At 34.7% G+C, this 72,089-nt stretch overlaps 1 protein-coding gene and 2 long non-coding RNA genes across 3 annotated transcripts; 2 read left to right on the top strand and 1 right to left on the bottom strand.

The window, feature by feature from the left end:
* The first annotated feature begins 19,072 nt into the window (after positions 1-19,072).
* On the top strand, positions 19,073-26,126 carry LOC138855676 (uncharacterized). Its single transcript, XR_011395513.1, has 4 exons — positions 19,073-19,154; positions 19,685-20,010; positions 20,696-20,840; positions 26,108-26,126. It is a non-coding gene; the product is annotated as an uncharacterized lncRNA (long non-coding RNA).
* A 12,534-nt stretch (positions 26,127-38,660) lies between these two features.
* Positions 38,661-39,583, bottom strand: LOC138856322 (uncharacterized). The gene is made up of 3 exons (XR_011395512.1): positions 39,330-39,583; positions 38,980-39,116; positions 38,661-38,880 (listed from the first exon to the last, which is right to left on the bottom strand). It is a non-coding gene; the product is annotated as an uncharacterized lncRNA (long non-coding RNA).
* A 1,769-nt stretch (positions 39,584-41,352) lies between these two features.
* Positions 41,353-66,184, top strand: LOC106627097 (uncharacterized). The gene is made up of 6 exons (XM_070107082.1): positions 41,353-41,446; positions 60,951-61,442; positions 62,344-62,696; positions 62,802-62,944; positions 63,861-64,183; positions 65,338-66,184. The coding sequence occupies exons 1-3, from the start codon at positions 41,378-41,380 to the stop codon at positions 62,353-62,355; spliced, it is 573 nt and encodes a 190-aa protein (XP_069963183.1). The 5' UTR covers positions 41,353-41,377; the 3' UTR covers positions 62,356-62,696; positions 62,802-62,944; positions 63,861-64,183; positions 65,338-66,184.
* The last annotated feature ends 5,905 nt before the right edge of the window (positions 66,185-72,089 follow it).

The following is a 72,089-nucleotide window of genomic DNA, read 5'->3' as shown; positions in this document are numbered from 1 at the left end:
CATTAGTTATGCCATCAATTTGCTATGAAAGTAAAATAAAATTATTTGCAATTCCAAGTTGGTTGAACAACAACAATAGCAACAACTAAAGTTCGCTTTCAAAAGCACAAATATATTTCAATGTGAGTATTTGCGCACTTTTGTGGCAAATTATAAGCATTAGCATTAAGCTGTATAAATTGATATGCAGGTTAGTAAACTTGTAGTATACTGAGTGAAGCTTTCAAAGCTTTATAACGCATACTGCCATACAAATATCAAAAAGTTGTAATTGCACAGTTTAAAAAACATTGACTTTGATTTTCAACAGTTTGCTGTTGGGTAAGTGCGCAATCCAAAGCCAATCTTAACACTACAGAAATTAAAATATAATGGAGTTAAGCTGAATGAATTTCTTCAGTCTTCTATTGACTTATGAAGACTTTTGTCAAACTATTAAGAAAGCCCCAAAAAAATTTAAAGAAACACTCAGACTTTAATTATTATAATTTTTACTTTTAAATAAGTTTCAAAAGCCATAGATTAATATGTGTTGAACAAAATTTGCGATTTTTGTTTATTTCCATTCTTTGAAAAGTAGAAACGTAGAAGAAGTATTAGAAAAAAGTCTTTGTCGTGATGGATGTTAATGCGCCAATTGATAATTGGTTTCTCTTTATTTCTCCGATTATTTGCTCTAAATAAATACTATTATATCCTACATAATTTATATAATCACCACGAATCACCGATTTCCCGATAGCCGCAATCATTTCGCTCTACCGATATTTCAGCACATTCCTCTACATTCAATCAGTCAGATGAAGCTGATCCTCTCACAGCTGCTAATTTAGTTTACTTCGACAACTTCACCTGAATTTCAACCCAATTGTAAGCTATACTATCTGCCAGCGTCTGCCCTATGGCGTGTTTCTTCTTCAGAGTTTCCACAAAAATGTCAAATATTTCAATATAAACTATTTGTGATCAATCAACTTGTGGTGAATTTTTTGTTGATTCTTTTTCGAACTTTTCCTGTCTAACATTGATATTTCTTAAAAAATATTTAAAACAAATTTTCGTTGTATTTCAAATGTTGACTTTTTAATTTTAACTGTTGGTTTTGCCTTTTCAATTGCTGACCTTTCGTTTGTTGCATTTGGACTTTCTACATTTGTTTCTGTCTTCTTCTTATTTTCTCTTTGTGTTTCTTTGCTGTTTAGCAATTTGCTTAATTTTTCAAAATGATAAATTAGTTTGCCAATTCCATCAGAATGATACAAGTTTTGCATTATTCCTTTGCGTTGTTGATAAATGTTAACGAAAAAGTAGAAACGGAAATCAAATCGTAAAGCTTAGCCCTAAGAAGCACCCACGAAATTGAGCAGCATACGTGTGAGCAAGCTTGTGCCACCAGATCGTGACGATAGAGTAATAAATTGCGTTGTGTTGTAATGTTAAAGGTGACCAGGTTCTGTGAAATGATTTACAGAGTTCGGAAGAAGTATTGAGAGTGAAAAAAATTAAGTACACAGACAGCAATAGTAGAATAATATATAATATTAATTTATCTTATATTTTTAATGGGATTGCAAAGTGAGAAAGTTGTTTTAAGTAGTCAACTCAGGAACGAGGACTTAAATAGATATCTAGATTGGGTTAGTGTAATGACATATTTTTGTTTTTGTACCCATGTAACTTCCCTATTAAAATTCAAAACCAAAGTTCATCCGACAGGACTACAATGCTCATAAGAACTAAAATTACGTATTTTATATATATATGTGGCTCCCAGGCAGATAGCATCAGACCTTCGGAAACATATTTCAGCTGAAATTAGGTTTTTATAAAATTCACTCACTATCTATCTTTATAGCGGTTAAAGTTGCTTTGCTTAGCAGAGTGAAATAATCTAAATTATTGACGTGAATTTGGTTTAGTTAATTAGGGTTAAAAATATTTACGAAATCACTAAAATCAGAAAAGCAACCACAGTTTGATTATTTTCTACAAACTTCCGTTGGTTCTTCAGGAAGGTCTATAGATAATTTAGCTAAGTGATAGGTGGCTAAATATTAACTCCGCCATAAATATTTTAGAATTGCGCTTCTTGCGGTGACCTAAACCAACTCCCTCAGTCAATATCTTGCGATAGACCGACGTTTTTATACTCTCGCAACCTGTTGCTACAGAGTATAATAGTTTTGTTCACCTAACGGTTGTTTGTATCACCTAAAACTAATCGAGTTAGATATAGGGTTATATATATATAAATGATCAGGATGAAGAGACGAGTTGAAATCCGGGTGACTGTCTGTCCGTCCGTCCGTCCGTCCGTCCGTCCGTGCAAGCTCTAACTTGAGTAAAAATTGAGATATCTTTATGAAACTTGGTAGACATGTTTCATGGTACCGTGAGACGGTTGGTATTGCAGATGGGCGTAATCGGACCACTGCCACGCCCACAAAACGCCATTAATCAAAAACAAATAACTTGCCATAACTATGCTCCGCAATAAGATACAAGACTGTTATTTGGTACACAGGATCACATTAGGGAGGGGCATCTGCAGTTAAAACTTTTTTTTAAAAAGTGGGCGTGGTACCGCCTCTAATAGGTTTAATGGGCATATCTCCTAAACCGCTAATGCTATAATAACAAAATTCACTAGAAGCAAATGTTTTTAGCACTTCTATTGACGGTGTGGAAATAGTTAAAATCGGGTGGCAACTCCGCCCACTCCCCATATAACGGTACTGTTAAAAACTACTAAAAGCGCGATAAATTCAGCACTAAACACGCCAGAGACATTAAATTTTTTCTCTGAGATGACATGAGATGACTTTATAGGAACCGCGTTCAATATTAGACAGTGGGCGTGGCACAGCCCACTTTTAGGTGAAAACCCATATCTTGAGATCTGCTGAACCGATTTCAACCAAATTCGGTGCATAACGATCTTTTCTTGTTTTTATGTCATAGTGCGAAAATGGGTGAAATCGGACTACAACCACGCTTACTTCCCATGTAACACCATTTTCAATTCCATCTGATTCTTTCGCTTTCCACTATGCAAATCAGGTAACAATGATTATATCGGGGTAAAACTTTGCGTGAATAATGCAATTAAAGTATGCCACCCTGCGGCCAAAAATTGTCTTAATCGAACCAAAACTGTTCAAACCCCTAAGTACTAAACATGTGGACCCCAGTGCCTATATTTGACCTTCTACCGAAAATATCAATCCACAAAGAAATCTCAAACGAGTATACTATTTGACTTTGCGAGAGTATAAAATGTTCGGTTACATCCGAACTTAGCCCTTCCTTACTTGTTTTTTTTTTAATTAATCTGTCCCAATCTATTTCTACCCGGTTTTTATTTGAGAGACCATGTAAATTCTTCAAACCATTTGAAAATCTTTCCTCTATTCTGATACCTTCAGATCCATTCTCAGGACATATTTTTTTACAATAAATCCCTTTCTGAACATTAAGTAAACGTAGAAGCCCCTCGATCAGGTCACTCTATTACCCAAACAGAGTGGACATAACCTCCAACAATCAGCCTTTGTTTGTTTGAGGAAATTACGAAATAAATAACGCTCGCCAAAGTGAAATATTTTCCATTTTAGCTTTTTTGTTGTTACAAGCTTTGATTTATGGCCTTTACTTATGTTTTTACTTACTTTGGCAATTTACTTCAAACACGTTTTCACTGCTCTTTCTGTGCTATGCTTGTAAGAAAGGCCGGCAATTTGTGTTTGCAAACCAAAAAGCTAAATTAATCATTTGTTCTTTGGTGTCGGGATAATGAGCCAAATCCATTTGCTATAATTAATTTGTGCAACTTTATGCCTCTTTATATATGACCGAGCATATCTTTATATATAGCTGTAAAAGTACGCCCGATGGTGGGTCAAAGGAAAAAAGCGAAATAGCAATACTTTCTGAATGACAAAAATATATGAGTGTGGTAAGTCCTACGTAAAATAATTAATGTACATATTTAATGACAAACAGAAATCAGTCACGTGTAATTATTACCAGCAATGAAATTTACATTTTTTGTTGTGGCTGCTAATAAAGCAACTTAATAATTTAAAGTTAATTAACCATAATATTTTTGAAGTCAGGTAATTAGTTTTTTCGTACTTAAATATAAGTTGATATAATACTCTACTTATGCCGAAGTACATATCATAAGTTTATGACATTTTTGAAAGAACTTTATGATTTCAAGTCCACTGCACCTATTAAGATGATATTTAATATTTTTGTGTGTAGTACGAGTATATGTGAACTTCGCTAAGTTTGACTGACCGATTTATTTTGTTGTCAATTTTTTAAATTTATAATTAATTTTTGGAATAATACCTTACTCTAATTCTAACTTACGCTATTATTTCGTTGAAAAAATTTTTAAATAATGAAACCCGACAATTTTTCAGTAACTTTTTCAACACATTTTTTTCTTAACGAGTAACAAAAATACCGAATTCTAAGAAAATAAAGAAGTAACAAATAAAATTTTGTCGAAAGTAAATTAGCCAAACTAAAAAGTTGGCAACTTCTCTGTTTTTTCGAAACCCATTACCTTACTCAGAATTAAACTAAATTCTATATGCCTTTAGGTGTTGAAGCCACTTCAAATCCATTATTTTGCTGCTCAGCAAATATATTGGCCAATCACGCTATATATACATGTGTATGTACATACATTACATTGGAGTTGTGGCAACAAATCAAGATTAACAGTTGCTGTTGCTTTCAACACCTTGGGCGTCCTTTATTTAGCCACCACGCTTCACTGCACGCAACGAATTGGTCTGAAACTTTCTTGCTTTACCTATTGGTCTTCCTGTTTCTTTATTGAATTTTTTATTTGCTTTCGTATTGTCAGTGATTTAAATTCGAATGAGTTACCACAGAATATTTTATTGCAGTGGTTAAGTTAAGCTTTCGTTTGCCGTTATTTTGTGTGTGTTTTGTTCGTAAATACCTCAGCAGTCCTTCCATTACAGTTTCCATTTGAAAACGTGCGACCGGTTGTTACCTACCTGCTTAAATTTAAAACGGGTAATAAGGTGTGTTTGTTGATTCTCATTTATTTTTTATGTGGTGATTGATGTGCAGGAACGATGCGCACGCGGTGGCTGCCAGCAGGAGAAGAGGCCGTTAACCGTGTTGTATCGTCTTTTATAATAACAGCAGGCGTCCTCGAGCCTAACTGTTGACTATGTATTCGCTGTTCCGTTTTGTGTCGTATTCGTTTCAGCGTTCCTTGTAAGCCAGGATCAGCTGACTTGCTGACATGGTGTTGCCATGTTATATTGTCATATATAATATTATATTGTGGCTCATCCCACAAGTACTCCCCTTCTCGGAGTACGTTATCGAAATCATTGATAATTTAAAAAGGTGATCAGTAGTTCAGCGGAATCTGACGCGTCTCTTGGGTAACGGTGTAGGTGAGCTGAAATCGGATTCTGGTGGGCGGTATGATGACGACGAAAATCGAGATGTCCCAGATTCGGATGACTCCGGTGAAGTTGATGTAATAAGCGTTGTGTTGTTGTCATCGTCGTTGTTCTGCTCACTGTCGTTGAGCTTATCGTCAGGAAGGAGGTAGACAGGCTTTAGTCGATCGATCGAAACTGTAGTGTTGTCGCCTCTGACGTTTACGATGAAATGTTTCTCATGCCTTGAAATGACTCGGTGAGGTCCTTCATACGGTGAAGTGAATGCGTGGTGTGGAGCGTCGCGACGAACAAAAACGTGTGAACATGTCGATAGTTCTTTAAAAATAAATGTTTTCCTCTGACCATGTCGGACGATAGGTTGAGGTGCGAGGTCTGCGAAGTAGTTTCTCAAACGTTCTGCCATATTGGATGGTGGCAAACCAGATAGTGGCGAAGGAGCGAGGAATTCACCTGGTAGACGAACTGGCTCTCCATAAACAAGATCGGCAGGAGTTGCGCCAAGATCTTCCTTCCAGGCAGCGCGAATTCCAAGAAGGACGATTGGTAGCATGTCGACCCATGAGTTATTTTCGTGACAACGAATCGCATCCTTCAAATGACGGTGAAGACGTTCCACCATTCCATTTGACTGTGGATGGAAAGTGGTGGTGTGTATGTGTTTACTGCCGAGGAGACGAGCGAGAGCGTTAAAAAGTTGACTCTCAAACTGTGTACCCTGGTCGGTCGTGATGCGTAACGGTACTCCGTAGCGGCATATCCATCCGGCGAAGAGTGTGCGAGCGACACATTCGGCCCCGATATTATCAATAGGAAATGCCTCTGGAAACCTGGTGAAACGGTCAATGATTGTCAAACAGTTACGATATCCTCTTGATGGTACGTATGGTCCAATGATGTCCACGTGAATATGTTCGAAACGTCTTGTGCGGCATGGAAAGTTTTGGATTGGTGATAAAACGTGGCGTGATACCTTATTTCGTTGGCAAGCTAGGCACGTTCGGGCCCACAAACGGCAATCGCGGTTAATGCTGGGCCAAACGTATCGTTGCGTTAACAATTTGGCGGAGGCTCGTGCTCCGGGATGACTAATGCTATGAAGAGCGTCGAATATTCTCTTCCTAAGCGCTGCAGAAACGTAGGGACGAATAAGGTCGCTAGAAACGTCGCAATAAATTGGTTTATTGCAGCCTGGAATGTTGACTGGTCGTAAGTTCAGTGAATCGTGCTGTTCCCTTCGTATACGTTGCTGAAGTTCCTCGTCTTCAGCTTGTGCTTGAGAAAGTTCGTTTGAGGATACTGCCGTTGATATTTCTTCGATGCGGGAAAGAGCATCTGCGACGATGTTGTCTTTGCCGGCTATATACTGGATATCGGTTGTAAATTGGCTGATGAAATCCAAGCGGTGGAATTGCCAAGGTGTTGCTCGATCAGGGTCCTGAGCAAAAGCATGTAGCAAAGGTTTGTGATCCGTGAATATCGTGACATGTCGTGCTTCGAAAATATAGCGAAATTTTCGTAAAGCTGCGTAGATAGCGTGAAGCTCACGGTCGTATGGACAGTGTTTCCTCAGAGCGGGTTGAAGCTTCTGGCTGAAGAAAGCCAATGGTTCCCAGTGTTGTCCACGTCTTTGTTGGAGAACGGCGCCGATAGCATACTCGGAGGCATCAGTAAATATTGCCCAAGGAAGCGTTGTGTCTGGGTATGCTAATATCGTTGCTTTGCGTAGCTCTTCTTTGCATCGGACGAACGCTGCTTCTCCTTCTGGTGTCCAGGGGACCGGATGAGAACCTTTTATTGAAACCCCTTGAGTGTACTCGTGCAGGGGTGCCTGAAACTTGGCAGCATTTTTAAGAAATTTACGATAGAAATTTATCATGCCGAGGAACTCACGCAGTTTTCGGATCGTTGTTGGACGAGGAAAGTTAACGATTGCGTCTACTTTACCTGGAAGAGGTAAGATTCCTGTTGCTGAGATGCGGTGTCCCAAAAAATCCACTTCAGACAGACCAAAACGGCACTTAGCGGTGTTAATTACGACACCATACTTAGTGAGCCGTTGGAAAAGCGAGCGAAGGTGACTGCGGTGTTCCGTAACATCCTTAGAAGCGATTAGGATGTCGTCTATGTATGGGAATACAAAGTCATCTAATCCCCGTGTTACTTCGTCGATAAATCGTTGGAATGTTTGCGCAGCATTCCGAAGTCCGAACGTCATGAACGGAAATTCGAAAAGACCAAACGGTGTTATAATTGCAGTTTTGTCGACATCTTCTTTGGTGACAGGTATTTGATTAAAAGCGCGCACAAGATCAATGGTTGAAAATATTGTTTTGCCGGTTAGATTGGCAGTAAAATCTTCAAGAACACGAACAGGATATCGGTCTGGCAATGTACGGGCGTTAAGTCGTCGATAATCTCCACAAGGTCGCCACTCACCAGACTTCTTTGGAACCAGATGGAGCGGAGATGACCAGGAGCTCTTCGAACGTTGAGCGATTCCTAATTGTAACATTTTTTCAAACTCTGTCTTAGCAATTTTGAGTTTGTCGGGAACAAGTCTTCGGGCCTTACAGGAAACAGGAGGTCCCGGCGTAGTAGATATGTGGTGCTGCGTCGTATGTTTCGTTGGCTGACAGATTCCTTCCGGCTTTGTCAGATTAGGGAACTCCACTAGAGTATCTGCCCATATAGGGTCGACGGGCAGTACTTTAATTTCCGAAATGATGTTGGATGCTGATAATTTACATGCGACTTTTAGTCCAGTGATCGAGTCGATAAGGCAGTTGTTCTTTAGGTCGGGTAAGATGCCGAAATGTGCTAAAAAGTCTGCGCCAATAATAGGTTTTGTTATGTCCGCCACTACGAAGCGCCATGTAAAATTTCGTCTGAGGCCAAGGTTTAGTGATAGAGTTATGAAACCGTACGTGTTTATCGTAGACCCATTTGCTGCTGTGAGATTATAGTTGATTTGTTCCGGCGACCAAGGTGCGAGAGACTTGGGAAACGTGCAGAGATCAGCGCCAGTATCCACCAGAAATTGGATTTTGGTGGCACGATCTGTTACGAAGAGGCGGTTTGATTCGAGTGAGGAGCCGTTAACCGCCACTAACGGTCCGACGGTAGGTTTCCCTGAAATGTGCAAGGTGACCGGCAACGTTTCGCTTTATTGCCGAAATTTTGATGATACCAGCACGTGTCGTTGTTCGGTGCTGGAGAAGATGTGCGCGAACGAAAGCGATGACGAGAACGGGAACGAGATATGACTTGTCTCTTAAAACTGGAAGCTAGCTCATTAATGGAAGCTTCGAGACGAGAAATGCGTGATTCGACTGCTGATATTGCGGCTGGTTCTTGGACCGAATTGATTTGTGCTGCTGGCAATGCGATATCGTGTATTTTGTCTGCAAGTGATGCGAGTTTATCGATATTCATGTCTGCTTGGGACGCAAGTATAGATTGGGTTGTCATCGGAAGTCTGCTGAGCCACTTAGTTCGTAGAATATTGTCAGGAACAGTGTTGTCAAGGCTTCTGAGATGTCGGAGAAATTGCGATGGTTTTCTATCACCCAAGGTTTCTCGATCGAGAAGCTGCTGTAGTCGTGCTTCTCGAGAGAGCGTAAGGCGTTCGACCAGTGTCCCTTTTAAGCGAGTGTAAGGCGTTTCTGTGGGAACATTCAAAAGAAGATCTTCCACTTCTGCGGCGGCCCTAGCGTCAAGATGTGAAGAAGCATAGTGGTATTGCGTAATTTCATCGAAAATTCCGGCGAGATGAAATTGTCCCTCAAGTTGGGCGAACCACAAGGCTGGTCGTTCGGAATTGAATAACGGACACCGTATAGAAACACGTTGGAGCGGCGTTATACTGTCGGCCACTTGCACGTCCACGCTATCTGGCATAGCGATTTTTGCTGAAGAAAATTAAATGATTGGAACGTTTTATGCGCTGCGCTCAAAGCTGTGAAGATTAGGAATGCGCGAAAACTCCAGCTGTCCTCCAATCGGTCGTATGCGTGGGCAGCCACGTGCGCGATTATGCACAAAAACCAATACACAAAGTGCACTATAATCGCAAATTTATGCACAAGTGTTGAAACTTGAAAACGAAATGCACTGTACACGAATTAATCAGCGAATTTTAAAATTATATTTACAAAATCGCGGAAAAATTATTAAATCACGTCGGGGTCACCAGTTGTGGTGATTGATGTGCAGGAACGATGCGCACGCGGTGGCTGCCAGCAGGAGAAGAGGCCGTTAACCGTGTTGTATCGTCTTTTATAATAACAGCAGGCGTCCTCGAGCCTAACTGTTGACTATGTATTCGCTGTTCCGTTTTGTGTCGTATTCGTTTCAGCGTTCCTTGTAAGCCAGGATCAGCTGACTTGCTGACATGGTGTTGCCATGTTATATTGTCATATATAATATTATATTGTGGCTCATCCCACATTTTACTTTTTTTGTTTTTTTTGTTTTTTTGTTTAGCCCTTCTTTGCTTGTTCTCTTTTCGTTGTCATGTAACGTGAGTAACTAAAAGCTTTGACGATTACACCAAGATTTAATCTCAAAACCAATTTGTCCAAGTGTGGCTCTTAACAAAACGAATCAGTGTTATGCACACGAATGGTCTAACATGCACGTACATGTTCGTATATGTATATGTATGCATGTCATTTGACGTTATTCACACTCATCTTTGCAACCAAACGTGTTATTTGAGCGGGGCGAACAGACTTTTGTGAGGAAGAATCAATTGACATATAGATCTAACAACAAGCAAGAGGGTGTGAAATAAAAACGAAAATACAAGCGAAGAATTCGAGTAGAGAAGGAAGGGTAGATCGTAAGTCATAGAAAGGTTACAATAGTAAAGCTCTATGATCAATTGTCTGTCAATGGCAGTTAAATGATGAAAAATACTTACACTAACATAATCTATACCTTATAGTATGTCAATTATTCATATGTATTTTTCGACAGTCATCTACATCCACTACTTGCGCTGTCTAGCCGTCTGCCAAACAATATATCCATTAGTGTATCTAATACTTTACAGACAAAAGTTATTGTTTGAGCTACGGCAGTCAAATGGTCGCCAAGATCATGTGATTTAATGCCTCTAGATTATTATATCAGCGTGTATATTAAATCAAAGGTTCACGCCAAACAACCAGCGACGCTCGAGGAGCTCACAGACATCATTCAGCGCACTATTGCCTCAATGCTGCATGGGGTCAACGAAAATTGGCGTAAACGGTTGGAGATATGCAAACACGACCGCTGTTGTCATTTGGTTCAAATCATAAAATACAAAAAATTAGAAACCATTTTGACCAAATTGAGTGTTTTATTTCATTTAAACACCACATCGTACTTGTTGGTATACCCTTTATATACAAGTTTAATGAAAAATTCGAAACATTAAAGTTCAAATGTTTCGGTATGGCAACCCTCGTTGCGCACTTAATGTCAAATGCACAAAAACGACTGTAAGCTAACTCGAAGTACCAGAGAACAAAACAAAAACATTGCAAAAAACGCTTTTCCAGCTTTTAACAGCGCTGCATGCATCAGTCGTTTGGTCGTTCTTAACAACTTCTATGCGTGAGAGTTCATTGGCATTCAGTTCAAGTGGCATTGTAAGCATTGTTTTTGCTTTATTGAATGTACTTATGTACATATATTGCCATTTTCAAAATTTGTTCGTCTACATTTAACAATTCTCTTTCTCCGCCCACTTTAAAAATAACACAATGCTATGACTCCTTGCTGCCAGGACGCACTTGAACTTAAACTTCCTTTTTGCCAACACTACTCCGCAAAGGATACTCATAAAGTGTGCAGCGTGGAGAAGGATTACAAAAGTTTGAGAATAGCAAGAAGCATTGGCATATGCAACTTTTGCGTGCATCCAATTTTTTGTACGTTTTACGAAACTTGTGGCTAAGGTGGTGCAGTGATGTGAAATGATGTTAAAACAAAATCTGTTGGGTTTTTTTTAATATTTATGGTCAATCTACACATTTTAAATCTTGTTCACATTATAAGAGAGAATAGGAAAAAATTGTTTTCAACAAGATTTTATCTTCATGGTCAATTCATAGTTGCCGACCGCTATTCACAGCAAGTTACTTCAGGCTGGGGATATTGATAATTTAGGTATTGTTTCACAAATTTTCCAAGAATTAATACTTTTTTACGAATAAGACACCGCTGAGATAGCGATTGTCCCAAATGCCAGTAGTTCAGACTGTTCCCGTAACGTTCAAGTTCTTTATTTCAGCTGAAATAAGACTTCGAACGAGTATATTATTATATGATGGTTGGCATTCGGTCTGACAAACAGGAAATTGATATTGAAATTGCCCCTTTTCTTTTTTTTTCTGATTAAGTTTTATTCTATCGAACAGCTTATTGCCTACATTCGTAGGTCTTTCTCTTCATTAGTATTTTCCAACTCAAAATTTTCGATGACAATTTTCTGCTCATTTAATCACAAGCGGGTTTTTTCTATGCGTTATTTCGCCTTTTTGCTGAACACATGGTTTGAGTAACGATCTAACATTTTTGTCACCGGAAAAATCGCAAACAAAAATTTTACATTTATTGTTATCTTATAAATTTTTGGCATTAATAGTACTTTCCATATGACTAGACCATAACTTTGTGTTATTATTCATGAATGGCTAGACTTCTGATAGAACCCATTAGAACGTTGAGGCGGTGCCATATTGTATATGATCTACCTGAATAGACTAACGACAGTAATGTTAATTATAGCATAAGTGTATTCAATCCCGAAATTTCGGGATTTTTATTTTAGTATTTTTAATGTACCAAACACACAAACTTTTTTATAAAATTTTTCCATTACGAAAATCTTGAACTGCCAGAATAATTAGATGCAAAATTTTCGACAATTTGAAAATTATCAATGCTAGATCCTAAACAATTTTATGTTTCCAGTATCACGATTTTCAAATGTTTCGTTGCGAAAATGTCGGATACCAGAGATAAATAACAGTTTTTTGATTTTTAATTTTACTAACTGTTAAACGAATGCTTTTATATTACGTCTGAGAGGTATTATTTTTTAATTAACGGCTTTTTATTTGTTCCTCTTAGTTCGGTCAAATGCTGGTTTCGTCAACGCAATTCTTGAACTAATTACTGCAGATATGTTTGACTGGCCTAAAATGCAAAATTTTTGCTAGCCCTGACTTTACCCAGCAGAACTTTTGATTACTTTTTTTCATTTTATTTATGCATTTCTATCATATTTTCTTTTTTATAAATGAAATTGAAGAGGAAATTTAATGTAATCGCATTAGAAACGCCACTCACACACCTACAAGGAGAAGCAACAAAAGCACATTGACAACAACTGCTCTAAGCTGACGCCGTTTAACTGACATAAGTGTCCATAACCTAACCGCTATTAAAAGTTATTGTTGTTGTTTTCGCTGTCGCATTTGTTCAGGCGGCCTACCAAGTTGTTAGTAGCCAAACAGACTACCAGCCGACTAGACTAGACGCACAAAACGAGAAAGAAAACTGTAGTAACAATGACACTTCCCGCACTTGGAAAAATGGTGGACTGAGCGCAGTGGAGATAATTATGCAGTTGGCAGCGTAAATTCATTCGCATTGCCGGCCAATGACTACTAGATAGCATAGGGCTTCCCCACACTTTTCGCACTCTCGCTGCGGACGGCTACTAAACATGTTATACTATATGAAGATCAAGAAAAAAATACAAAAGACTAGACGATGCGTTGAACATAAACTACAGATTGAAGCGTCTGACCGCGCTGTTAATACCACTCGAAGCCGCACACATCCACACACACCCGTAAAGTCTTGTCTAAATAACATAGCTTTGGGTCATTAGTAGTTTATTGGCAATGACGGTGACCGACCATTCAACAGAAGTACAAGTGTCTCTCAAATGTCGAATAGACTTTGTTGTTGAAGTATTGTATGGGAGGGCGTGAAGGCCGCTAGCGTTTGGCCACTTCAACAATTTACGGTGGGTGACAAAATACTTAAAGCGCTTTAACAAAATAACGGTAATAGTTAATACAGCAGTTGGTTCTTTGGAATAGTTACATTTGCGTTGCTGTTATGCGTCTATGGCTTCTAAATGAGACTTGAGTTCGATTTTTTTATGGTTCTGACACTTACACCAGTTAAGGTATGCGCATTTTTTCGGACTATTTAAAGTTTAAGGACAGAAGTTCATAACGATTGCTTACCAGAAATTTACAGTTTTATAAAACGCTATTGGAAAAACCCTAACTAAGTGAAACCACGCGTTCTAAATAATTATTCAATAGAAATTGCAGCGTATCGTATTCTAAAATTGCATTCTATAGTAACCATTTCATTTCGGGTTCTACTGGTTCTTCACTTTGGTCAAAAGATTCTATATATAGTTGGCGCCTCCCGTCTCTTATTTATCCGGACGAAATTCTCAATCAAAAATTTCTCAACAATAATTTCTCTGTCAAAAATGTCTCGTCAACATAAATTTCTCATTGGAGAAAAATATTAATACAAAAATTTCACAAACAAAAAAATATCTCAGTCACAAAAATTTCTCATGAGAGAAATTTATCAAGACTATTTACACACACACAGAATTTTATCAATACAAAAATTTCTCAACCACAAAAATATCTCAGTCACAAAAATTTCTCATGAGAGAAATTTATCAAGACTATTCACACACGTCTATTTACACACACATTAGGATAAGATAAAATATTTATACACAACCTTGCAGGCTCAGGGGCATGTTTGTGGTTAAATTCTTGTATAATCGATCCTAAAAAATTATAAAAAAATTATTAACATATTAGACAAATAATATATTGTAACATTATCTATAATGAAACAAATACTTACCGTTCCGGGACTTAGATGTTGTATAACACCGACCAAGACACGTTCCCTTGGTATAAGAAATACACCGCCAAATAATTTTATTATCACCAACACGATAATAGCTAAACATAAAACACTTTTCGCAAACGAGTTTCTTACCTTTTTGATTAATTATAAATGGAGAGGCATTTTATTGTTAAACATAGTGGTAACAGTTACAATCACATTACATCAGCAATATCTCGAAATATCAAATTACTCAAACTAACACGTGGAAATGATAGAAGCGACATTCACAAAAGTGAAAGGAATATAGGTTAGGAATAAAGTATAGTTTAGAGAAAATATAGAAAATATATACACACAAATAAACCACAATAACGATATATCAAACGATTTAATAGCTATAATCACGACACTTCAGCAATACCTCTCATAAACATTACATTGTCTTTCGTCCTTAACTCTGTTCGTTTTAGTTTCTTTCTTATTGTTAGCAATGTCCATTTTAGCTTCATTTTACACTTATTCTTCTACAATTTGCTACCACCCATCTTCAGTGTTCTCTGTTTTAAACTTTTCTTGAACTTCTCCACACATTTTGCATTTTCCAATACTCTTGGCATTCGGCTGAACCGAAGCGTCGTGTGAAATGAGTTACTGAAACTGTTTCAACTCATAAATAAATAATTACCGGAATGGTAAATGAGGCAAAGTGCTAGGAATCTATTTTTGTATGTCCTTGCTGCACAAGGGCTTATAAACTCATACGTTTATATTTATCAAACACAGACATATGTATATATGCCTGCGACAAAGCGAATAGTGCCTCGGCATCGGTACGACAGAGAGGACTACCTCTTAACTCTGCATGGTTAATAGGCAGCATGCCACGTCTAGTAGACGCATACTCAAACATATTTACTACACACAAATAGATACATGTATGCGCTATACATGCGCACAGATATCGTTAACTGACATTAGGTTTTCCTAAGTTCAGTTGAAGTAAGAAAATATGCAATAGTTTGCAAATTTTGTGTCGCTGTGGCAGCCTACATGACCTATGACATTTCACAGAAAAATTATTTTAAACGAAAAAAAGGTTGACTAAAGTATTAGAATTTAAAGGAGAATTTGCAGCAAAATTTGTAGATACAGCAAGATTATTTGTAATTGTTTAAATCTTTAACATTTTTTTTTGGTTCAAAGATTCCATTGGCTTAAATTCTAAGTAAAAAAAATGTGGAAAACGGTTGGCCTCAAGGGCCATCCCTGCAACTTCCCGCTAATTTCATACGCTAACGTTCAAATTTCGCTTTTTTCACTGCTTTTGAGCTCTTCGAAATTTTTCGTTTTCGATATCTCGCAAGTAAATCAACCGATTTTGACCCGGTTTGCGGCAAACGATGTGTTTTTTCAAGGTTTAGAACTGATTAGTTTTTGGTGTCGATCGGGCAAGTCGTTTGGAAGAAATTCGATTTTTATTTTTGAGATTTCTCAAAATCTACTGGTCCGATTGGGTCCAAACTCACACAAAATTCAAGTGCAATGAAACCCTTTGGAATGCCGTTTAGTTTATTCAAATCGGTTGAGCCGTTTAAAAGTTATAAGAGGGTCACATACATCCACACACACATACATACAGACATACGGACATCATCGTAGAAATGTTCGGGGAAGCTTCCTCGACCCTCAAAACGTCGAGATCTGTTGAGAACTCGATTTTTGCAAAATGGGGTGAAACCAATATCTTCCCGATTTTTAGAAAATTTTCAATTTTCTTAGCGGGAAGTTAAAAAAATAAAAGTATATAAATCGCAATTAAAATATCTATTCTTAAATATTTTTTTCTTTTGATTTTTGAACAGAGCACATACGAATGCGTCAAATTGCAGTTACTTATACTTAAATTTCTTTAGCTTTTTCTGAGAGAAATTAGGGTCAATTGTACATATCGATCTCTGGTTGAAATTATAATTCTTAGTCTCATAAAGTCTTACTTTTAATCCTTCCGATAACGGTTGGTTTAAGGACTTCCAATTTGTGTTAGGATCGTTCGAACATGAAATGATATGTTGCTTTCGCATAATTACTTTTTTAAAAAGTATACACTTAATATGAAAAATATGTGTATGTTATTAGCAATAATCTGTAGAAAACTTTACAAAATAATCCATTGATGATTCGAACATGAAGTTTTCCGATCTTTTATTTGCATTGTCGATTCTTTGCGAAACCATTCTAGACAATTATGACCAATTAGCTAGATTATTAGTATGCCACATAACAAAGTCACTACTGTAACTTAACAATTATGCCTCATTGTAATGTGTTAATTACGTAATAGATACTTAAATAGTAATTTTACTTTCCTTTTACCCACACAATGTTGAACATATGGTAGATGTTGTCTCTCTTTGTAAGTTTTTCACAGCTGTCGGCAGAATTTACAAAATTTTTATTCAACAGTTGTATTTCTGATATATCCTGCCGACTGTTGCATGCCACAGCGGCTGAGGAGTCAGTTCGACTTGTTGAAGCACGCGCCTTCTACTAGTTTTACGTGTTGTAAATTTTGCTGTTTTTACAACATATTTCTCCATTTCAGTTCACTCTTTTTTGTGATGTTTGGTTTCAACCAAATAGAGTCTGAAAGCTGGAATAGGCAGTGAACTGTTACTGGTACTGCAAAGGCATTTGCCGTCCGTGTAGCAAAGGCAATAATCATTCGGCCAGAACGTGCGTGGAATTGAAATGTGAAATAGCACCGCTCATAAGCGCTTGTTGCATGCTTCACGCTGGATGTCTTTTATTTATGGTCTTGAGTGCTCGCGTGAATGATGCGTGAGCTTTGTATGTGTGTGTATGAAAATATTTTATTTCTTTTCTGAAAAAATTATTAGTTTTTACTTTCCATTTGCATAATCTTTCACTTTTCTCTATTGAGTAAACGTTTTGATTCTTGCGTATAAATAATCAATTACAATGAAACGGCGGAAATAGTTTGCAGAGCTCAGAGTTCAATTTATAACTTAGTAACTTCGAATTCGAATTAAAATTTATTAACTTCGAAAAATTAAAAATATGTTTTGAGAATGCTGCAAGTAATTTTATCAATATTCCGACTAGAGCAATGAAAATATTTCAATTATTATTTTCATGAGTGCTCTTCCTTTCGTTTCGCTAGTTTAAAGATAGTGATAAATGTGTGTTGTACTTGTAGTAGTGCGGTTCTTTTAAAGTTTGAGGATAACACGAACAGACCCGATGTTATCTGTCTATTATGAGGAATTTATAAGATTTATTTCTGTAAAAGAAATCGGTCACTGGCGTTTAAAAGTTAATCTTTTTTTTTTAAGAATTTGATGCTAGGTGTTTCGCAACGTCCGTTTCAAATGATGAAAGGATGCCTACGGCACTAGTATAAAAACGAACTAGCAATAGATAGTTGTTGTTGCCAAAAGCAACAAAACCATGAGTATGTCATTACAAATGTTATTACAAATTGCACCGAAAAATATGCTATACAAATATTTATTCGCTGGTTTCTTAGTTTTACTTTAAGCTTTTTAAATTGTATAAAATCCTTTACGAGTTCTTGCTACTTGCTTGCAGAAAGTATACAAAACATATATGTATTTGCTTTCGTGATACGCTTATGGTCATTACTACAAACACTTTCGCTTGCAAGATTTATCACCGGAAATTCGCAAAAAGTTACAGTAACAGCTGTGAGATTCAAGTTGGCAGCAATCAGCAGCTGCAAAGTATATCGAAAGCAGCAATGTCTATCACAGCTAACAATAATACAACAAAATATAATATTATAACAATGACAATAACCACAACATGTCAAATAACGACCAATGATTCTATATATTTGTAATTCAAAAAAATGTTAAAGTTATAACGACGCCTGCGTAAAATTATTATTGTTATTATTTATAATTTAAATTATTTATGTATATATGTATGCAATTATATATTTTAGTTTAAATAGATTTCATCTTAAGCCCAAAATACTGCTTAGTTTTGTCACAGCTTCCGTTTTTGACTCAACTCTGCTTAACTTGGGTTGCCTAAAATGCTCAAACTACCGTTAACCCGTTTTTGGACGGCACGTTGCATGCAATATTGACAGCCGGTGACGTGGGTTCAATGTTTTATGCGGCATTAAAATGTCTCAGCAAGACTTCCAAAATGCGGCGTCATCGTGCCAGTCGAACCGGCACAAGTTTGTGAAAACTGGTACTCGCGTATCCTAGCTGCCTCCGGCCTCAACTTCGGTGGAAGTCGTTTTGCATTCGAAATAGCAGCAACGTAACTGACTTACTGACTGCCAGCAAACGACAAAAATCGATTATTTAAAAGCCAGCAACAACAACAACTGTAACAGAGAATGCAACATCCGGCAAGAACAATAGCAACCACTAAAGCCCAACGTAACACAATAAATGTAAGCGTAGTGGCACAATAACGGTGTTACTAACAATAAGTAAGATTCGTTGAGTTGCTATGCCAGTATATGTGAGCTTGTAGCGTGCTAAAGCGCTGAATGAATTTATTTCGGGTTTGGTAGGGTAGCTTTTAAATCTTTTAAATAAATAAAAAATGTTTTGCCTATTTTTTCGAAGGCTTTTTTAATTAATTATTCTAATGTTCTTTACTAATTTGCATTTCGTATTTTTATTCTATTTTTAGATGACAATTTTCATTGCGAATACATCGATTGCCAAACGTCTGAATGCCAGCTAAGCTATCGATGATATGTGGCACAACGCCTCAGATTTGGAGAATGAACTTAATGTGAGTGAAAATAATTAGGATGTTATGAATGTCTACACATATGTAGATGTTGTCTGATTGTTGTTGCATAGTGGCGGTGCAGGATAAAAAATGGCAAATGAAATTCATGGTGCTTTAACGTACTTAAGAGAATTGCAATTTGAAAACTCATAGGACCAAATAAGAAATACTCTTTTTTAACTTTTACCTTTTATTTATTTTTTTAATTTTTCTAGGCTCTTCATCCTTGAGTTTTAATATCATTTTATTTTACAGTACGCCTACTGGGCACAATAGACCATTAGCCTTTGTGCTTTTTGGCGGTCTATTCCCGAACCGATGGAGTTCACATTGCAGGCATCTTGTACCAATGCTGCCACACTATTTCAAATAGTCCTAGCACCCGTAAATTAGATTTATTTATGTTTGTAGGTGAGAAAGGCTATTTGCTGGCGCTTTCGCATTTATGTATTTTCGCTTCCATTGTTTTTTTTTCGCATATATTTTTTGCTGTTGTCTCTTCTCTTACATTAATTTAGTGCATGTTACAGCAAAAGCATGCCAAAAGCAGCAGCAGCATCTCATCATCGTCGGGCAGCAAAGATGGACAATGGTCCGGTTGGTCGGAGTGGTCGACCAGTTCACGTACCTGTGATGGCGGCATTATGCAACAACTACTTGTATGCCGCTGCTACAACAAAAATGGCTGCAAGGGTGAGAGCGTACGTTAACGCATTTGCAACATGCAGTCATGTTCGGAGCAGCAAGACTTTCGTGCGCATCAGTGTGCCGCCTACAATGACGTGCCCTACGATGGTACACTCTACACGTGGACCCCGCACTACGACTATGTGGAGCCATGTGAGTTGGTATGCAGGTAAGTGTAGTACTGCAATAACAAACAATCATATGTGGTGTGTGCAAAAGTGTGAGCATAATTTACCGGCGGCATATCCATCGGGCGAAAAGTGCAGGGTTGCACCGCTATTTATGTCTGATTTTGTATCTGGTTATGCTTTCTTCTTCCTTTTTCTGCCTTGGTTCGGAAGCGAATGTCAGTTACACCAATATTCGTGAAAATGCTTGGTATGGATTACAGTGTCGCTCACGTTTGCCATTTGGTGCATTGACCTTAAGGGCCGACTTTGGGTTTCCGTTATGATTTAATATAGAAGTTTGTTTACCGATTGGTTTAGAAGACAATAACAGACAAAAATAAACATGAAAAAAAGTTAACTTCGGTTGCACTGAAGCTTTAATATTCTTCACATTGTACCATTGCCATAGGCAATAACTCGTTTCAAATTTCTTGAAGATTCCTCGTCAAATGAAAAAACTCTCTATACAAGCACTTTATCCTAGCTAGCGAAATTTGCTTAAAAACTGGCAAAACAGATACATATTTGTCTTTGTAACGGTATCTTCCGTTTAAAACGTCGTCTTCCAATATTGTTTTTTATTTCTTACGCGCCCTATTATTAGCCCCGGAATGTGCAATAAAATGTTAGTGTAAAGTTTTGGTATCATAGTAATTGACTTAAAAAAACTCTTATTCCTTTCAGCGCGTCGGCTGTGATTTAAAAATCGGTTCGACGAAAATGATCGACAGCTGTAGCGTATGTGGTGGACTTAGCAGCGCCTGTTCGCAGCCACTTTACTATTGGGCGACAGCGCCGACAACACAGTAATCGCTGACATGTGGCGGAGGTAAGTGTAAATGCAGAGAAACCAATAAAAACAATAACATTATTATAATACACCGTTACTACACATTCATAGTGTGCCAATATTTTTATTTCAGTCTACAGCAAGAAAGCTACATAGCTCCAACAAATATTAGTAACAAGAATTTTTGCCAAACAGACTGCGCACTGCTCGTAGGATTTGCTAACATATAGTATTTCACCAATTTTTGCAGGTAGTGCTGATGTAAACACGGGAGTCTAAGAACACACCCGCCGCCTATATGCAATACATTGCCTCACATCGCGTTGTGACGTCTCGAATTTCACTCCAATGTGACACGTTCAATTCGCTCGCTAGAAGTTGGCAGCACCCATCTAAGTTCGTGCCAATTTAGATCTCGCGTGTCGTGGTTCAGTTTGTAATCCTCAACAGCGTCATTTGCCTCACATCCATTCCTCCCACAAATTTATTGATTGCCCACCTGCCAAGCAACGCTGATAAAAGTTCGAATGCAAATTTCGCATGTCAAATTCACATCGTTTTACTTTGTTTCATACATGTACCCTTGGGCCCGTATTCCGCACTTGGCCTAGGTATGCACATACATACATATTTCACTTATACAATACTTTAGCTTTTTAACTGCGTGCACCGTATGGCATTGTGCCGATTTGTTTTGAGTTACAAATCACTGTGATATTTCAAGTACGCGTTCGTTCCACTTTTATTTTGTTATGAGCTTCGTATTGTTTCGTGGATGGAGCGCGCCATACAAGCGATTCGCTGAGTACTTAGTTGGCGCATATGCCGCTTTTGGTGTGATGGTCGCTCAATGTGGCGTATGGGCGAATGGATATTCAAATATTGGAAGTTGTGACTTATCACGTAATTTTGTTTTGACTATCGCACATATAGTGTGTGCGATGTAATGGAGTGGAAGTGACTGAATTGGTGATTCGTGTTTTGAATATGATAGTATTTCATATATTTGCCGACACATGTTTTCAAAATATAAAACAGTATATTTAAACAAATACGTAGGTTTTTCAAGAATTTTTGTTATAACATTAAGACTTAATTTAAATTATCTCAGTGAAAAGTCAACTCAGAAGAAGCAAGCATTACCAAAAAGCATAAGTTATTTTGAGGCCTAAGAATATTTTGGAAAATTGGCATGCTCTTCGGTATCATCGAGTCTACTTGATGGTCTAAATTTTTATATATGGTCCGAAGATTTTTAAATTAAAAAAAGCCAGATAACATTTGGTCTCACATCCACAAGTTTTATGCGGCGAAAGCGTGTGTCGAAACAGGCGCTAACAGTTCCTAAACCATTCAAGTATATACAAGTACTTGTAGAACAGGAACAAATAGTATTAAATCCCTAAAACTATGTTAATAGTGTCATCTAGACGGCCAGATCAATAACGCGTTAAGTGTTCGTCAGTTGTAGCCAGTGCGGTGAACTTAAAAGGGTTAATAGACTCACATTTTGATATAATTCCTTCACCAAAAGACTATCTAAACGCTGCACTGATTTTACGACTAGGTGTGATTGATATTGACGTCGGGTATCAGTAAGTTAATAATGACCACTAAACTTTTTTTTAGGTTGATAACTTTTACTGGCCAGAAAGAGGACTCTCCACAGCTTCTAAATTACTTATCAAAATTTTTTTTCCGATATAAAAATTTTAACTCTAAATTTACTTTAAAAGTTAAAGTTAGATGTTAAAAATGTTTTTTTCTGTTATCCAAAAAGTTGCTTTTTCGCTAAACCCTAATATACATGCATATATATGATTAATAGCATTGACATTAATACAGAGTAAAAAAATATATCTAAATTATTTAATATCTAATAAATGGACTTTCAAAGTTGTCCAAATTTGTTTGAAAATCAAAGCATTAGGGAGTAATTAAAAGTAATTACCGTACACAGACGTCTATAACTATGCAAATATATATGTATAAATGTAAATATTATAAACGAAAGCCATTACCTGAGCATACCGACAACCAGTCGCAAACATTGACGATACTTCGTCATTTATTCATTTCTTATTTTCAACTGTAATGTTAATAACAATTCTAAATCGATTGTAAGTCGTCTGTAATTGATACCACCATAAAGAAAATTATTCATTATTCTCGCCAAACGCAATACAGATTACTCATACGCCACGTGCGTCGTGAACACAATTGCCCACAATGGTCAAATAAATGCCGTCAAAAGAGACTTGTGCACGAATATAAAATGTTTTCAAGAATGCAAAGTCAATTGGTACGATTAAGAGAAGGAAGGTCGTGCGTTAAAGTGCTGCAATGTGGCACGCAATACACACTAGAATGTGAAAGCAGAGAAAACACTTGCAAACAAAAACTTAACTGAAAGTTCAAATACTTAACAAAGGAATGTTGTAGCAGTTGGTGAATGTGTACATATATATAAATTCATTTGATGCATTGCATTTTTTAAAGCGCTTGGTACTTTTCTTGCGTGCTGTTTGTTATATGCTTAATATTGCACGATATTTTTGGATATATAAATGAAATGTGCGTAAATAGGTTTTATACATATACATAAGTGCATGCATATAAACACTTTCCTTTTCAGTAATTGTCACGAGGATACTATATTCATAAAAGTGCAAAACATTACATATTTTATAAATATGTTTTTTGATATTGATTCATAAGTTTTTTTAACTGCTTCTCACATACTTTTTTTCAGTATCCCCCAAAAAATTACGAGTGTACATATCTTTGCAAATCATCGGCAAGCAACAGAAATCGATTTGTCTTTTGCTCACCTCCTGGTTTTTATATTTTTCACGCTTTTTTACGCAAATTGTCAATTCCCTTCGCGCATTCTCAATTTCCTTAGACGCCATCAATAACGGTTACAACTTACTGCCTGCCGAAAGCCTATAAAAGAAACGCTGAAATCACGCTAATAATAAAAGGAATTTATTTTTTTCCTTTTGGGCTATCACTTCCCACTTCTCTCTCACACCACAAGGCTTAGCTTAATTTTTCTTTATGCGACTTTATGTCTCTCTGTTTTTACAAGTTCAAATTTGTCCCATGCCATTTAGGTTAACGTGTGATTTTTTTTTCGCTGTAATTTGCTACTCAATGCTATGTACACTGATAAATGGCGTTGAGCTGAGATACTCGATTTTTCAGAGCCTAGTCAGTGTGCTTGTTTTCAGCATCATACTGTTCCAATCAACAGTGTGGAAGTCGGAGAAATTGATAACAATAATCTTTTAGACTTCACTGTGTTTAATGTATATTAAAATTACTTGGACTACCTATAAATATATTATAGTTTTGAGATGTATCAGTGTTACGACTCATTGAACACAATCGAATGTGCTTGAAATATTTGACTGGACAAAAAGTCGTATAAGTCAAGCAAGGCGATAGACCCTTTCAAAGGTTTCTGTCAACTTCAGACGTATATAAAAGAAATGTTATTTGCATTTATTTTAATTTGAAGTTTAAATCTGTTGCAATCAATTCATGTTGCAGTAAATTGTTGCGTGGATTTTCTCATAAAATGAGGACAGGTTTGAAATAAGTGTACCTAAGTCCCCATATATTTTTTTGTGTATATATAAACACTTTCGTAATTTTCCGCTTATAAGCACTATGAAATCAAATGTAGATGAATAGTTGATGCAGAAAGCGCTGCAGATATGCAAATTTATCACACCTTCATCATCTCTGCTTTCAAGCCAATTGAAGTAGAACGTAAGAGAAATTGTATTATGTCGCGATTGTTTGCATAATCACTCTCTGTCTATGCTATCGATTTATTGAATATGCTCCAGTAGTTGTCACATCTCCCTCTAACTTCTCTGCTTCAGAATAGTTTATCAGTGCGATTTCTTGCAATTTGCATGACACACTTGTCTGAATTCAGGGGAATCTGAAATATATGTGCAACCCCGTTGCGCAATATTCATGCAGTTCTAATAAGGTATTTTTGAAGACCCTAAAGCAGATTTTTAAATATTTTCTATATCTATGTTTAATTTGTATAATATTTAAAGGCTAGAGTATACCAGTTTAAAACAGTGGCAACCCTTCACCAAATATTTTCATCTGCAAGCTTTTGTAAATGTCTTCAGCATATCACTTACCATATATTGATTATCTCACCATATTCATTCAATTAAAATTTTAAATTGGTGACAACACTTTTAAAAACATATTTTCAATTGTAAGCCTTCTTAAAGCTTCCCGGTTTCTTTACCTTATTGACTTTTTGAGTTGAAAATTTTACATAGGCGGCAAAACTCTAACTTTTTTGCTTCGGTTTTATCTTTCCAGAATATCATAAAAAACAACACCGATCTTGAAGTTTACTACAGTGATATCATAATGTCATATATCAACAACCATGCAGTCAGTGCGTGAGCCTGTCCAACATGCCACTCAAATACCTAATACCTTTTCTCAAGCTGATTCAACAGCCAGACAACTTATTGATTCCTCAGCTTAGAGCGTGTCGTCAACTTCGTGAGTTTACGCGCGTCGTCCTCTCACTTACATTCTCAATAACTATCGGGGCGGTGCACCAGCATGCATGACTGCGCAGCCATAGATAGCTACAGACCATATATTTTGTTATCGAATAATTCAATAGAGACGCCGCGTGCTGTTCCGCTAGTGGCTGCTTACTTGCTGGTTGCTTGCAGCGCAAACTTGGCGGTCTCAAGCGTGTAGAAGATGCAACTGCATATACATAGTTAACACAAATCAGCCGACATTTTTACATAAATATTTACTTTTGCCTTGTTCCGACCCTGTTCCTGCATTGTGTGGAACGCATGGTGGCTCTTCTTCACTGCTTAACTGTTCGTCTGCTTCATTTTACTTTCCTCCTTCGCATCACCGTTGCAGCGCAGCCACTTAAGCACTTACTTTCTGGTATGATTTTGCGTGCCTTCGCGTCGCCTGTGATGTTCGCCGTGCTTGAGCTTTTAAGTCTGCTACTTGGCGCCATTACCGTCGCTGCGCTCACTGTTCTACTCTTTCTCATTGCCGTCACTTTCACTTTATCTGTCGTTCGCGTGTGTCTCTGTGCTTTTAGTTTTCTATCGATTTGACACTTTTATTGATAGGAATGATTGTAGGTGGTCTTAGCTTGCGTCGCAATCTACATATCTTTAGTGTTTTCCTCTATTTAAATATTTTACAAATTTCTTACATTTTATTTCTACTTTTATTTCTCTATGCATTTCATTCACACTCTCCATTGTCTGTATTGCTCGCAGGCTATAAGATGTCCCAACCATCGGTGCTGCTCTGCAACACGCTCACCTGTCCGCCTACGTAATTTTTGCACCATTTTGCTACCAATAGTAGTCTTCATTTTCTATGTCTGCCGATTTGTTTATTCTTTCACTTGTTTGCTATCGCCCGTGCTTGGCTTCCCTGCTGCAGCGGGAGAATTTTGTTGTAGCAGTGATGTATTTTTTTTTACTGTACGGTGTGTGGCTTATATCTTTGTAAGTTTTATATTTTTTGCCAAAAATTAGTTCTAGAGGCCATTCGAAAAAGTTTACTACTGTAAAGGAAATTAAATGTTTTAATAAGCGATAAAAGCTTGAATGAGTATAACTGATAATTGAGTATAATTTTATACTATTTTGAACTAAAATACCTATTAATAAGTATGTATGAATCCGACTGTTTTTAGTGTGTGATTCTAAAGTTTAGTAAGAATATAGCTTATTTTAATATACCTAGATTATTTAGGTATTTTATGTCTATAGAGAGAAATTAAGGAATAACTCAAATGATATTTAATGTCTAATAAAGCAGAAGTTAGTGCAATGAAAAAAATTTGCAATTAACACTTTGAAGTTCCAGAGATTCAATTAATCAATTTTCTAAAATAAATAACCATTGCAAAATAATTTGTTAAGCTTTATGTTGATGTCAGCGTAAATTTTATTGCCGTAAAGCACATCTAGACCTTTACCATTTATTTTTAATTTTTTCCACCATCAATTTATTCAATTCGGTGGACATTCCTTTTGACTACTTGCCATTGTTTTCGTTCCATTTTTATGGTGTTTTTTCGCTATCTTATTACTTGGCACTCATTTTGTCCTTGATAACAATGTGGCCACGCGTTAGCTAGCTATTTTTATCATCTCTTTTTTTTTTTACGCGTCACCACTAACAACTCTTGAGCTCACTTAAAAGAGAAAAAATGTTCAACTCCTGGCGCCCTCATTTACAAGCGTCATACCCCCACAACAATAACACCATGGCCACATACGTTAAAACTTATGAGCTAACTTGTTTTTCTTAGCGCAATTTCCTGTCTCGTTTGCATATAAGCTGAATAGAACAACTAATTTTGGTTGACAGCAACATATTTGTATATGTGTATGTCTATTTATGTGGTTCACGTACTAATATTAAAGCGAAGGTTTGCATATGAGCGCACTGCATGAGTGTATAGCATAACTACATATAATTCTAAGCTATTTTGCAAGAATGTAAATCACAAAAACAAAAAATGTGCAAAACTATGTGGCAACTACTTTCAGAATGTGAAAGTTCTTCTTGGGCAGTGGGTCAGTTGCAAATATTTGTATGTGAAGATGTTATGCTAAGCATGTGTACACAGTGAACTGTTTCTATTGGACAAGCTCTCAAATGATCTTCAAATTAATGTTCATTTAATTTTTATTTAGTCTCGACACAAGATTTTAAAGCAAGCATCTAAACAGTTCCATAAACTACACTTTTGAATACTGTTTTTTTGCTTATTGGCAAACCGTTTTCGGATTTGTACTATATTGAGATGCGCCAAGCAAATTGTCGGCTTCTACAAATAGCATAACTACGCTTCAAAAACACTTTGAAAGCGCTTACCTTAAAACATCACTATAAAAGAAGGAAATAGTGATCCTTGATGTTTATATCTTTGTTTCCCAAAACCACGTTCAAAACGTTCAGCTTAGCATTACCTTTAATCCCTAACCCTAACGAAACTACAAATTTGCACAGACAAATTTTAAAGTGTTGAATAATACATAGCAGTATACTCCATTCAACAAGTTATTTTAATGTAATTCTTAGTTTCGCATGCAAAATAAAATAAATAATCCCTGCAGTAGAGTACAAGCTTTAAAAGCATCCACAGCTTACAGTCGTTGATCATAGCTGCCGTTTCGTTTGGAACAAGTCTTATTATTTGAGTCAAGCAGCAGTTTGTCGACTCTCAGACCCTTTTGAGAGTCGCTTAGTTCTTGATTCTAGTGTTTCATACAATCTAAGAACTTGAGACTTTTTAAAATTTGCTTATAGTTTTAATTACTTCAAATTGAAATATTGCATGTTCGAGACAAAAAACTGTTAAAACTGTTAGAATATTAATCATACCTACTCGTATATCAGGCTCATAGAGTCTTTTTGTTTGAGAACATTTTCTCCGTGTTGTTGAGAACCAGTAGCAAAGATATATATTCACACTTAATCTGTTGAAGAAAACACTAATTTGTATCTAAGTTTACATAGTTAAATTTTACGTAGCGTGTTTTCGTTTTAGATTGGTCTCGGTCCTTGGTTGTCGGTTTTTTTTTTCAAAACAATATAGTTGTTTGTTTGTTGTATATACTAAATTTTATGCGCCTCTTAGTATTTAACTTATTTTTTTGCGTGTATCTTGACTTTTATAACAATAATTTGGTTGAATGTAACAAGCTTTTATTTAAATTACCTTGATTAGGAATTAAGCTTATACTATAACTTTCTAATAATTTTTACCTAGAGACTTCGCTATCGCAGTTTTTTACATATAATATATTTTCTTCACTCAAGCTCTTCGTATATATTGTTTATAATAAAAAAGAAACTATTGGCTTAAATGTGGATTACTGACGACTGGAGTCCATGCAGCCGCCCTTGCGGACCTGGCTACCATGAACGCATAGTGGTGTGTGTTGAGGAGCATAATGTCATCAAGACAACGGTAAGCGCAAATTAAATCATATAATAATAAAAATGTATATAATTTTCACTTATTACTTAATGTTCTTTTTTTTTGTGATATTCTTTCATCGTTTCCGTGTCCCCCATTGCAGATACTGGATGTGATTTGTCGTGCGTCAAAACCAGCCTAACAGGAGCCTTCATCATTGAAAAGTGCCCAACATGGGAGGTGGAGGGGTGGACTGGAGTGAGTATGCTCAGTACTATTAAAATGTGTGTGCGTGTGTAAGCTTTTGTGATATGAGCGAAAGCAATAAAGCTCGAGTTGCTGACGTTTTTTTTTCGTTTCATTTTTAAGCGTTCTACTATTCTTTAAAGCTTTATTTTTTTACGTCATTTCCGCATGAAAGAATATATGTAATTTTGGCTGGTAAAAAGTTTGAAACTAATTCGGGTAATTTTGCGCGTGGGTGGTTAATACTTGTGGTTTCTAGTATCATGGCTCATATTATAAGGTAATATACAATAGGGTGGAACGCAAAAAAGACTGAAATATGTGGGTAAAATTGACTTAGTTAAATCTTAAAATTCTTTAGATTTTTTACAAGAATATTTGGATCCGAAATTTCAACGAAATCGTACCTGATCACAAGGAAAATAGAATTGTCACTTAAAAAATACTTTATAATAAAAATAGTTACGTTTGTCTTGCGTCAAGTGCTTGACCGTTGAAGCAAATGGCAAAATGTCGATAAACTTCGTGCTAATAAAACAATGTAGTTTTGATAAGTATAAATAAAGAAGCAAATAGATCAATCTAGATAGGGTAATAAATAAACAAAAACCTCGTAACAATCGCTTGGAGAACTTACAACAAATACAAAATACGGCTCTTTTAGAGCAATTATGTAGGGTAACCGAAATGATTTGTACTGAGGTATGAACAAACAGGAAGAAAGGCTTTGAAAAAGAGCTCAATAACGAGATTGGCATAATCGATAATCGCAAAAATCGATATCAGAGTTTATGACTTTAATAAGAATAAATAACAAATTCAGGATATTTGAAATGAGTGCAAAGTTCGAAATCATATTTGATATGGTTTGGACTGGCTTTAAATATTCTGAACACATATAACATTTATAACGGTATGATGTTCAATTCCGTGCAGAATAATTAATGTTTGGAAGGCTTTAATTATTAATTTTCAAATCGCATAGCAATTACAACAAACAATCTTAACTACGCAAACTGACAACTGCAGCGTTAGCATGTGTTTCAAAAAACTTTAAAACTCTTGCCCAACCACCCACTAGAACAAACCGAAACAACTCGCCTGTCATTACAACTCCTTCACAGTATTTATTCACTATTTATTTTAAATGTTTGTCGGTGTCTTATGAGGTAATAGCACTCGAGCTGAAATGCGAATGAAATGTCACGAAAAGCAACAATAATATCGACGGCAATGAAATGAAGTTGACTCGCTGGCTGACTCTGACGAGCTCATAAAAATAGTCTTATAATGTCTGCCTACACTAACCAAGCAGGCTATACGCCGCACTTGTTAAAACGCATCGACTTGCTAACTCGTCTCATCTAAATAGTTCTAACCCTTGCCTACAAATTCTCTATGCCTTACCTCTGATACACTTGTGCGTCTCCATCTAAGTAGTTTTGTCGAGATGAACTGCAGTTAGCTGCTTGAAGGAGTGGTTGAACATAAAACTCTCGGTACAATGCACGCGAAAGCATAATCAACTTCATTGAAAGCTTCTAAATCGCGGCATGCTCGCTCGCTTATGACACGATGTGCTCCAAAATATATACTATGTTATTCACATAAGCACCTAGTTATATACAAGTATGTATATGGTATATATGTATTTGCATAATGCACCAGATAAGTAGAAAACACAAGTCCAGGCGGTTTACCCGTGGTTACATATGCGTCTCGATACTTGGCGGACTGCTAGAAAAATACTCAAATGTCGCATCCTGTTTTAGAGCCTCATCGTATTTGGCTTGTGACGACTTACTGCTGCCTATCTGTTTGTAGACACACGCATAAAAAATATAACATATTGGGTAGAAGTGAACCACTTAGCGGGCAATGTAGAAGGTTTGATTAAAGCTGGTGGTGAGGGCTGCCATCAGTTAGAGGTTACATTAAACGATTTCATGATGTAAAAACAGAAAAACACACAGTTTTGTTTTTCGTTCGCTTAAAATTTTTTCTCTAGAATTGCATAAAATTAATTTAAATGGCAACCCTATTACAAGGTTGTTGAAAAAATTATTTTCTCTGAAAAAGAATATCACACTGCAAAGTTTCCTAACTATTTATTATCAAAATTTTCACACATTTTTCCCAGCGATGTGGCAACCCATCGTATTTACTATATTTTTATACAAATATGAATATGGCTACAAGCAAATACCTACGAGTTTGTATTGTGTGTTTTTCGCATATGTTAACATACATTTATCTCATATCGGTATGTGTGTGTGTGTGAATTGCATCCTTATTCCGTGCCTTTTTATACGCTTGCAACATGTTGCTACAGAGTAGAATAGTTTTGTTCACCTAACGGTTGTTTGTATCCCCCAAGGATAGCACAAAAAGGATTTATAGCAGCCAGTATCAAAATTGGACGGTGGGCACTGCACTGCCCACTTTGAACATAACAATCAACTTTCCCTTGTTACAGTACGAATATGAAGGAAATCATAACACAACCACGCCAACTTCCCATATAACACCATCTGATTCTTTCACATTCCAGTATAAAAATAAAACACCAATCAACATATCGGCATAAAATTTTGCACGAACAGTGCCTCTAGAGTGTGCCACTTTATGGGCAATTCGAAAAAAAACTGTTCAAGCCCCTAGGTACCCAATATGTGGACCCCAGCGCCTATAGTTGGCTTTTTACCAAAATTAACGGTAAATGTGCGAGACATATAATTGAATATAATAAAAAAAATTATAAAATCGGGACAATATTACCCCCGATTCCCATTTACTGCATATTATTATTCTAACAAGTTTTTTTGTCAAATATGTCGTTCAATGCCCCCAAAACACCCCGTAAAATAATTTCCGTCTTTCCACCTGATATTAAACCGTTCAGGTAAGTTAAAATGTGTGATATTTTAATGAAATGAAATGAATAAGTTTTCTTAAAAATTATATGGTTTAATTTAAAGTTTGGAGTTTGATTCTTGTAAGTTGCAAGAGTATAATATGTACGTTTACACCTCAACTTAGCCCTTCCTTACTTGATGGCATTTAATTCTTGCGCACCCACTTTAATATGTATATTTATATACTCATATACCAAGCCAAGCCCAAACATGCCAACAATCATACAAATCTGCAAGTACGAGTACTTCATTGTGGTTGTACTCCTGCACACATGAATACATACACTCAGTTCATCATGCTTTGCATTTTAAATTGTTATACAAATTTACTCATCATCTGCATTTTTTCGCTTTATTGTTGTTTTCATTTTCGTTGTTCTTTTACCAGCGTACGAATTTGCATAGAATCTTGACTTTTTTACAATGCTAGACGTAATTATATACTCATCATACCAATTATAACATATAAATACAAATATACAAACACATAAAAAACATGTATATGAAAATTCTACTGCTAAACACGTTTAAGTAATTTATAGTTCTTTATCATTTTGCCACTTACGTTTCTCCGTATGCCATTTGAATATTTAAATATGCTTCAACCATGGAACTCCTGCCACAACACAACTATTCCAAACTGCACTACGGCTTGCACAACCATATACATATGTTTGTATGTATGTACACTTGCCTTTGGTCACACACAAAGTACTCGGTAACCTGTGGGCAGGGCTTGCAGATGCGCGGAGTTGAATGTAAATCGGCCTTTGGCAGACACAGCGCCAAATGCGACCCACTTACGAAGCCCGCAGCAATGCTCGACGGGAATCTTATGCGACGCTGGCGGCGATACGATTATACTTGACAGCAGCGCATCGGTGAGTAGTCAACATATTAAAAGGAAGCAAAATAAAATACCAAACATCAGAACATATACAGGGTATTAAGTAATTAAAAAGGCAAATAATTATTTCAAAAAGAAAGAAGTTATAAAAAATACTCCAGCAATAAACATACTTTCTCTTTAAAATATAATCAACTTTCAACTTGGTGATATCGATGAGGACGATGAAGAGAATGGCGATGATTCTGCAGATGTTGATGGTGTTGAGGTAGGAGCTGATGATCCATATCATGTTGATTCTGCACCACAGTACGCACACCGCTTGGTCAGCCATATGCATTATGAAGAGCCACAGCAACCAAGTGCCGAGCGGATTACTGGTGGAGGTCGTGGTAGTTCAGATCCGGATTCAGAGGTGCCTGTTGGAGAGCCAAAGTAAGTGAAAGAATGAATAATTGTAGCCAAGTTTAAAGTTATATAGATAATATTTGATTCGAATGAAACCAGAGCGATTTGGATATTTAAAATTGCATATCTCGTAACTTAAGTACTCTGGTATTCATTGTAATAAGTGAATTAGTCTTGGTCTTGCTCTTGGGCTTAGTCTTGGGCTTGGTCTTGTTCTTAGTCTTGGTCTTGGAAACCATTCGTTCGCCATTTTTCAATTCAAGGACAAACCAAGAATGCTTTTGGTCTGCAGCTACCTTATATTTCCTATAACCTCAATATCTGCTAAATACTTTAATTGCATTGTGAATTTTTAATGACGGCAATAAGACTTGTTAATTCTCCTTAACTTTTAAAACTTTTAAAAAGTGTATATTTAAATACAAAATGTTAGGTTCCTTCTTCCAACACCAAATAGTTCCTAGCAGATACATTTCCGACATATGTACTGCCAGACAATAATGCCAACTCACTCCACTCTAACCTTTTGTGACAGTGAGATGACCCCACTCGCTCATATATGTATGTGTGTCTACATTCAAACATTACCCTCAAAGTTGTGACGCTTATAAAGGATTACATAGTAGTTACCTGATGATTTCTTTTTTCTATCCACCATCTAGCACCTTCTCCTACTGCAATGCCAACTTTGTCTTATTTAGCTGTCTGCAGTCAACAAGCTTTAGTACTTTACAATACGTTGTTAGGTAAACCCTTACGCTTCAGCACAATATTTCCTACCAATGCGCTGTACTCTATCTTCACTCTGTAACATAATCAGTATTAAACTATACTTGACTCACTAGAAGTAGCAGCTTTACGCAATGCAGTGACATTTTGTCACTGAAAATAGCCATCATTCATACATATTTCCTCTCTCTCGAGTTCGTAGTCGCCTCTACAGGCTTTTGTTACTACTTCATTTCATCGCCACAGACTCACAGAGCTTAATCGTTAAATAACCTGTGCGTTAGTTAGCATTTGTAGTTAACAGTGTTCTTTTTTTTTTGTTGCTTTTATAGAAACAAATTGCATGAAATAAAGCACGTAAGACGACTTCCATATTTGTGTGTTTGAATGTGTTAAATAAACTTATTTATATGCGTTATATTATTCCCTTTACTTCGTTTTACAGTAAATTAACTTTCTTTCATGTACTTGGATATTGATTAAGACACATATGTATGTATGTGTATGTGCTATGTGAATGTATTTCTATTTTGTTTATTGTATAATCTGCTGTATTTCTCATGGAAAACTATAACCGATCATAAAATAATCGAACTCTTTTCATCCACATATCACCTTTTATAGAGAAACATATTTCCAAAATCTTTGGCTATACATTTTTCTAGCACTTTAGAACTCATTACTATTTTCCGAAAGAATATTTTCATAACATATTTACTGTATATATCTGTACAGTACAAAAATACATAAAGTTGAATCCTTCAATTTTACAACCTTTGCTTTTGAGATCTAACAGCAAATCAAATATAGCCATGCGCAACTCTATGAAATCCTGTCGGTTTTAAAAAGAATTAGAGTTTTTGAACTTCATTATGTATTCAAGGATATTCTTAAAACATGCATCGTTTTATTTTAAGGTCATAAAGGAATTTTTGATAATTTTAAAGGTGTTGTAAAAAAAAGCAATCAATATTTTTACTATCGATTTTTTTTATCAGTTATTTATTAATAACAAGAGTACAGAAAAAAACTACAAAAAAAAAATAAAATCTCAAGAAATTGGCACATGCGCATACCCATGATTTCAACCCTCCTAGTCATCGGAAATGAAAAAAAGATTATGAATCTACAATAATTTTTTGACAAAATGGCGACTGTTTAAAAAAAAATAAAAAAATTTTACCATTTTTTGAGGATGAAGCTAGTTTATATTCGAAAAAAGTCTTTAAAGAAGATTCTCTAAAAATTCAAGTAAATCGGTCTAGTAGAACTCGAGAAATCGTTGGTATCGTATTGAAAAAGTCTGGTTTGAGAAAAACGCATTTAAAGTGTGCGTAAAGTCTTTTGTTCAATTAGACCCACCGAACAAATTTGGAGGCCGGGTCAGTACGAAGTCTTTATCTCCGAAAATAATTTAAATTTTCAAAATCCTCTCGTAGACATATTCTTAAATGGATAAATTTTGAAAATATGGAAAAAAATTGGTTTTTTTTTGAAATTCGGTATATAAGGTATAAATTAAATCTAATAGAGATAATTTTTCTGAAATAGATCGAGAGCTTGACTAAGGCTCTTAAAGTTATGTTACAAATTGTGAAACTTTGGTCTTCTGCGAAAATCACATGCTAAAACCTTTCATCCGGTGTGATATTATTAAATCTCGACTTTTGTTATGTCATCAGTCCGTTTTGACTTTTTCATGATTTTTGGACTATCCGACAGAGAAAACACTACTTTCAACTTGTGTTTTAGCTGCATTAATATGTGGTATTAACGTCTAACGTTTAGTCAGTTGTCTGCTTTAGTCAGTTGGGTGAACGCATTCGGACCGGACTCTGACTAATGTGCACCAAGTGTAAAGAAACCGTACAGATTTGTTTAGTTCTTTTACTGAATTACCTTACATAATTATTGTATCAGCTTCAGGCATGGTTTAATACCTAAATACACAAGAAAATGTTTCAACATGGATATTTTACTCGTTATCGTATTACCGCTCTGTAAGCTTAGCACAAATATGAAACTCCCACTTGTTTGCTAATAAAAGAAAACAGGAGGCTCATACATTGAGGAATGAAATTTCGTTATCTGGATAGCATAAATATTTTATAACACTCAACTCAACCGCATATAGAACCGTTAGGTTTTACTTTTCTAAAATATTATATGTTGACTACTATAGAGTTTAAGTTTTTCAATCAGTGCAATGAATGATAGAACACTTTTAATACTTTTTGTTTTTACGACTGTTACTGAAACTCGTTCCTACCACGCTCAACACACTCAACAAACTGTGAAACATTTTTATTGCACTTTTAGCATAAGAGGAAATTTGAAAAGTAATGACGTGGAAATTATAGGTACTTTTCTGTAACACCACAAACACCACAGGCAAAGCAGTAAATTATAACGAAAGCATGGAGCAGGATCATGGCGAAAGTTATCGCATTTGCTTGATGACAATGTGGTAAACAGGACAGTGAATTACGGTGCTAAACATTAAATAGCCGCTTATTTGCTCAAAGGCTCCAAAACATGAGTAGGTCAGTAAGTGAACGAGCAAGCTCAATCATTCTAACACGTTAAATGTGGCGCCACTAATAGGCAAAAGAGCCTGTGCACTTGCTATCGCAATGATTTAACAAGCATTAAGCAAAGACCGAAGTAATCAGACCGATTTTATTATACCATTTATTGCTGCTGTTGTTATATGCTTTGGGCAATGGAATTGTTACCAACTAATAAGCCACTAAACCAAATTAAATCCAATCAAAAGACCACAAGTTCTTTTGTCGTCGACACGGTCGCCCTCACCCCCTCTTTGATTTCCCATTAACTTCAAGCTGTAATAATATTGATTACAGTTATATGCTTAGGCATATTGCAGTCTTGTAAGCAAACAGAAAACTAGAAAATTTTTATTTGCAAACATTTATTGACCGTCTGGGTGGCCATTTGGGCTTTTGTTGGTGGCTGACTGGTGTCTTTGTCGACGGACGCTTTGGTGCCAACCTCATCCTCAATGTTTTAACTATGTTTTATCAATCGTATAACATACTTAACTGACTTCTTCTCTTTGTTTTTGTGTTTCTTCTTCATCTGCTTGCATTTGGCGGACTATCTGTTTAGCACTTTCTTCTACTGCAGTGCATTTTCTTCTGTTGCCTCACAATCCTAATAACCTACGCCAACGAAATATATAATATATTTGGGCGCATAGCAAAAAGTAGGTCGTATTTTAGTTGTGCAGCGTTTTTGCATTATTGGACTTACGGATACATCATTGAAATAAAAATTTTAAGCATTACTGAGGTGTATGGGTGTTTTTATGCTCCAAAAATTATAACATGATTTCTTTAGACTTTTAGAAGCTCCATTAAATAAGAATACTAAAATACAAAAATACAAAAAAAAAAAAAAGTTTTGGTCTTGCAAACAAATCATATAAATATTTTAAACAAAATATCTTTTCTATAAAATATTTACAATGAGTTGAAAATTTTATTTTTCCAACATATGTTTTTGGATTAAAAGTTTTTGAAAATGTATGCCAAATTTATTTTACCGATCGCGTATACTTTTAATCGGTCATTGCATATTAATTTTCTTTGCAAAAGTTTGGGCAACTCTTTTTTAAAAACTTATGGAAACTCTATCTTCACTTTTATTCCTCAATTATGTTCGTTATTTAACGTAAACCCAATCATTGTGCTTAATCGGCTTTGCAATCTCCAGCCAGCCTCCTTAGTTGCTTGAGGTTTTGTATATGAGCTAGTTAAAGTAGGTCAATTCCGACGCGTTAATACACGGTTATTCTATTGCTGTTATTATTGATTTTTTTTATTTCAAAGATATTTGCCAGTTTATTTGCTGCTTGGCGTATCAGCGACTTTGCGGCGAGTCGCAGTGTCGCCACCAAGAGTATGTATTACTGTTTCTATGTATTCAGAAGTACGAGTGTGCGGCCGTTATGCAATTGTCTCATTGTAAACTTATTTGAGGAACTGTTTTAGCATTGGCTTGTGCTTAATTTATTTTGAAAACCTTAAGATTGTGCAGAGAATATTATAAGCCACTCTATGTTGATTAATTGAGATCATTCAATGCTGACAAATTCTTTTGTGATGTCTATCACATTGAAAGAAACTTCAATTATATTGTTTTGACTCACTTTTTCTTCAAAAACAAGGACAAATATTAATTCGGTTACAGCGAAGTTATAATACCCTTCGCAAATACAAAAGATTCCTCACAAGAACTTTGATCGGACAGTTCTATAAGGTAGTTATATGCTAAAGTGACTTTGAACAATTTCTTCGGGGATTGCACCATTGTCTTGGACAATAGCCCATTCAAAATTTAGTAAAAATATATCCGCACATAAAAAAACTTTCCATACAAACACTGGATTCCGATCGTTCAAATTGTATGGCAGCTAAATGCTATAATAGTTCGATATCGGCCGTTCTGCTAAATATGCAGCTTCTTAGTGAAAAATGGTTGAGTGCAAAATTTCAGATCAAAATCTCAAAAAATGAGGGACTAGCTCGCATGCATGTAGACAGACGGGCGGACAGAATTACATGGCGAAACCGGCTCAGCTCATCACGCTGATCTTTTATATATATATAGTTTAGGGTATAATTGTTTTCCACACCATTCCAAATAATTAAGGAGACGGCTTAAAACATAAGTCAAAGTTTGTTTCAAGACAAGACATACTTTAAGCACACTGAAACATTGAGTTCAACTTTGTAGGCATCTCTTTTATTGTTTACATTATTTTTTGACTAGTATAGTGATCTTGTCAACGTTCACTTGACTCTTTTTGGTTCACTTAAGGAAACATTAGGATGATCTTTCATCCAAGCGCAAAACCGCCGGATAAGAAACCTTGTAATATGAAACCCTGTCCACTGGAGGATCCCAAACCCGTCATACAGGTCGAAAAAGACGAAGATTACTCTGAAAGTAGGTGGTTATTCTTTGGCACACAAGTGAAAATAAAGTGTTCAGCAAAACGTTATAACCGTACTAAGATAAAGTGGAGTAAGAATCACAAACCTTTGGCACGTTCGCGTAAATTCAAAGTGTCTAAGTAAAGTGCTCTGCGTATTTTGGAAATAACATTCCGTGATGCTGGTGTTTATTCGTTATTCGTCATTGATGTGAAGGCGAAACCTGGACAACAACCGGAAGAGCTGAAATTGCAATAATCAGGTGAGTCAGAAGTAGAGGAGGAGAACATATTTTTATGTGTACTTAGCATTGAACACTACCATATATAGCTATACCTATAAATTGACTATTCTTTTTTTTTGTTCCGGAAGCTTTAACTTCTGCCGATATGACAACAGCAAAAGAAACTACAATATAAATGAAATGCACTTATGTGGTGTGCTTCATATGTAGACCTTTCTGTATGCTGAGTCTTCTGGTACACTCGAGCGCTCTGCGTGGATAATTATTCCAGCATATCTTGGGCGCAAAACGTTTAATACTGAACAACTGGCTGCTGCACTTGTCAGAATGTACTGCATTTATGTATAGATATTATGGACAAAAATGTTTAACAACTTAACGTAATTTGATAGTTTCCTCTACGTTTGATACACACTGCAAACGACATTTTCTGTCTCTCTTGCGTCGAAGCTCCGAAAAGTACTGACAATGCCCTCTTATGGCTGAATGTTGCATTGCTTTCCTAATAAGATTTTGTCAATCCATTTATTTAACTTGTTGGTGTAACGTGCCAGCAAGTGAGCGCGCAGCCTTTTCATGTGAGCAGCGATTACAAGCGATTTCCTTTTTCACTTTGTTTAAGGAAAGCACAATTTGTTTTCTTGATTCCATTTTGTTTCCCATTTCTCTTTTGTGACTTTCGAGTTGTGGTTTCGTTGAATTATTTGGGTTTTCTTCTCTCATTTCAAATTCATCAAATTTATATTATAATAAATTTTATTTTTCGGCCAAACAAAAAAACATTTTCAAGTACTGTTATGTATGTTTGTAACTTGCTTCAACAGTCGTTTGCCATTTTCTTATGTGTAAAAATACACACAACGTCACAAAATGTGTTTAATACAAATTTTCACTCACACTAATTGCGCATCGCGTTCTTGTTCTTATCTCTCCTGCTCTCTTTCGGCGCTCACTACTTTTGACGTATACCTTTCAACACCGTATCACTGCTTAACCGACGTCGCAATTAGTACAGCAGGTCGGCGAAGATCCACAAGCGCCAGCAATGGCGGCAGTCGTGCCAATGTTTCACTGACGATGCCATACTTTCCGGCGCTACTCAGCAACTTGCAGGTGAGCTGTGCCAAAGTGCAGAGGTCGAAGTGAAAAATACCCACGCAAGAGTAGAGTGAAATGAAAAAGTATTAGAACAAGGAAAAGTAGACCGCCAGTTGTCGGTCAACCTGTCAGGCAAGCAGTCAGAGAAATGGTCATTCATGTGTCCAGCAAAGTAGTCAGTTAAATCATTTAAATGTAGCAGTTACACTATCAACCGCGTTTGGAAAAGATAGTCTCAAGCGGCTGATGGGTTTTCAGTTGGTTCGTGCGCCGCTTTTATTTAAGCTCAACTAACTGCTGACAATCAGTCGACTAGCCACTGCCCCGCTCTATCTCTTTTTTAAAATTTCTTTGCTTTTGTGTATGCCTGACAGTTTAACCGCTAACTTATGAAGAAAAGGGTAAACGTGGAACTAACCGAATGTCAGCGACATTACATGCATCCTTGTTTTTTACCGTTTTTCTGGTCACTCTTTTGCTAGTAATACTGCTTGAAATTTACTTTGTTGTTGCAAATATTTGTTTGTCGTTTATTTCATTGTTGTTGGTTTGTTTGTCAGTTGATTCCTTCACTTGTTCGTTGGTATATTTGTGTTGTTTCCTTCATTCATTATTTAATACAGTCGCTCATTTTTTGTTTTTATTGTTTTGTTGTATGTCATTACATTACATTGCAGGAATAGCGTCATCATTGTGTCATTCATCGTTGTTCTGGTGCTAGTAATGTTTATCAGACATAAATTGTTTCGTCAAGTGCTTACCTTCTTTCAATCTAAATTTAGTTTCATGCAATTTTTGTGGTTTTTGTCGTTTTCTCTTTAGCATGCGGTTGTTTGAATAATTTCTAGCATGCAATATTTGCTTTTTAGTATATTCATTTTTTGTACATATTTTATTTCCTAACACACCTTTAATTTGTTCCTCCAACAACCATTGGTAGAATCATAACATATTTTTTGCGATAAGCGCCTACTGCTACCAAATATACATCATCTCTAGCCGTAGCTTCAATATTATATCTATTAGTGAACAAAGCTTTAGCATTATGACTACTGGAACCACATATTGTTATATACCATATATACCATAGCATAGTATTAAAATCGTTCGAAAAAAATTATAATTGGTTTTAGCAGTCTTTAGTGTTCACCGCTGACTTGAGATGGGAAATTATTTATTTTATCAGAACACTTATAACTGTCGAAAATCATGTTTGAAACTAGGATTTAAGGTGAGTAAATAGCAAAGTCGTCTAAGTGTGATATTCCGATCGACTGTCAATTACAAAATATAACCCAACTGAAAACTCACATATGTATATATTTAAATAAAATACACGCCTATCAGAAAAACATTTAAGTTGTGCGCGGCGTATGAGTAACCAAATCTTGTTGAGACATTTCCATATAAAACCATCGATTCACATATATTTTATATTTACCACCAATAAAATGTATATGAGAAACACCACCAACAACTAAAACAACCAATATTCATTTTACACTTAGCAGAACGCAATGCAAAACAGTAAATGTCATCTAGAAGGTAATAAAACTGTCGCCAACATACAAAAAGGCAACGGTTACTATAACAGAAAACAACAAAAGCACTAATTTTGAAACGAAGAGCAACTTAAAAACACTCGAAAGCTGAAAAGAGAGATGCCAAAGCCGCTAAAAAAAGAAAACGCTGCATAAATTCATATATGCTAACAACTTTTACAGTGCTGCACGCGCAGATGATAAAAGCCATAAAAAGAAATTAATAAAAACAATAACAACATAATAGAGAATACAAACAACAACTCATGTTTTCTCCGAAGAAATTGTTTAAATCAGATCACGATATAATATAGCTGTCATACAAACTGAACGATCGTCATTAAGTTCTTGTAAGGAGCCTTTGTATTTGTGAAGGGTATTATAGCTTCGGCGCAACCGAAGTTAACGTTTTTTCTTGTTTTTTTTTTTTTAATATATTAGTATTATGGCAAATCTGGTTTAGAATGATCGTATGCAGAAATAGGAGTACGAAATTTATCGCATAGAAATTTTTTCATTTTTAAAGGGCTTTTCAAATATAACAGCCTTCTTCATGAATCTAAGATTTTCTCTTTCTACGCGCTATGCTCCCTTTTTTTTTTTGGAACATATTTATAACTTTCATTTGCAGGAAATTTTCAGGTGAAATATTTTCTATTTAAAAATCGCCCCTTTTTTTGCCTAAATTATACACCATTGTTTAGTTTAACTTCCTGTTCACTTAAGTTGCACCAGCAAAAATTTTTATAAAAAGGTGTAAAACTAAATCTGAGCAGAATTGGTAAAATAAAAAGGATAATATAATATTTGCACGCCATTTACTAACTGGCGTAGCCACAGGCGTCTGGTTTCCTCCAAACAACCGATGCTAAAGCGATGTCAAATATACATTGCAATTGCTGGGTTAAATGGTAGTGTTGCATTTATGAGAGCGCGCGCAAATTTCGCTGACATTTTGCTTTGCACCACAATAACAACAAACGATGTAAATACCAACCACGGCGAAATGTTCAGAGCATGAATAGACAGCATGGAAATAATAAATAATACACTGTGAGAAAAAAAGAATAAAACGAAAAGCAACAACTGTTGTTCACTATTATAAGCAATTTTTCTAACGCTTTCCGTTTCTTTTTTATTTTTCTCTCTCTACTTTTATTTTCATAATGTTTTTCTAAACAATAATAAATATACGTATATTTGTGTATTTATTTGAAGAACAATATAACTGCCAGATGTATGTTGGTTACATAACACCATTCTTAGTTAAATATATACATATAAATAAATTTAAAAACAATACTCAAGGACAAATATACACAAATACACATACAGACAACTACATTAACCAACATGTCTGCATGACATTTAGTCAACATAAGCTATGCTAGTTCCTTATATGAAACTAAACACTACAAGCGAATTTATAAAGTTACTCATACGACATGGTGATCCGTATTGGATACTTCTTCTGTGGTTGCGTATACGCCGTGTTGACAGTTTTTTGTTCAAATCACGATTATACAAAGTCGAATGCTAAGCTAATTGGCGAAGCTAGCGCCAGTTATTAACCAAGTCGTTTCCCACCAAAGCAGGGCCTTATGTAGACCGCGAAACAGCACACAATAGTGCACGGAAAATAGCGCGCAAGAATTTGAATTTTGTTGCATGTATTGTTGCAAGTTTGTATATATTCAAGTGTATATTCTGCTGACATTGTTACAGTATGCTGCGTATATAATTTCATACTTTTGTATACAATTTGAGTGTTAGTCCTAATATTTTTGTGGTTTTGCTTGATTTTGATTCGAAAATTAAGGAGTTACATAATGTTTCAAGGCTTAAAAAAAATTTGTTTAAGATTTTTTTTTATTGTCTTATTTAATTCTATAATATCTCTATAACATAATACTAAACTCTCAAGTTGATACCAGTAATAGCTTTGGAGAAACCGCTTTAAAAAGTTGAACGCTCGAAGTCAGCTATATAATCACTTAAAACTATAAACGTGTTTTTTTCAAAACTATGTTTTCATAGTCGGTTGTCAAGATTTCTCGCGAATTACTCAACCGTTTTTAACGAAATTTTAAACAGGTCTTTGAGCTATAATTTACAGGGTCTTTAACGAAGGACTTTTTTTGTTCAATTAAAACTATTTAAAAACCAAAAAACGTCCAGAAGTTTTCAACAAAATTTGCATATTTTTTGTAAAAACGTCTGCTATAAATACAAATTTCCCTTAATTTATTTTTTCTCCATCTAATACCTAGTTAGTTCAAATATAATACTTAGTTTTTTCGTTTTTCTTTTACTGATGGTCTGTCCGAAGTTCTGCTGTCAACGCGGAAGCACCTTTTTTCCGAGGGACTGCCGGAAATGCCGTCGTAATAACCAGGCTTTGAATATTTTTCTTTGAAAATTTCACAAAATTGTTATCAAATATGTATGTTGAGAATAATAAAAAGTTTGAATAAAATATTTTATTTTTTATATGAAAAAAAAGATTAAAATAATGTGTTTTTTGCTCAACGAAAGCGATGTAACTTCTAAAATAACAAATTCTTTACGTGTTTTTTAGTTTTTCATCATTTTTTGCTTTCAAAGAAAGATTATATTTCCGTTAACATAAAATGTAAGCTTTAGCACTTAATCGTAATCATTTCATAAGCAAAGTGCTTTAAAATTTAACGAATGCCGTTAAGTTGATAGTTCTTGGCCGGATAAAATCCGGGCTCTTTTTGGTTATGTAGAACCAAATATCATAGGAAAGGTAAACTGTTACGCAGAGTAGCTTTCTTTCCAGAGTGTTTTACTCCAGACGTGGTTTATTACCTTGAAGAAAAATATGGCCATTCTAGGTGGAAAATTATATTTTTATATATTTTGTATTAAAAATGTATGGACTTATAAACGATTTTGTAAAAAGAATGTGAAAAATATTCTGAAATCATTGAATGCTAAGGAAATGGAGAAATTACTACTGATAGTAAAAACGTACTAAATTCAACCACAATGTTTTTTTAATTCTTCCCTTTATCTCTAAAATTTAGTCAAAATCAGCTAAAGTGTTTAACACCAATCCCTAAATTAAGCCACTAACGCGTACTATTTCTCAATTTCTTTAATAAACTGATGCCAATTTTTATTGTCATAATGTTTCTGTCCACCAAAGCGTTTTACGCAAAAAAATAATAAAAGCATAAGCATCTCCAGTGAATACACGCACCCAACAAATATCTCATTCAACGTGGCAGCGCGTGACCTTGCAAGCCTACCGCGAGCAGTTTGCTATTGCCAATCTACACGAAACATGTAATTATAGCACGACAATCACAAATAGGCTTACGTGCAGCACAATAACTCACACACACACGCACAACTGTGTAGGTGTAACAGCGATTATCCTAGTTTGTAGGTCTCATAATTATGCATTATCCTAGTTTCTATGTTTCTTTTCGTGGACTCACTGGAGTACATACACAAATTAACGCATAAAAGTGATCGCATACAAAATATTGCTCGCCTCAACACAGCACCATCGCAATTTGAGTGGACAATTACATTGCTTTTTGCGGTGAAAACCCCATTTTTAACATTCAGTTGTTAACTGCAATTGTAACGCCGTCAAAAGGTCCATAGCAGCGGCTGTGTACGATTTTCTAATGGGTTGGACACGCGTGTATGTTGGTGGCTCATGAATGTGAACAAAAACATAAAAATTTCAAACATTAAATTTTGTAGCAAAGCGTCATTAAAGTGTGGGCGCAGTTGATACGGTATCAACGGCTCATTGGATTAACTAAATAATAGGCAAACATTTTAAATAGCAGCTGCTTCAATACGGGATACATAAAAGTTTATTGTTATATGTTCTTCTCCGAATTTTCGTTTTGATAGTGTTGTAGTAAGCGTGGTTGGCAAAAGCAACATAGTTTAATTAATTATATTATATTTTTCGATGTCGATTGAGGACTTGAATGAAAATTTGCAGCCGCATGTATTTTTAAATATTTCCAAATCTATAAATATCGATTACATTTATGCTATTTTCGATAATTAGTAAAAACGTAAATAATTATTTTTTGATAACAAAGTACTTAATTGTTAAAAAAAATATTATTTGATATTAAACAATAACCATTTCCGATATTTTTTAATCGATGTATTTTGTAATCGAATTTCTAATTCTATTCGCATGGTAGCCACAAATTGTCAGAAAGGTGGTCAAGATATGTAAAAAGCAATGGTCAATACTTTTATACTATTTAATTATAATTAGATAAAAAAATAACGCATAGGTAAAAAATATTATCTATTATTTATTTTCGATATTTTTAATCGATGTAATCGCTTAGTTTGCTTTCATACGATTCAGAATTAATTATTTTCAGTCATATCCTTCAAACCGTAAAATATTTCTATCCAAAGTTCACCAAAAGCTTCTTGTTAAGCATTAAGTACTTATTTTATTAAATATTCATAGACATCATTTAAAAATTTTCTCAATTCTATACTATGATTTTGTTTGAGGTCTATTTATGAGAATTTTTTTCTACTACAATATTTGAATTCTTATATTGTACACAATCAGATCATTAAAAACAAGTAAGGAAGGGCTAAGTTCGGATGTAACCGAACATTTTATACTCTCGCAAAGTCAAATGGTATACTCGTTTGAGATTTCTTTGTGGATTGACTGATATTTTCGGTAGAAGGTCAACTATAGGCACTGGGGTCCACATATTTAGTACTTAGGGGCTTAAACAGTTTTGGTTCGATTTAGACAATTTTTGGCCACAAGGTGGCATACTTTAATCGCATTATTCACGCAAAGTTTTAACCCGACACAGTCATTGTTGCCTGATTTGCATAGTGGAAAGTGAAAGAATCAAGTGGTATTTAAAATGGTGTCATATGGAAAATAGGCGTGGTTGTAATCCGATTTCGCCCATTTTCGCACTATGACATAGAAACATGAAAAGAACGTTATGCACCGAATTTGGTTGAAATCGGTTAAGCAGATCTCAAGATATGGGTTTTCACCTAAAAGTGGGCTGTGCCACGCCCACTGTCTAATTTTGAACGCGGTTCCTATAAAGTCATCTTATACCATCTCAGAGATAAAATTTAATGTCTCTGGCGTGTTTAGTGCTTGATTTATCGCGCTTTTAGTAGTTTTTAACAGTACCGTTATATGGGGAGTGGGCGGAGTTGCCACCCGATTTCAACTATTTTCACACCGTCAATAGAAGTACTAAAAACATTTGCTTTCAGTGAATTTTGTTATTATAGCATTAGCGGTTTAGGAGATATGCACATTAAACCTATTAGAGGCGGGACCACGCCCACTTTAAAAAAAAAAATTTAACTGCAGATGCCCCTCCCTAATGTGATCCTGTGTACCAAATAACAGTCTTGTATCTTATTGCGGAGCTTAGTTATGGCAAGTTATTTGTTTTTGATTAATGGCGTTTTGTGGGCGTGGCAGTGGTCCGATTACGCCCATCTGCAATACCAACCGTCTCACGGTACCATGAAACATGTCTACCAAGTTTCATAAAGATATCTCAATTTTTACTCAAGTTAGAGCTTGCACGGACGGACGGACGGACAGACGGACGGACGGACAGACAGTCACCCGGATTTCAACTCGTCTCTTCATCCTGATCATTTATATATATATAACCCTATATCTAACTCGATTAATTTTAGGTGATACAAACAACCGTTAGGTGAACAAAACTATTATACTCTGTAGCAACAGGTTGCGAGAGTATAATAACTTATGTATATATATATCTATAGGACCTGTATGGGTGATTACTTTGAAGGGGATCTATTTTAGATATTCATGAATGAATAAACACTTTTTTAAGAAATACAAAATTCGCAATATTTTTTGAAAATCGTAGATACATATTGTACATACATATACATAGGTATATTGCGTATATAAGCAGGTTACACAGTATATACAAATATACATTTCTTGCAGACAGTTTAGAAAAACTACATTCTAAATGGTTGATTGAGTAGCACTCTTATCAAAAAACGTATATCAAATATTCACTTTCTAGTGCTAAGCTCAACCAACGATGGCATGCCACCTTACGCGTATCCGAGCAAGCAACCAAATATGTCAGCACATCAATACGCTTGTGTGTAACTGTGTTCGTACCGTGATATGGACAAGTTATGTTTTCATAAATGAAGCTGAAGTTTCCCGGTGCATGTGTGTATGTGCATGATTACATCTCCGTTTTTCAACGAATTTATACCACTTATATCATCTTGCTACGTATGTTCATATATGTCATACAGTATAGTCATACAGTAATTTAGCTTATAATGACTGCAGCGCTTTATGTGATATACATACATACATTTCAAGTACAGCTAATCTGCCACTGGTGTGCTCATATTCAGATTATTTATCCATGTTTGTATAAATTTAATTTATATTTGTAAAGTGCAACTCGAAATTTATGACAACATGCAATTTTTGTAGATATATAAATTAAATGTGAATTTTAAGCGACCGTTAATTTTTGCGAAAGCGAAAGTTAAATTTTGTACTTTTTAACCAAAAAAATGTCTGTTCCATTTTTTTTAATGTCCGCCATAAAGTTCTTTTGTATTCAAATCGACACAAAATCCAGACCACCAAATTGTTATTAATAATTCAAGGATAAGTTTTTTATTGTGCATAGACCCTCACTATTGTATGGTATTTTCCTTATGGAACCTATTCGCCCCGATTCGATTCCAGTTAACAGATTTGCAACATTTTATTACAACAAATATTTGTTCCCTACTATTATACAGGATTTTCCAATAAGAGTGATATGATTTAAAAAACATCCTCTCATTGTTAAGGAAATTCAAATGCATAGCTTTTATCTTGGCTGACGATTTCAACAACAACTTTTCTTTCGATATGAATAATGATCCACAAGAATCCACAACAAACTATGGGACCATTATTGACGCGGTATTTTCCAGATATTTAGAGAACATCAAGTCTTAAACTTATGCTTCTTATTTTAGTTACCATAAGCCGATAGTTTCAATGATAAAAATTTCTGAATAACCTACATGTATTGTAAGATAATAAAATTATTTTAAACAAATAATTCTCATTTATTCAATTCAAGAAAAAATGTATTTTCTTATCGATATTTAATTAATATCAAAAAAAAATTGTATAAAAAATTAAATACAAATGTAATAAATAATTATAATTGCATAAGTTGATAAAAGAAGGCTAAGCAAAGCTTCACCGCGGCAGTCCCCGAGTGCAGCACGTATTTTATTTATTTAATGTGAAGTACAGTCGATACAATTAAGTTCTGAATATAATATCATTCAAATTGCATTCAAGACTTCTTGTGCAGGAAGGAATTCGATAGATCTTTTGCGCTAAATCAATTCGTATGTCATGAATAGCACGTTCAATGTTGACTACTAAAGCTTGAAGAGAATCTGGTTTCTTGCTAAAGTCCACTGACTTCAAATAACTCCACAATCAAGTAATAAATCTCAACTATACAACAACATTTATAATTATATACATTTTTGCAATTAAATGCTACAAAATTTTTTATATATAGATATAAGTTCATGTATGTACATATATGCGTAAATATTTCATTATTTGTTTAAGCCAACGAAAGCAAATAAAATGCAACTTTAGCCGCGATTTACACATATTTTTACTGACATTGTCAATATGGCAAGCGGTTTGCCACAACCAACAGCGTAAACTGTTGCAACGTATATCCATGTGTATGTGTGTGTATATAAACAGGTACTCGTTACTATAGGTATAAGTGGATGTGTGCATTAATGTGTTATCTGCGGTCTTATTGGTCGCACTTTATCAGAAACACACATTAAATAGTGCGAAGAAAATTTAGTACAAAATGGAAATAGATTAGCTCCCTTAGCGGCAGGGGACAATGAAGAATTATTTCATACATATAATTCATAGAACAGTTACCGAAAATACGCGATATGCAAATGTCAATTGCATTTAACGGACTTATGACAATGTCGTTATACGATTTTATGTATATATGGGAATACATATTACTTCTATGTAGTTATATCTCTGTATAGTATACATAGTGTATATTTTCACGCTTTTATTCCAAGTATTTGTTGTCAATATTTTAGAAATGCTCTCTATTCATAGAATTCATACATACCACACATGAAGCACATTTCACGAAGCAATCTGTTATAATGAAATCGCATAAATGCATACATACTAAATGAAATTTTGAAATGAATTCAGTACATTTTTATTTATTATTTGTTATATTTATATCCAATTGCAAACTAGTTTTTGTGAGTATCGTGAGTTAAAATTCCTAAAATTATTATCGATAACTTCTCAAAAAAATCCATCATCGATGTATTTTCCAATTTACTGATGGTTTGTAATTTATTCCCCAGTTCAACTCTTTAGCAATAATATGGTTATACAATATTTCAAGGGCATCTCAGACATACCAGACTAAGACTAAGACCAGAACTTGTTCGGAAATTGTTTGCCCACAATTCCGGCCGTTTACGACGGATATTTTCGCGCAAATGCCTCAAAACGCTCAAATAATACTCTTTAATGATCGTATATTCCGTTGGAACGAATTCATGATGAACCAAACCGCTAATATCGAAAAAAAAATTTCCGGAAATTTTCTCGTCTTAAGTACAACATGTTGCTACAGGGTTTAATTAACGATTTTAAGACCAAAAACTCGTTCAATACCATCGATCAACCACCGTATTCACCAGATGCCCCATGCGACTTTTTTTTGTTTCCATATTTCGATGATTGGTAAAAAAAGGTGGCATGTGTGTATCACTTCAGAAGAAGCATATTTTGAAGGCGACAAAATAAATACTGATGAAGATTAAATATTTTTCGTTTTATTAACAATTTCCGGAAACTCTCTGGTCTTAATTTAATATCATGTTCCGACCACAAGTTTGAAGTGACTAGATTACGTTTAATCTCTTTATTAATTTAGACTGTACTCACTGCCATTGGAGACTTATAGAATAACTATTTTTGACATTAAAAAATTCACAACGTTTAAAATTTAAGAAAACAAAGTAATGTCGTTATGAAAATCGTTTTGTTTTAAATATTTTCGATTTAACGGAAATAATAAACTCTCTTTTTGATTTAGGAAGTCGATTGCTAGGCGAATTCAAATGCATTGATTTTAATTTATTTGTTTGATACTCATATAATTCATAATAATTGTTTTAAATATAACATAAACCCATGTACATATAATAGCATTATGTAATATGTTTTGTGTGGCTTAGTAAATCATTAGGCATACAATTAAAATAATATCCCTAGTAAATGCCAACAAATATTAAGAAAAAAGCAAACAAAAGCTATTTGCAGTTATAGGTGAAGTTAATAATTAAATTTCTGCACTAATTTACTGTTACAAATTCCTAAAATCTAATTAGTAGTTGTCAGTTGTAAACTATTTAGTTTTGGATAGTTATCAAGAAACGCATAATAATAAATGCAATTGTTAGTAAATGCATGCCCGAATGAGCTCGAGTTAATTGCTTAAAGAGAGTGCGAATATCTATATATATACCACATATGTTATGCAAGTGTTATTTGTTTGGCAAAGAAAGCTTTGGGTGATTGATTTAGCAGAGCGTTTTAATAGAGGAGAGTCTTAGCACGTGACAATGAAGTTGATTTATTTGGTAATAGTTCATGTTGTTATTTTATGCGAGAACAGTATGATATAGTAATAGTTACAATTTTGCTAATAAATACTTTAATGTGAGGACCCCTATGGTCAGAGTATTCACGAATCTGGATCCGAATAATAGATTATCCTTTACAAAATGGTGTATTGGTTTTAAAAATTCCTAACGTTTTTTTTTGAACCTCAAAATAGTATTTTGTGTAGGTAAATGCCACTTTAAGTATTGCAAGTTTTACAAATATCCAAAGTTAGTGCTGGATGAGCAATTTTGTTAGTTAATTTTAACTTGGCCTTTGTACAGAGAAAACCGTTTTTTTTGAAAGGGCTCAGAATCCAAGACTATATGTAGAGAAACTGTAAATATTTGGATTCATAAATTAACTGCATTGGTCATAAGACGCTCATGTTATTCAAGCAGTGACATACACAATTTAAATACCATGCAAAATGATTTTATTTATGACGACAGCTGCTACTCATTCTATAGCAACAAAAACATAATTTTACACATTTATCAACTGAGTTGAGCTTCGCAGACAAGACAAACAGTAAGCAATAAAGCTCTAACGAAGCTAGTAATAATTGCTGATTGCATTTGCTATTGCTTACACACTTACATCCTTACATATGTGCACAATTATATTAATTTATGCATGTATAGTATTCATAATTCGATATTATATATATAGCTTATACCCAATCTATAAAATCAGCTGAAATAATGTCAATTGCGGAACTGTATTGTTGCACCTCATTAACCGCTAAACTAGCTAAAGCAGCTGTAAAGCTTTATTACAATACCAACTACTTCGGCCAAAGTTCAACTTACTATGAACTTATAGAATTCCAGCTTTCCAGATCTATTTCTACGCAAATACATCTACGTATTTCAATAATTCTATTGTATGAGAATATGTGTGTGTATGTAGATATATACAAATGTGCTATTGTCCTCAATTCGCAATCTGTAGAAACAGATAACACTGTTAGAAATCCCTAACTACATTAGTAACTGTGGTCAGCTTATTTGCAGCGTTTCTCTCTAAAGTAAATTACACAAATATTTCAAATAAGTCAGTTGCACATGTACACTCACTTTGTAAGTGTGTTTGGCATGAAAATAAGCTATCCTATTATTCAGCCATACTTAAGCACTCACACATGTGTTCTATTCGATATTTGTGTATTAGAATTTCATTTAGCCTGCTTTCATGCACGCATATGCATATGTGTAATCTCACAACCATTAGTTAAAAATATTTGCAAATATATGCATAGCTAGTTATGTAGTTATTTTCTGCCAGTTGAATTGTTTATTACATTATTTAGAATGAATTTGCGAAATAGTTGCACTTGATTTGATTTTGCATGCATTTGTTTGTTAAGTACAGTTTGCCAATTGTTTAATTGCTTATTTATGTATTTATTTATTTTCCACTCCTACAGCTGATAATTCCATTCTATGCTAGTAGCATATTATTAAAACGATGAAATATTCATGTCCCAAAAAATTAGATTAATTCACTGTAAACGCAACATGGTTTTTAATATATATAGCAATGACTATACACTCATACTTATATGGATTGGAAATTTGGAATCTCTGTAACGAAGTTTGTGTGTCAATTTATATGTTATAATTACTTATTCTAGCCAAGTTAGATAGTTATAATTGCAAATAAAACAAAACTGCAATTTCGTCTAGTACTTATGTCAGCTAATACGAGAACAATCCCGAAATACTCGGTTTAAGGGGTATTCTTGTGTAAAATTTCGAAAAAATCATTTTTTTTTTCATATTTTGAATGTTTAACTACAATATTTAAGAATATGTCTACGGGAGCATTTTTGAAAATTGAAATTAGTTTCGAAGATACAGACGTTTTACTGACCCGGCCTCCAAACTGGTGCGGCTGGGTCTAATCGAACAAAAGACTTTACTTAAGAACTAGCCTCATTTCCAAATTTCGATTTTTACTATTTTTAAAAAATACGATAAAATAAAAATATGTTAAAAAAAATTTTTTGTTTTCAAACAGTCGCCATTTTGTCAAAAAACAATTGTTTTTTACTCATTGCTAGTTCAAACAATTGCGACATCATTGCAGATTGATAATCTATTTATTTTTTTTATTTTTATTTCAGATGACTAGAAGGGTTGAACTCATGGGTGTGCTCATGTGCCAATTTTTAAATTTTTTTGAATTTTAAACTTTAATTTTAAATATTTTTCTGTACTCTTGTAACATTAACAAATAACTGATCAAAAATCATTAGTAAAAATATGAACTGCCTTTTTTATCGACACTTAAAAATTACCTACAACTCAAGTCTCTAGACTAGAATACCCCCTTAATAGCTGACCTCAATTAATTACTTTTTTCTACTCTCCAGATTTGAGATCTGCTCTCTTATCATAACAGTTAAAGTGGTATAAACGCATGCTATTGTTTCTTTTATTTATTCATGCGAGTCTATTTTTTCTATTAATACTAATCATGTGTTGAATTCACTAATAATTGGGATATAAAATTCAATCACTACCAACTTTCGGAAAAAAATGCTCTTTAAAACGATCGATTAAAAAGATCGATATTGCAATTGCCAATCCCTTCCACCTTACCCTTTCACTACATCTTCTGCTCTGATATTGCAATTGCCCTACTTTTTTTACTCTTCCACCACACCTTCCACCTAACCTGCATAATACATATTTAGGGATTGTCTCTGAACGAGTTCGCTATGAAAATTTGAGAAGTTTTGACATAAGCTTTAGGTCAGGGAAGCATATGTTACTTATTTTATTGAATTACTTATATAAGTGAGCCACCAATATCTCTTTATTTTCTGGCCAAAGTTTATTATGGATGCATAACCGTGTGCTTTTGCTGCGTTAGCGCTGCTATTCAACCATCGTCAAGTGTTCGAAAGTTCGAGATTAGCACGAGGGTAAACACCAATACTTAAATAGACGTGATACCTAAAAACTTTATTGAAAGAAATTCCATAATGTGTACTTTTAGGATTGCGGTACGTTTACACCTGGTTGCCAAAGATAAATTGATTTCAACGCGATTTTTTTTAAAAATTATTTACCGAGTAAAAGATTTCATTAATAATTAGTTCCTGCCTATGTCTTGCAATTCATTAATTATTCAACTTTAATATTTAAAATTTTTAGAAAACGAAATATATTTCATAACAAACCATAATTTTAAATAAAATTTTAAACAATTACTATTTAAAACAATTAATTATTAAAAATATTTTTGGGCACATTTAAAGTTTGTAAGCAAAAGTAAAAAAAGTTTTTTCAATGAAATTTCAATAAATCAATTACTGGGGCTTTGTGCCCTCAATTTTAGCCGCATGTAAAATATAATATTATATGCCAAAATTGCATACGTTTTATTTATGCCAACATTTATTTCCTACTATATCTCCATGAATTTGTGTGCGAAAACATATGCCAATTGGTGGCCAAAAACCATTCAGGCATGCCTTAAGCGACACAACAGGAAACGGATGTGAACATAAATAGATGCATGGCATAAGTCGCATAAAAAGCGATTTGGCATGCCTATAAACATTCCGCTATAATTGTAAATATCACAAAGTTTATATAATATATACCTACATGTATAAGAAGATATTATGCGTTTGCATGTATGCTACATCATATCGCGGTCGGGGAATGTGTACAAGTGCGGCTTATATTCGTATGAGCACATCGCTATCTGCCATGCGACCGCGACAATTGATTAATAATTTTCATTCATTCGCAACCAGTAGTCTGTATTTTCTGAATGCCACGAGCGATGCAAATGTATGAATGTGAATGGAGAATGTGAATGGAATGTATGAATGTGTATGCAGCTGCGCAGCAGTGGTCACCGTGGCAACTATAAGTGCTGCCACATATAAGGGTTTGCGGCCAAGCGTTTTGTGGATATATTGTATGTGCATGAAAGAGTGTAGGTATGAATGTTGGAAGCGTTATTGCCTTAAAACAGTTATAATTTATGCGTAGTATGGTTTACAGAAATTTTTGAAGATAACAACTAACTCTGGGAGCAAGTGAAAGAGCTGATCACATTAAAAGTGTGTTTAATCACAAAAGCTTAACTTTTCGATATTTTCTGCGATTTTTTACTTAAAAATTATATTTTATTTTATGAAATATTACTTGAAAGAAATTAAATTTCCAAATATTTTAAACCAATTGTTAAATCTTTCTAAAACGACTATTCTTTAAATCATTAGAATTTAGTTAAACAACTTTGTTTTTTAATTTTACAACGTGTGTTGACGAAGACAATCACCATAGATAACTACAAAAAAAGGAAGTGCTAAGTTGACATAATAAGAAACTAGCATTTACTTGCCATGATTCTCAAGTCTTAGTCGACTAGTATTTCAAAAACAAATCCCTTGACTTATATTATATTATATTTAAACTCTTTTAAGATACATTAATATTACTTAGAGTCTGTCTTTGCAAATTATTTTACCACAAATATTTAAAATATTATAAACCCATATACCATATTTTGCATACTCAAAACACTTCTGACTGCAGACATTAACGCTGTTGTTGCCATTGTGCTGACGCAGCATCAGCGACGTCAATATGCGCGCAACCACAAGTCAATTCAATTATTTTATTAACTTCCAAATGTACGACTTTGATAGCGTTGGCGAAGAGCGCACAGTGTATCCATATATACAGTAGCAGCAGCAGACCAGAATTACCAACTGCAGCCAAAGTTAGTGCTGGCGAATATTCATTGCACAGTTATGTTTGAATATGTGTGTTGTTGTCCTTGCTTGCTTGGTGGCCCGCTCGCTTGCTGAGCAGCTGTCATTGTGAATTTCTGTCAAAACGAAAAAAATTGGAAAATGCATAAGTGTTATTGTATTTGTTGTTGCAGCGTTGCCGACTACTCGCTATCACTTTTAATTAATTTTAAATTGGCTGAGAGAGTGAAGACTTTTGCGTGCACAGACTTGTGCTACTAAGTTTCCTAGAGCCTTCTTACCACTAGTGTAGGCAATCCCAATAAATGTTACTCATACGCAGTGTGCTCCAAGTGGTACATTGTGCATCCATGCTTGCAAACCATGGACATTTATGCCTTTTTGGTGATTTTTTTAGAAATTAGTGCATAAAATATGTAAAATTCCTATCATGCAAAATTAGTACCAAATTTATTTAGAAAAAAGTATAATTAGAACTCCTAAAATTGTAGTTGTCATTTCCAATTTTTTTGGTAATGCCACCAGATAATTTTTTGACAAGTATAAATAAATATGATCTTACAATTGCAGATACTTCAAATACTATATCTGTTAATATATGTGTGTGTCAGTTAACATAACTATACAATATATAAATATTTTCTTCATTGTTTGGCGGCACAACTATAAATGGATTCTTTCTATTTTTAAAATTTTTTCTTATATACTTAATATAATGAATAATTACGTTTTTCGAAAAACTATATTTCAAACATTAGCTGGATAACTTTGAAAAATGCAGAAAGTGGTTTGTTTTTTACTTATGACTCAATATCTCGAAAAGAAACTGCTTTGGTCCAGTACCCAGACAAAAAATCGTTTTTGCTTTATAATGTAATTTATCATTAGGTAGTCTTTTCCAGATATTTATGAAATTATCTAAACATCTTTTGCATAAATACCATAAATCATAATTTTTTATAATAATCAACTTAAATTTATACAAAAATAAGTCACACAAACTGTTAAATGTCCACCGTGGAATAGCGCTTATCGAACAAATTAAAGTGAAAAGCGTCAAATGACAAACGCAAAGCAGTGCGAAATCACCATTTAGTAAATACAAATTCACACATACATACATATATGTATCTCTTACATGAAAAATAACATACTCCATATGCATACTAGGGTGGAGCGAAAAAAAAATGTATTTTTTGCTTAGCCTGAGGGTCAAATTTGTAGATTATAGAAACAAAGAAAATATTTGGAAAACAAACAAAACTTTTTTTTAACATCTCACTTTTAAAGTAAATTTCGAGTAAAAATATTTTTTGGTTTAAACTCTTCACATTTAAATAAAAATTGCTGAATTTGACGGTTTTTGACTCAAAATTTATTTTACCACTTAAGGAAAGCATGTTGTCGTTAAAGACTTTTTTTTTAAACTCCAATAATAACCACACACAATTTTTTAAAGTTGATAACTTTTAATTGGAGTGAAAAAGGACTCTCTACAGCTTCTAGAACACTTATCAAACATTTTTTACGAAATAAAAATTTTAACTCGAAACTTTACTTTAAAAGTGAGTTAGAAAATAAAAATAATTTTTTTCCAAATTTTTCTTTTTTTAATCTACAAATTTGACACTCAGGCTAAGCAAAAAAAAATAAAAAATTTCGCTCCACCCTAATGCATACAGATATACCTACACATACGTGTGCAATTTCATCTGTCTGATTGCGATTCGCTTGGCTGCCAACTAACTATGTGGAAAACGCTATATTCGGAGCTAACTACATACTTAGTGTGGTAGTAAGCTGTGGTTCTGCTTATCTGTCGACTTTCAAATGGCACAATGTAGCGCTGCAGCATACGCAAAATGCGAGTAGCAACAACAGCAATGATAGCGATGGCAGCAACTAAAGCAGCGTCGGCATCACCGTCAGCTTCAGACGTATGCAAAACGCTTGGAAGGCACTGGCAGCTATGCAGTTGCAGGCAATCAAAATTATAAAGATATAATGTTCATGTGTGTGTGTGTGTGTATACGTAAGTGCAGCTTTACAAGTATGTGTGTATATATATACATATATGTGTATGGTATAAGCAGATTACAGTGGTTAGTCATTTGTATCAGCCAACAAACATACACAGCAACAACGGCGTAATATTTCTCAACGCCATGTGCAATTTAATTTTGCATAATTGGCAAAGTTGCACAATTAAATTTCCAACACTAATTAATTTATATGTAGTATGTATTATAGTATAATATTTTAAAAAAGCAGAATTTTTGAAGTAAATATTGGTTATGCGTAGGAAATAGTGCAGGAGAGGAGGTATTTCGCTTTTTCAGTTTTTCACTTACTTGCTCCGTGGGTCGTAGTTTCAAAACCCAGTCGAAACAAACTTAACTTTATTTCTGTTAGCATATTTCGGACATGAAAATCAAACCTCAAGTATCAACAGTGTTATCAAAATTTCAGCGAATATTTGACTGCATTACTACATACTAATTTTCGAGATCCTCAGAAAGCATTTGTAATCGCACTTCTTCAAGCTCTGAACTGGAAACTATAAAGTATTAGGAATAAGAAGGAGGTTAATATTCGTAGTAGCATTTTTAGTACGCAATTGTCAGTCTACGTATGCGATTTGTGGCATCCCAGCAGCCCAGTGGCTTAGATTTCTGTGCATATTTAGTTCAAGTAATTAAAATCATCGAATTTATTATTAAACTGTATATATACATACCTAAATCTAAATTATTATTCAAATGAGATTTTCGCAAGTTTTTATTTGTTATAAGCTTAGGCGTGTCTGCAACATTGTCGGTATATTATTTACTCGCATTATACCTAGCGATTTTATTATGAATTACTCATTTCAAAACGTGGATTGCTGATTATATATTTGTAGTATTGTTGTAAACTAGGGACAATGTATAGTAGGGTGGAGCGAAAAAAAAATTTTAAATTATAAAAAACGAAAATTTTTGGAAAAAACTTTTTAATCGAAATTTACCTTAAAAGTGAGTGGTCCCTTGTTAAAAAAAAACATTTTTTTTCAAAAATTTTCTTTTTTTATAATCTACAAATTTTACCCTCAGGCTAAGCAAAAAAAAATTTTATCTTAGAAAAGGAGTCAATATTAACAAGTTTGATCCCTTTTACTCACTGACTCGCTCTCTTGCGGGAATGTTTGTGTGATCAGTTGAAATCGCTTTCCCTAGTATTTGTAAATTGAAAAAGTGTCTGTTTGTCTACATATCGATTCCCTGTTAGCCCGCGCGAGCTCCACGAATACATAATTGCTTCACAATACAACCACAGCCAGGTGGCAACAGCTTTGAATTCGAGCAATTTACATGGTTTTGTCAACTTTCGTAATGCTTTTGGTCCTTTTCATATTCAGCAAATTCAGACATACAATGTGGCTGTCGGTATGTCTCGTGCATTTGGGAAATCAGCTAGTCTTGTATTGGTAGTGTCACTGTAATGTCACGACACATAAATTAGAAATGAAATGAGCTATATGTATATATATGCATGTAAGCATTTTCAACTGGTCAGTGGTTGACTCACGAATATATTGGAATCTTGGCCGACTGAACTTTAATTTGGTAGGAGTTCTAAAACGGGCCATATAAGGGATAGTGATCATAATATTGCTTAATAAATATATTATACGTTTAACTTTTTTTGGTAAGGTGCCGCGATTAGTTTATGCTGTCATAGATTTGAAAACTTTTATGAAAAGATCTTTATAGCCAAATATAAATTCTTGAGCTTTCATTACTAAAATAAAAATAGTTTAAGCGATTCTTACTGAACTTATAAAATTCGCTTTAAATTATAAATGTTAATATAGCTGTCCTACTGGGTACTTACATTTGAAGCGATGGTCAAAGTTGGACAATGCCCAAAAATTACCTAACAACTTTTCGAGGTCATTTTATAGCTGATAAATTTCGAAAATTAGTGTAGAGAGGATTGTGTGATACATTAGTTGAGTTCTAAAGTGCGAGGGTCGAGAAAAGTCACAAAAAGTTGTATAGTGAAAAAGTGATGGCGATTAGTAACATACATGATACTTTTGATACTTCATGAACAAAGTATGTATACACATACACACCTACATAGATAAAGTTGAAGTGTTACAAGATAAGGTCTCGAAGTAGCCACATAATGGCGTAAATAGAACGAAGGAGTGATTGTAAGAAAACAAAGTGGGCCAATGCGGCTGTTGTGTCAACTAAACGCCTACAATGCAGGCGACCACAATCTAGCATAGAAGCTTTATATCCATCGCAAGCACATGCACTCTTATATAAAGACATTTTGGGAATGAAAAGTTGTTGGATAGGGCTCGGCTATTTTGTGCTTGTAGACAATTCCATGCTGTGATTATACACCCACACAAACACACACACACTCTCAAATACATACAACTCCATATATATGCATGAATTTCTTGCTGCTTAGACAGTGTTGCAGGCCTCACGTGCACTTTAAAGCATGACAGCTGTGTCAGTACCTAGCTCAGCTTCTGGAGATTTTGCCGCTTTTTTGGATATAGGCTGTTTTCCTTGCCACCAAATAACAAAAATAAAGAAGAACAGAATCATGCACATTTTAAGCTGCTTACTTTGCTAATCTGATTTGCTATTTCATTTTTTTCTCTCTCTCACATTCGCACTGGCAGCATTTATGGCATTTTCAGAATTTTGGCAATTGGAAAGGACATCACATGCTGTTCGACAAGGGTCTACAATGCGACATAGATATAGAAAATTTCGAACAGAACGAGCCGATGCGACCACAAACCGACACTGGAGATCTGCTGACCCTTGCAATGTCCGATGCATTTGCTACGTCATTTCTTGCAGCTATAAAAGGCAAGAATGACGGCAAAACCAGCAGGAACATCAACACTGATGGCGATGAATGGCATGAACAGGAAGCAACATACCATATAAGCGCCATTTATAGTACAACAACAATGCAGCCAACAATTGGCAAAGCTGTTGGCGCAACACTTGAATTCGACTCACCACATTCACCGCACGCTAGATGGCAGAAGCAGGGCGTGCCGAAGTTAGTCACGGGGGCCACTAGTAATCATTTCACGTACGAATGGCGCATCGGCGACTGGTCAGCATGTTCGGAAAAGTGCGTTAATGCAGCTGGTTTACGTGTAAGTGTTGCACGATTTGTACTAGTAATAGTTTTGTTAAAGCGCTGTTTGTTGTGCTATTGTTTTTGGTCAGATGGTCAAAAATTAAAAGACTGTTACCTGTTTTAAAAATTTAAATAACAAAGCAATAAAATGAAGTTCACAGCCTTTTACAATATTCAAGAAGTATAAGAAAAAAGAGTTGCCGGCTGTGTAAAAAAGTGAGTAGAATCAAATTTGTGAGTCAAAAATATATGTGCTAATAAATACAAAATAAATGTAAAGTTTTGAGAAATATTACAAGATTACAAGATTTTTAGAATAAGCTTGCCACCTGTTAAAAAATTTAATTCAATAGGCTTACGAACACAATTGAATGTTGACAAAATAATTATAAAAAGTTCTAAGAGGCTTAAGGATTCAAAATATTTATACAAGAGTTGCCAGCTGTGTAAAATAAATTAGGCAAATTAAAAATTATAAGGCAAGAAACAAAACGCAAACTTCATTTGGGAAGCTTGCCAGCTGTTCAAAATTTTAATTAATTAAAATTGATAAGAAAATCAAATTTTCACAATATTGGTCTAAGGATCACTAGAGTTGGAAATATTTTTTGAAATTTTTTCCCGAAAACCCCCAGTTATTTCAAAATTTGCACAGTAAAGTGTGCCTCAAATTATTCATGTTCAACTGAGTTGCAACCATTGCATCGCTCATGCACATTGTCAACATATTCGTATTTTTCATTTTACATACAACTGCATACAAACCAAGCGACATGGCGTATGAGTAACCAACATACTGTTTATTTTGAAATTTAACCGTCCATTAGCTTTATGAAACATTTTGCATACACACAGATTTTATTTACATAAGTATTTTATTTCATAATATTTTCCTCAATCATTTTTTCATGTCACAGCTCGCTCAATAGCTTGCCTGCGTTTGCGATACCATACACCCACACACAAGGCGCTGGAGTCACACGTGGAAGCGGACTTCGAAACGGTCGACAATGCGTTCTGTGTGGACTATGGACTAAGCGTTCCTGACACGTTTGAAATGTGCGGCCAGGAGGGGTGTGCCCGATGGGAGGCTGGCGAGTGGACTTTGTGTAAACGTTCGCGTTGCTTTGTACACAATACGGCCATAAAAAAGCGTGAGATTAAATTAATTACGTGAGACGACAGACGCCTGCAGTGTGTCACAGCATCCTATTAGTCGGCAAGAGTGCGATAGTGCGCGATGCAAGGGAGTTTAGCGTGTGGAGCCATGGTACGTGTAGGCACTGCCGTTTTTTATGCAATTCATTATTTCATTTTTATGCAATATTATTTACTTATGTTTTTTTCTCTCTCTCTCTCTCTCTCTCTCTTGCAGTGCAATGCGGTCATCAAGGAATTAAATACCGTATTTTTTAGTGTGTTTGGTATGGCACGCGCCGACCAGCGGCAATGCTTGTTGCCATTAGTCGCGTCCAGCAGTCATGAAAATGTGCAAGAGTCAACCATGCTTTGCAAAATGTGAGCAAATAATTTTTTATCAATTTTACTAAATAATGCAGATTAGTGTTTTTGCGGTGGTGTATGAAATTATTTTTAGTTATTTTTTTTATGCTCAGACTTATATCAATTGATTCGTTATCAAAATATTCAGAGTGCATTTAATTAGAAGTCAGGCCGAAACTAAGCCTTTTAATTTCTTAACTTGAAAAGCTTGTTATAAAATTGTGAGTAATCAAAAGGCTTCATAGACATTATTACTCAGGGAAAGCCTGAGATCAATCTACTTAAACAAGAGTTAAAAAAAACGTATTAATCTGACATCAATTTGTGGACTTTGAGCCCTATCTTGTCACTTCTAAAATGTTCAACCTACTTCTTCGCAGCAGTTACCAGGGTCATATTAGTTCCTACAACTCAAATAAATTCAACAAGGCATTATTTATAAGCTGCTGAAAGCGAAACCAGACACTTTTTAAATTCCTTTGTGGAAACTGCCTTTTGACTTAAGATCTCGATGGACGCCTGCATATTCGATTCAACAAATATTTACTCGTATGTTGTTACCAAAGGGTACACCTGACTATGAAAGCCCAAAACTTATGCCAAACGATATTTTCTGTAATCCCATATATTGCTTTCAGCCCTTCATAAAAAATAAAAAGAACTGGATTTATAGAGAAAAGTTTGACTGCACCGGGTCATCAAAAATTGGACTGTCAAACTCACCAAGCTGTTAAAACAATTATTAAAATGTCGAAGAACAATTAGTCCAAAATGCTCAATTTGTACTACCACTTAACGTCAAACTAGTTTAAACGAGTTTATGTGTCATGCTTCTATAACTGAAGCTTACTTCTCTGTACTAACTGAAAATATATATTTCTTGAATTATTTCGTTTTCAATAAAATAACATCTTTTCTTTTATCGTTTCAGCTTTTATTCAATGCAAAGACACTTCACGCTATGGCCGCAATGAACGCTCGATGGATTTGTGCAGATTACACCCTACACTACTACAGAAAAATGCTGCAAGTCCTGCAAATTCGATGCAAAATATAATTAGCAACAACAACAACCATTGCAAGGCAAAGCAAAAGTGTAAAAGTTAAAGCTATGATGCAAAAGCGAAGCTAAAGCACTACTACAACAGCACAAATTACTTACACAAACAACCGAGGCGCTCAAACAACTTAAGCGAAGGCAAATATGTATATGCGAATATTCAACGGATTATCAGCTATTAATGTAAAACTGAGGTGGAGTAAATATAATAATAATAATAATAATAATAATAATAATAATAACGGTAATCAAAGAAATATATATGAATTCATAAAGCGAAAAAAGTAATTGAAAACAGAGCCACGCACACATACACAGGTAGCTACTGTGCAAACCGAAAACCGTGCAATTGAAGGGCACAATTTGCCGGCAAGCCAATTACTGCTTAATAATCTATAAAATAAATATTTAAATGCATTGAATGAGTGAAATTGAATTGATGAATTGAATGAAGGCAAATAAACAATAATAACAAAAGTAAATGCAAAATAAAATTAACTGGCGATAGATTATTTTATACGAAGCTAATGCAAACACAAGCGCACATACACAGACACATTAAAATGATGCAAAAAGATACAATAGTAAAATTTAGAAAAAAATTCAATAAAAACAAGAAAAAACGTTAACTTTTGCCTTAAACTTTAACTCGTGCCTAATTTCGTGAAGATATCTCGTCAAATAAGAGAGATTTCCATACAAGCACTCTATTCCGATTGTTCAGTTTGTATGAAAGCTATATGCTCTAGTAGTCTTATCCCATAAACCCTAAGACGGATAACAATCCGAGTCCGTTCCAACTTCTTATGAGCAGTTCTATTTTTTGTTTTTGTTGCTTGAATCTTGCCGAGGAGCTGAAGCCAAGCCAAAATAGTTTGTGTTTCAAAGTGCGAGTGGGTATTTTATGACTACTTGCTCGGCTTTTGTGTTATCTAGAATCTCTTTCTCTGATAAGAGTTGAAGTTAATTCTAGAGAGTCCATTTTACCACCATGCGCCAGTGTATGGGTATGAATATTGTGAGGTTCATGGAACAATTTTGTCGAACCTGATGAAACTCTGAAAATCGTTACCTCTCTGCATGTGATTGAATATCGAAAACTCTTAGCTCATGAAGTCATGTATTTAATTAACCTTACCTTAGATTGCTAACTGGCTCTGTTAGAACAGGCTGAGTGCAAAAATTGCAGAAGAAACCTTCTTTTTGAAGACTGTGTTGAGAACAGCTGATTTTTTATTATCACTCAGTTCAGCTGAATTATATTAACAATGTAATAAATTTTTCTTTTTTTATTTACTATTCAATTTTTATATAAATCTATTATTTTTTAATTTTTTCCGCCTTATAGCAAAGAGCGAGCTGGAGCAATATGTCAAAGACGAGGGCGTATTTTGTGTTATGGGTTATTTACCTATGCCACTGAAAGGACACATGTTCAGTAAACGGAGTTGTTAAAATTTTATAATATCAAGTCGCACTAAAAGTTTAGTAAAGTTACACTCAGGATACAATTAAATTAGATAGTTTAAATAAGTTAATCGCATTACAATCTGAAACTTTGGAAACACTACAAGAACGAAGTGCAAAATTTGGTATTCTACCAGAGAATGGAAACAATAACAACTAAGAAGATATCAATATCATCATCCGACAACTCTCACACACTCACAGCTTTAAATGTGGATTCTGCCGAAAACAATTGCGGTATCAGTTTTTCGCTGGCAAGAATATTTCACTCTATCGAATTCGAGCACCGAGCTTCAGTAAACGTCACAACAACAATACTTTATTGAATCGCAGTTGTTATAGTAGAATTTCCGCATCACAACCGTTAGGTCAGCTCGTGTGCGATCAGCCACATAGTTGGGTATAGCAAAAGAAAAATTTTTTTAAGTCGACTCTACCTAAGTCTAACACTACCTAAAACACTACCGCTATAGCTTACTCAGTATTGTTTGCGCTTTTAACAGTACATATGTATGTTAGCGGATATATATACTGGTGCAGCCTCTGAAAAAAATCTAAAATCTAAAAGAATATCTAATAAATAAAAACTAAAGCCTAGTGTATTTTAATAAAAAAAATAATGATACACATTAATGTACATAATTAGCATAAAAATACATTTTGTTACTATTTATCGGACTGATAATTTTAAGCGTTATAATGTTTGCTAATAATAAGAAAATGTAAGCGATAACACAGTAAATAATATTATATATTTTCATTACAAAACAATTAAATTTTATTAACTTAACAGAAGTAGCATTTCAATGCTATTGTTCGTAAGTATAATATTTGAATTTGCAGTTTAATAATGCATTTTGCGTTATGTGTAACAAATTATACAGATTCAATTTTGGTTATGAAATATTAAGGCGAGTATGAATTCGCCTTAGTTTTCGAATTCAATCTATGTGTAAATAACTTTTGTGATTTTAAATGGCTTTCCAAACCAGAGAACGTAAAATACAGAGAAGGTCCAACTACGGACCAGCGTGTGAATTGTCAAAACCTAACAAAATGCGATGAGCGTGTTTCACCACAGTCGGCTCGGAAGGAGAAATTTTAACAGTGGCGAGTGAACAGAGCTGAGCATTGTATGAAAATTATGCTCAGAAGTTTGCATTGATATTACAGCCGCATGTTAGCTTATATTTTTATACGTTTATATGCAATCATATTCATAGATATGAAATTCCTTTTCTGAATATCTATGATATCATGAAAAATGTATTACATTTTAGTTAAAATATATTACTTCAAAGGAATATTTGCAGTTGCTTTTTAAATATTGCCTATGTTTGATAATATGAAATGCTTTCATATAAGTACATATGTATGTATATGTATCTGCTATGTTTTACTATATATATACATACATAAGTATATAACGCACTAACATAATATCTTCAAAATCTTAATATATTTAAATATAAATATATGCCAATCACACCTTTCATGATTTAAAGCTTACATACATACATACATGTGTATGTACTTATGTAAGTACAATTCAAATTCAAATCAAGTTATTATCATTTATCAGTAATAACATTTGCGCGCACTGCTCAATATGTGCATACATACATACATATGTGCTTATGACATTGCTACCCAAATAATGGATACACAAACCTACATTCATATATTCGTAAATATGTCACTCGCAAAAACTACAAACTTGTTCTACAAAAACAACAATCGTCACAAGTCAATATGTCAGCCAAATAGGCGAAGCCCAAATTTATAGTAAATCACACAACAACAACATTTTCATTCATGAACGCAGGCGTACTTTCAACAAGCAACCTCGCTTCATTCATAAAAACAGACACCCTCTCATCTCCCCGAGCATGCGTTTGCCTACAAGCATCTTTTCGCGACGATGGCAAAAGCTAAAAACCATAAATTGAACAAATTTCTGATATTCCCTCTAGCAGGGAAAAGTTGCAACCACGCAAGCCCACAAAACACAGAAAAAATTGACAAAACTAGCAACAAAGCTTTTGTCGATTTAAAATATTTTACAATTTAAATTTACAATTTTAAAATATTTTTCCGTGTCTCACAAAAATCTGCGTCAATATGTAGGCATGCTCATATATACATTTTACGTTCTCTGACAGTACTGTGCATAAAAAAGCAGATAAGCTTTTTTCCTCCTCCTTTTTTCCTCTCCTTTCTCCTTTTTTTGACGTGGTATCGTATGTAAAAAATATGTTTAAATGCGGTTATATTCCATTCCATTGTATTTTTAAAACAAAATTATGAAGTGAACTCAATACGCTACATCCATTTTTTAATATTTTCATACTTCATATGTGTTTAGCATATTCAATAACGAACGTTTAACTATCAGTTTTTCCATCTTCCAGATCTTATAATGATCTTACAACAAATTAATTCAAAGCAAAATTACTTATTTTATTATTTTATTATAAATGTTATAATTCGCAGATTTAATATTTAGTTGCACCGCTTTTCGCCTTAACTACCGCTTTAATACGTCTCGGCATTAATGTAACCAGGTTTTGAACAATTTTTTCCAAATACCGTCGTGCCAAGTGTCCTTTATAACTTTATCCAAATCAGTTTTGTTCTTCGACTTTTTTCAACTACCTGCTTCTTTACAACGATCCAGAGGTTCTCTATTTGGCTTACCTTGGGGCTATTTCCCGGCCATTCCAATTGGACAATACCGATTTTTTCCAGAAATTCTTATACCTGGCACAAATAAGGAATAAATGATTGGCTTTTTGATTTGAAATTTAAACAAAACACTTCTGAGATTTAAAAAAGAAATATAACTTACCTTGTGAGATTGGTGAAATGTCGCAGAATCGTCCTGAGATATAATGTGCGTTCTTAGAGAATAGTGCTCTTAGCTGACTGGTAGTAAATGCCTCTTTAAAATTGAAATGTAGGCATCTCAGTTCACCTGACCATAAATAAGAGTAAATTCTTTCGTTCCATCTTAGGTGAAGCAGCCCCAAACCATTCTACCAACTGACTGTCTTATAGTAGGCAGTATGCATTCAGTTTTTTACCCTTCGTCAGCTCAATCCAATTCAAAGAGGTTAAACTTCGCTTCATCCGAAAACATCACATTCTTCCAGTGTTCGATAGTCCAGTTTTCATAAACGGTGAAAACGGTTTTTTTGCAGAATGTCTTCCTAAAAGCCCGGCATTTATCAATCTCCTACTCACAGAAGATGAGCTTATTTCGACGCCAGATCCATCCAAGAACTCCTTCCTGATGTCTGCCGAAGATCTGAATCGGTCCTGGATACATATCCGCTTAATCATCCGGGTTTCAGCAGGCGTCGTATTTTTTCGCCGTCCAGAGTCTTTTTGCGCTTCTGCAACTTTCTTTAAAAAATTGGTAATAGATAATTTTCTGAGTCCTACTCTATCAGCAATTTGACATACGGACAATTTTTCTCTTAACGGCATCACCCATTTGCTTCGATCTTGGCAGCTTTTTTAAGAAAACACTTGTCATGTGTCACCTATTTCACTTTTTGGTTGTATGATGTTACAAAAATATTCAAAACTATTCTATTGATACATAAAAAAATCATGTTATTATATAATATTTTTGCAGTTTAGCATTTCTAACGTTGCATTTCAAGGTATACACACAAATATATAAAAGCGATTATTATGTATTTATGTACTCATAAAGAAAATTTTTGCCAGCGGTTACATAAAATATTTATAATACTGCAGATCCTTTTCATTTGCCTTTTATCTGCTGGCTATGCATATTTCAGAGTGTCCTACTGACTTTATTGTAACGATTAAACACCGCGTGTAAATTCTTCATGCATACACAACCACACATATGCCTATAAATAAATAGTTAAGTCGTAGTTGAATGCACCATTTGATGGTGATACCAGCTACCAACGACGTAGCTCATTTGCGCCTCTGGTCATAAATGTACAACAACGCTATAATTTACATAAACCACTCACAGCAATCAAGAACATACACACAAACGTACATGCACACATTTTGTTAAGTCGCGTCATACACTGCGTATAAGTAACGTTTGTAGGCACATCCTCATAGCGGTAAGTTCATTCTACAGTAGTTACACAATGCGGCAAGACAATATAACAATAACCAATCAGGATATGCACATACATATGTAGATATAAGAGGCAACGCCTGTCGTTAATAAGGTAAGTAAAGAATTTCAAAAATTATCAAACTGTGAAACAAACTACCGCCCCTCCAGTTTTAGCTGCTGAATTGTCAACATTTCATTTTTAGCAAACAAAATTAATAAGAAATCACCATTATTTCGCGATATCCATTTTCCATCGATATTCGATCTTCTCAATTAAAGCATTACAATTGGTTGCTACTGATAAAAAAACAGTGCGTAGTGAAATTATTTGCTGTGTTGTATGCTCGTGTTAATTGCAATATAAAATGCTCTCAATCTGATTGAGATTGCAATGCGATTAACCTATTTATGAGTCGTTCATTATCTGACCATTAACAATGGCAATATATGCATTTACTCGTACGTATGATTGGAATTTTAGTTGTTGTAACTGCTGCTTAAGTATCAGAAACTGGAGCGTTTCCGATGGAATGCGACTCTCATATAATATAACATAATTTTTAGTCGAAATTTAGAATTTCGGTTTTGGCATTCATATGTTTCATAAATCGGGTCCATATTGATTACGAAGCATTATCGGATAAACTGCTCCGTCATGGTCTACAAAGAAGATTTTTGAGCAAAAATTTATTTTGAATTTATATCAATAGCAATTTCAAGAAAGCATCGCTTCATTTCACGTGTATATTTGAAGAATACTCTGTCATATAAATATAAATGGCCTCATATTAAACTGCATTCACAATATTGATGTATTATGCGAACATTAAGGCGTAAACCACACGTTCTCTAATTTAGCAGTAACGAGGTTAAGTCGCAGAATGTCAAACAAAAAAATTAAATGATCAAAAATTTTCAGCTCTTCAAGAAAATCTGTTGCGGTAAGGTCTATACTTTCAGTAAAGTGTCCGTCTGTTTGTCTGTATATACGCGAAATAGTCCTTCGGTTTTCGAGATAACGATCTGAAATTTTGCACACGTCCTTTTCTCCACAAGAAGCTGCTCATTTTTTGGAATGATATCGGACCGCTGAACGATCGGAACCAAGTGCTTGTATGGAAAACTTTTTCAGTTGACAAAATATCTCCACGAAATTTGGCATATATTATTACTGATAAAAACGGTGCACTTTCCAAAGAAATTGTTCAGATCGGATCACTGTAGCATATAACTGCCATACAAACTGAACGATCGAAATCAAATCCTTGTGTGGAAATCTTTTGTATTTAATGAGATATCTTTACGAAATTTGGTACAGATAATTTTCCAAGGCAACGCTACAATATCTACAGAAATTTTCCAGATCGGACTACAATAGCATATTACTGTCATACAAACTGAACCATCAAAACAAGTTCTTATATGGCAACTTCGTTATTTGTAAAGGGTATTCCAGCTTCGTTGCAACCGTTTTTTCTTGTTTATAGTGCACAACATACTAAATGAAGAGCTATTTCATTTGAGCCTGCAGCAATGTGTAAAGGTAACTTCTGTTTTCGTACGAATTATGATTTTCAAACTAATTTTTCTGACACAACTAAAGGGTTTTACTTATTTCGAGCTCCTACTAATATGAGGATAAATGTTGGTCTAACATTATCATCGAATATTTTATATATATATATAATAACATGCGAGTTTCGACCAGAGGTGAGATATTTCCAAACCACAAGTAAAGTTCTCATCACAGCTTGAACTTGTCCTCTAATTATCTGTACTAAACAATATTGCTTTTAGCTTGTAAAAAAAGAGATTCAACACTGGAACATATCAATGAAGATCTCTTTCTAGTAAAAAATTAAATATTACTGCAGTGAATAAATATCTGTACAAGAGCTGAATCGTCTTTTGAACTGAGTTGATTGTATTCAATTATATAATGCTTATATATATAGAAATTATAGAGATGGATCACCCTGCATTTAAAATTTTGTTTATGAGGTTACTTTACCAAATCTAGTGTGTACTGCACATCAACTAAAACACATCCTTTCTAATTCCCTTCATTTCGCTTCCCTATTTCACTACTCTCAGTCCACTAAGAACAACTCATATACAAACATATGTTAATGTCCAATACAATTGACTTCAATTAATATCTCGATAAACGGCAACTGAGTACGAAATATTTACAATAACAATAACAAAGGCAAAAGGTTCAATTATAATACAATTTGCGTAGGAGAGGTTAAGCTGCTGCCGCAGCACATCTTAATTAGCATATTAACAGAGATAGTTTCGCAATTAAAGCATATAAAGAGTATGAATAGATGTGTGAAACTATTACAATGAGATGAACTCCAAATCAACAATCAATTGTTAAGGAGTTCCAAAAGCGTATACTTGCATTAAATGATGTTCACGAAGATGTTTGTGTCTGCATGTTAATAACAATTCGTCCACCATACATATTCAATTTAATCTAAACGAACTAACAATAAACTGAACACTTCCCAATTCAT

Source organism: Bactrocera oleae, chromosome 3 (genome assembly GCF_042242935.1).
Source record: "Bactrocera oleae isolate idBacOlea1 chromosome 3, idBacOlea1, whole genome shotgun sequence".
Taxonomy (NCBI): Eukaryota; Metazoa; Arthropoda; class Insecta; order Diptera; family Tephritidae; genus Bactrocera; species Bactrocera oleae.
This window is presented reverse-complemented; position numbering and strand designations above follow the sequence as displayed.

Excerpts from the sequence above, each read along its gene's own strand:
- LOC106627097 (XM_070107082.1), top strand. The coding sequence starts at position 41,378 with ATGGGAAATTATTTATTTTATCAGAACACTTATAACTGTCGAAAATCA. Across the intron at positions 41,447-60,950 it reads GTTTGAAACTAGGATTTAAG|CATTTATGGCATTTTCAGAA; the intron begins GTGAGTAAATAG and ends TCGCACTGGCAG.